Source organism: Lissotriton vulgaris, chromosome 1_2, assembly GCF_964263255.1.
Source record: "Lissotriton vulgaris chromosome 1_2, aLisVul1.2, whole genome shotgun sequence".
Classification (NCBI taxonomy): Eukaryota; Metazoa; Chordata; class Amphibia; order Caudata; family Salamandridae; genus Lissotriton; species Lissotriton vulgaris.
The window spans coordinates 229445945-229518033 of record NC_141686.1 but is presented as its reverse complement, the minus strand read 5'-3'; the positions used below and the strand labels follow the sequence as shown (position 1 = coordinate 229518033).

General features: G+C 44.3%; 3 non-coding genes across 3 annotated transcripts; 1 reads left to right on the top strand and 2 right to left on the bottom strand.

Annotated features, from left to right (window-relative positions):
- Window positions 1–39792: 39792 nt before the first annotated feature.
- Window positions 39793–39878, bottom strand: TRNAY-GUA (transfer RNA tyrosine (anticodon GUA)). The gene is given in 2 exon segments: window positions 39793–39828; window positions 39842–39878. It is a non-coding gene; the product is annotated as a tRNA-Tyr (tRNA).
- Window positions 39879–49539: 9661 nt separating this feature from the next.
- On the top strand, window positions 49540–49611 carry TRNAQ-UUG (transfer RNA glutamine (anticodon UUG)). The gene has a single exon. It is a non-coding gene; the product is annotated as a tRNA-Gln (tRNA).
- A 237-nt stretch (window positions 49612–49848) lies between these two features.
- On the bottom strand, window positions 49849–49921 carry TRNAV-CAC (transfer RNA valine (anticodon CAC)). The gene has a single exon. It is a non-coding gene; the product is annotated as a tRNA-Val (tRNA).
- Window positions 49922–72089: the final 22168 nt, after the last annotated feature.

The following is a 72089-nucleotide window of genomic DNA, read 5'->3' as shown; positions in this document are numbered from 1 at the left end:
CCGGCAGACCATGCACGAAACCTGGGCTTCATCCTGGACTCCTCCCTCTCCATGACCAGGCAAGTCAACAACGTCTCCTCGGCGTGCTTCAACATCCTACGCATGCTACGGAAGATCTTCCGGTGGATCCCCACAGAGACCAGGAAGACCGTCACCCAGGCCCTCGTCACCAGCCGACTGGACTACGGCAACGCCCTCTATGCCGGTACCACCGCCAAGCTCCAGAAGAGACTCCAGCGGATCCAAAACGCCTCAGCCAGACTCATCCTCGACATCCCACGAACCAGCCACATCTCCGGACATCTGAGAGACCTTCACTGGCTCCCCGTCAACAAGAGAATCACCTTCCGCCTCCTCACCCACGCACACAAAGCCCTACACGACCAAGGCCCGAGCTACCTCAACAGCCGAGTCAACTTCTACGCTCCCAAACGCCACCTCCGATCAGCCAACCACGCACTCGCCGCCGTCCCCCGCATCCGAAGAGCGACTACAGGAGGAAGGTCCTTCTCCTACCTGGCCGCCAAGACCTGGAACTCCCTCCCGACCGACCTGCGCCTGACCCAAGACCACCTCTCCTTCAGGAAGAAGCTGAAGACCTGGCTGTTCGAGCAGTAGCGGCACCCCCCCCCCCCCCCCCCCCCCCAGCGCCTTGAGACCCTACGGGTATGTAGCGCGCTCTATAAGTGTCACTGATTGATTGATGGTTCTGACACCTGCTTTAACAACGCAAAATCCAATTTTATTTAAGAAGATGTGCAGAAGGGTTACCGTGCTGTGATTATGTCTAATTTTGCTTAGCTGGATATATTTAATGTGTTTTCTTCCAGCTGAATCTTATTTAAACTACAAAAGTACGGGCTGAAAATCTAGAGCAATAAGTGGTATTACTGTACTCAATTCCTCTAAGGAACAAGGTTCTTGAACTAAATGTAATGTTGAATTGTGGAGGAGCGGACATCGACGCACTCTTAGTCAGTTTGGGCTTGTCAGCCTCAAAGCTCTTAGCCAATTTTTTAAAGTCAGACCTATGGGGATTCACAGGAGACTGAGAGGACTTATGGGAAGCAGGCAACCACCCTTGTTGTTGCGCAAATTGAGTTAAATGACGCTTCAGTGGATTAATGGCATGCACAAGCGCATTATTCATGGAGTGCTGCACTCCCTGGTCTAATGCCTCAACTAAATCGTGCTCCATTGAGCCAGAATCATCCTCCCCATAGTAGTCATCTTCATTGTCATAATATTCTTCCATGGTACACAGCGTGTTATTTACTGCCCGCAAGATGACAAAATAAATGTATATAAGAATGCCAAAGGCACAATGTGGAGAAGCGTGGCTCAGTAGTTAGAGGCGGCAGACCCGGAAGCTGAGATCGACTGTGGACCAGGGTTTGATTCCTGCTTCGGCGGGTCTCGGGCTCAAAATTCCACGGACTCGACAATTCTCACTCTGGTGCCTACTCAACTCACGGGGTCACACTCTGCAACTCTGGGCAATAGCTTGCTTAATCTCCACTACGGCCCCTCGCGGCGGGATGCCTGGCTTTCACCTTGTGGACACCCTGCCGTGGTTTCTCACAGGGGAATACCAGGACGGGTTCCCTAAGCAAGCGCCGGGACGCTTACGGGCAGCTGTGTGCTTTACAAGTCCAGCACATTTACATTTACAATGTAGGGGTAGTGCAAATACCCCACAGAAAGCCAATAACACAGGCCAAACCTGCACAATATAATTCAAAAGTGGAGGGAGGTCTTGATGGTAGCAAAAAAACAACACTCTAGGCAAAGCCTATGCAACTTCTACTGCCCAATGCACTCTGAAAGCAAAAGGCATCACACGAGGTTAATTTCCTCAGAAGCTGTGGGCATGGATGCTCAGGACGACCTTTCACTCAACCGGCGCCCTGTAAACACGGAACTGTGCTGGAAATGGCTGTCGCGCATGCGCAGATACAGTCGACTTGAGAAATACACAAAGGAGAGCTCGCGCACCCAGCGCGAGCCTTCCAAAACCCTCGTCTCCCGCTCCACAAGTCAGGGAAATGGGCAACAAGCGCCCGGCCACACGGGAGGTAAGCACACGCTCCCCGGTAACTGCATGCCAAAGAACAGCAGGAAAAACGGAATGGCAAACAAGCCAATAACGGAGACAAGCTGAAGCAAAATGCTACAAAGACGCGCCGATAAGCGAGGAAGTAGCGCCAAGTGTAAAATAATGAGGCACTTTGAAAATGCAAGCAATACAGAGCATAAACAGGTAAGGAAGCAAATAAGCACTTAACTGGCTGTGGAGCAGCAAAGAAAGAGGAAGTGAGACTGTCTATACTGCCTTTTATATTATGGTCTCTATGGTTGTTACCCTGGTGTTCATGGGTACTGTAGTTTTTACTGTTTATTGGCTGCTGAGCATTTCATTAAAGAAATGAGAATAGCATAATCCTTGCCTCCTTGTCCCTAATAGAATTGAAAATTCTTGTCACGAATGTTCGCAAATTTTGAAATGTTCACCATCTTATTTAAGATACTGACGTTAGTGGCTTTTATGTAGTTTTACTGAGTATTACACCTGCATGCCCCTGCAGACAAAGAATAATAAATATATTTTTCTATTTGAACTGCCCTGTGCTATTTTTCATCTTGTTACTGCTTTTGTATTGCACACGTACTTTAACTAATGAATCATGTATGCGTCGGCAAATGCCAGGTCATTGGAGGACACCATGTGAAATTAAAGAGTGTTTATAGAATATTATTGTGATGCAGAAGCACCAATGTGAGCAATTCTGCCCCTGAATTATATCATCAAATTCCCTTTCCTTTTTTTATTTCTCTCTTAAAGTAAATTGCATGTAATCAACTGTATTTGTACATGTACTTTTATGGTCTAAATGACCGAAATAAAGATTTTTGATGATGATGATGATGATTGTGGATAAGACCAGGGTTGAATATATGAAGGCCCTGAGGATCCAGAATAGTTTGTGCCTCAAAGCGTCAAAGAGGAAGAAAGATAGTTTTTAGATTCTTGGCAGGAGAGGAGGAAAAGGGACCAAAAACATCAAAATTGTCTTTGTCATCATCAGTATCATGGCCACCAAAGTAGTCATCAATGTGAAGAATTTAAGAAATAACAATCTTGGACGACTTCACTTGGAGGTTTTGGGATTTATCCTTGCACTTCGAAGGTGCCTTAAAATTCCCCCCTCCATCGGAGGCCTGTGAGGAGCCACGTCCTCGTACATGTGTGAAGAGACCTCACACTAAGGTTGCCCTCTGATGAGTCAAAAATGCAATTTGTGGGGAACTGGAATCAGACTGCGTCTTCTTTGAAGTTGTAAGTAATACAGAGGTGGCTTTCCTTTTTCTTCTATCCCACACATGGTGGCCCATCAAAGTCTTTAACATAATATTTGCCACAGAATTTTCAATCTTCTTAGACATTTTATTCATAGAAGCTGCAACAGCTCTTTCCACAGAGGAATGAATGAACACATGTAAATAATTTTTTAATTGGCCCCCATTCTCCTCAACACCCTTTGAAAATAGAGAACTATCCAACTCCATTGCATACTCTAGTGTGGGCTGGGCCTTGTTGCGCACATTGTTAAGTTAGCATTGGCTTATTAGAAGTTTAAACGCCATTTTACCTATTGCCGCTTCTGCACACAACACTGCATATAACTGTTGTTGTAAGTTAGGCTGCGTAAAATACTTCACATGAGAATGGCTTGTTTTCAGCATCCCTAGACTTGCATCAAGACTCTAGTCTGCACACTAATTTCCAAAGCCTCTAAGGTCTTCATAACAAAAAAGCTGTTGTTCGATCTGATCAGCTCACGTTTTTAGACATAACATAAATGCAGCTGCAGCCAACGGGATTCTGGCGCCTTTAATATCACACTGTAAGCATGATTTCAGACACTTGGAAGAAGCCGATTTTTCCAGAGAGACATAGAACTTTTGCAGATCCTGATGTGATCCATTCCTGCTGATTCCAGAGGTAAGGGCTCCCCCGTACAAGCCTGAGAGACCTTCTATATTTTATAAAACATAGTTCCTACCTAGGGAGGGTGAATTACTAGGCGCTATAGGACCTATTTTCATCATCATTGTAATATGATCTCTCCTTTTTTGTATTATGGAATTGTAACAATGCTGACCATATTATTTCTGATTGTATGTCTGCTTATGTTAGCGACAATACTGCATCTTAGAGCACGTCGGTAAAATAAATATTTTTACTTTGCCCATGTCTCTATTTACTCCTGTTGTGGACTGGTATGAGAGTATAACAAAAGAATGTTCTTGCCTCCCACCATTCCTGAGTATAACCTAAGTCGCATGTTCTGGGTTGTCTAATCACTGGTTCCTTTGCTATAGGACGAAGAGCTAATGTGACACTGATGCTAGCTGGTTAGGGTTTCTAGGCACTGAGGTGAGTTTTTGGTACACCACAATTCACTGAGGTCCTGGGTCTCTGTGCACAGTTCTGTGTAGGAGCAGAATCCCTGTGACAATACAATAGAATGAGGAACAGCAGAAATATCAAACAAGGGGAAAAATGTGTAATTTGGTTTTCTTTGCCAAGAATCTATCATAGATTTCTCTTTGGATCTAATGATCCCCATACCTTAGTTTAGAATGAAGGAGGTCTGGTATCTCAGTCTCAGGACTCAATTTTCCAACAGCCCGCGAGGGGAGCTTGGAAACACTGGAGCTTGATTCTCAGCGAGAGAAAGGACAGCTTCTCTTTCAGTACATCAGCTGGGGGGTCGGCTTCCTTCGGCACTTGCTGGAGCGAGCTGCGCCGGGCAAGTAGATAGTCAAACTGCTCCGAACCACCGTGTCTTGCTAGAGCAAGTGAAGGCATATTTACATCTTGAAGGTGCCTAGTTTGACGCAAAGTCGGGCATAATAACTTCTGTAAAGAACCCCAAGGGAATAGTAGTTCTTTGTAAAGTACATGAGTTCTTGGACTAATCAATATTCAAGCAAGGAGAGGTCCCTGACTGCTTAAACCGATTTTCCAAGATATCGTTGTGACGTTTTGGTATGGGTGGAAGTTGCCATGCCTGTATTTGGACTGCATGGGCTATGCCTATATTAGGGCAATGTGAATTGTACCTATATAAGGGTATGAATTGGGGAAAATTCTCTCGGATCCTAAAACGCCATACAACACCCAATCCATTTTATTATGTTTGACAATACTAAATTCTAAGCATATAAAACATATCTAAAGCATGATGTGTTAAAAAAACTACCCTAATTCAATGAAATGGTTGTACACGAAAATGGTGTTTGTGCCGAATGCATTTTAAAAGCAATGTTTTCATTCAAAGCATATAGTATGTCATTGGAAATGCTATCCGAATGAATCATGAAATTACATTTATGATATGGCTCTGAAATACAGAAGAAATAGTCAAGACCATTTCATGACAAAATATATAAATTGTTTGGTTGTGGACAAGGTCAAATATTGTCTCTTGGAAGTAGTCAAAGAATTCTTGTTCCCTATGACTAGTTCTACTGTAAGCAGAGTACTTTGTGCCCCAAAAAAATTAAATTTTTGGAAAAAAGTCAAATCATGGAAAAATAGAGTTCCAAAGTTAAAAGTTTGTTTTGAAAAGTGAAGGTTGAATACAGAGTCCCTTAGAACGCTGTGTGCTAACTTCAAAAGTCAGTCTCATTGTTTGGAGAAAACATCAAATCTTCTAAGCTGGTAAAGAATTTGTCTACCACAATAGGTGAAAGTTGGCCCAATTTGTTAAGTAGATCGATTACACATAAATGAGAAGCATTACCTTCAGCGTTAGCCGCATTATCAATGTTTGAAGGAGATAGAGATGGTACCATTGTGCCTGTCGATCCACGTATCTCACCATCAGCAGTTTGCGTCTGTGAGACCTCAATGAATGCCGTCATCAGGATTGGTAGCCGCTGAGGGCAACACACTGCATGAGCCGTTACCGAACCAAGCAATGTTTTAACATCCGTTGGCAAAACTGATGGGAGTGTCAGACAGATGACCAATACGCATTCTCCTCCACATAGCAGGCATTGTAGGAATGATAGAAACCACGTGGTATTCAGATCTCTTAAAAGAGCGAAGCCCAGAATCTGTATCAAGCGCTCACGACACTTCATTGCCAGGAGAGCGTTCTCCTAGGTAATCTGGGTGTTGCTGGTGACTGGAATTGCCATATCGGAGCAGAAGGAACAAAAATAGTATACCTGCTACGAGTCCCAAAATGAGAAGCAGGCCGCCGAACACGGAGTGCACAAAGTTTGGAAATATGCAGAGGAATGCTTCAAATAGTGCTAACAGTCCCGAAAAAACTGTCATAAATACATGTACAATACCACTGGTATCAGACATGTTTAAGATACGACCTAACATTTCTGCGAAATGTTTTGGGCAATTTGTCGATAAAAGGGCATGTGTCTCTGTAGATGACCTTGCAACTTGTAGTTCATACGTCTCTTTGGACGAGGTCAGTGCCACATTTTTTTGTAAAAGAATGGCTTTCATTCTGCTTAAAGTATCAATTTGAATAGAAGAGATTTTCAGTGAAGGCCATAACGGCGATTCCCCGTCTGTCTTAGTTTTAGGAAACAATACTTGCATACATCAAGTGACCCTGACTGACACCGTTACGAGATAGACTTTCCTGGCAACATTCCACAGCAGCTGTGATCATTCAACATAATATAGCTTCCATTTGAAACCTGCCTAAAAATTGGACCTATCACTGAAGCTGGAGAACCTTGCAGGTGGCAGGATAAGTTGGTCTAGGAACCATCGCAGGCCCTGTATAAGTTAATACCCTGACATAAAAGTGTACTGCTTACTGAACTTTTGCAGTTTGTACCACTAAGAAATACTTCTTTTCCCCCACTCCAACATCTGTGTGTATATGGTAATTCCCAGGTTGACTTCATGTATTCTTTAGCCAACCTTTCATATACGCCAGATGGTATTTGTCCCGTATTAGCCATTCTGTTGCAGGTTTTTTTTAAACGGTTAATGGTAATCTTTCCAGTTTCTCAATGCTCAACACTGTATAGTCTGATCCTCTTTGTGCCAAAGTGACTTGTTTATCTGTAAGGTTAAATACAGAAAACAATGACGTGGTGTTGATAAGACGCCATGGCACATATCCAGAATGAAGATCTTGTAATGTTCAGCCTAAAAGCATTATAGAACGTAATTGTGACTGTCCATGAGCAAGTCCTGTTCCATTATGTCTATGGCAGAGGATACTATGCAATCCACAGAATAAATTCTGGATGACAGAGTAGTTAACCCATAGTCAACTACTGAGAGAGATTTCTCTAAATTAATACGATCAATTTCTCGTACTCGTTCTGCAGTCTCTGCTTGTGTCGCTTTCCAAGCTCCATTATAAATGGCAAATATACCAGCATATATAAAACGTTTATGACGCTGTTTCACAGGTCCTTGTAAGAAGTCCCTTAAATCAACGCCATCTTTAAGTAAAGATAAGTGTTGTTTTACCTCTGTCAGTGTGGATTTTTGTAGCCAATCAAGGCACAGTTTCCCAAAACTGTATGTTGTTACTATCCCTGTATGTTGTCTCTGGACATATCTTGAATCTGGCCTGGTGTATGTGAACCCTTGTGTCTTGTTCAGGAATCTATCTTGACAGTTGTTTGTGTCTGTGGGCCAGATTAACCATTTCTTCCAATCAGGATCAATTCTATTTTTAAGTAAAATTGATTTTACGTCAGATTCCCGTTCTGTAGTGTTTTTACTATGAGGTGCAGGTGTAGGTATGGACCGTTTGTTTAAATCTTTTATCTTAGCTAGGCCAAGAAAGTATGTCTGTTGGACAGTGTCGTTCAAAAACATTATTTTTTCAGGGAAAATGCAGGCTCAAAATAAAGCTTCTAATCCCTGCACCTGCCAGTCTTTTGTGTCCCAGACAGTTTTCGTCTCAATGTTGTCTTTCCAAAAGTCAAAACCTAATGTGGACAGTTGGGCATAAAAGGCCACAGAATAAATTTGCTTAGTATTAGTCAACATGCCTGTCTTATTAACATTTTTAAAGTAAAATGTTTCTGGATTTGAGAGGTTAAAACCTGAGAAGTTTGGACATTTTTCATACAATGTTTTTGATCTACCCTTTGGTGGTGTTGGACAATGTTCCCATTGATTAAAACTATACACATTTCTAGAGTTTGCAGATTTGTGCAAATAATGATGACCATAGTGATTATAACAGTACATTTGTTCATATTCTGATTAACCTTCTAAGTATTCATGTTTTGTAAATTTTGCAGAGATCTCTACGTCTGACATCATATTATTAACAGTCTCAAAGTCCCAATCATCAGAAAATGTGCTGGGTGAAACAAAGTCAGTCAAGGAAACCTTGAATTGGTGTGGAATCTTCAACAGCTCTGCAGGACCAAATATGTCATAATCAGTTCTGTCCCAAGCTATACCACAAGGTATAGGAACGGCTGTGATGTTCACTGATGACAAGTCTCTTTGTTCACAATGAGATGATTTGTGTGGCTTGAGGAGTAAGATGATGCTCTTACTTGCTGTGTCCTTTTTACTATATATTCCATTTATCAGCATTCCCAAACTTAATACAAGAATTAGCCAAAGTAGGAGAAAAAGTACACCCAACACAATCCAAATTTCAATCCATGGTGAAACTAGATAAGTATTTTCCAGTTGATGACAACGTTCTGTTGCTTGTTCTTTGAAAGTTCTTTTTGCTGGCATTGTTTCAGGTTCACTGGGATCCTCGGAAAACGTATCAAAGTTAATAAAATAGCCAGAGGCAATTCTGTCAATGATCGGTATTGCATCAGGATTACTTGAAATTGCAGGAGCTACTGAATTCCTGGTTATATTAGTATAGTCAGATGCTACATCATTGTAGACAGGTGTTTCTTGAAAACTGTTATTTGGGTGTCAAGAGGCACAAGTACCATGGCTTTATTGCTTAGTGCTTCTTTTCACACTGCAGATTCCTCGAAGGTGGTGAGTCTCTCAGTTTGAACCTCTAGGATAGTAGCCAGATTTGGTCGTCTACTACATCTTTGGAGTCCACTTGGCCTACTACTTATGATTGGCCACATGATGGGGTTTGACCAGGTCGATGGATACAAACCTGTTCTCCTTTCTTCCAGCAAGGGGCGGCAGTGACACTGTTCTTGATCCGTGGATTGCTAGCACAGGTACTGGTTGTGTGTAAGAAAGCCCAAATTCCTTCTTGTCTGCGATCTTTTCTCTGACTAGATCCCCAATCTTTGGAATCCAGACAGGCCTTGCTGGGACGGGTGGTTCCCTTTCAGTGGTCGTTGGCTTCTGCAATGTGTTGCTTTGACTACTCCTTTTTCAATTTAAGTTCTGCAACACAACCAAACGGTCTTTGATATCAAAAGATTTTTGTTCTACCACTAAAGTGTGACGATCAAGGTCCTGGATAATCATTCTAGTACCAAAAAGGATTTCATATGGAGTGATTCCACTCAGAGAACTTCTTGGCAGAATATTTAGACTATGTTGGACACTTATTAGATGTTTGACCCACCCGTCACCCGAGCCTAATACCCTAGCTGTTATAGATTGCTTTATGTCCCGGTTTTTTCTCTCCACTACAGAATTTTCCTCAGGATGGAATGGACTAGAATACCGCAATGGAACGCCCAGATTGGCCATGGCCTCCTTGTAAGCTTTGGAGCTAAAGGCATGACCCTGGTCAGAATGTAGCGTGCCGACTGCATATGTGCCGATAAAGACTCGCAAATCTTTTATAACAGTTTGGGCGTCAGCCGAGCACTGAGGCCACATCCAAATTAATCTGCTCTAATAGTTGTGGGACCACATTTGTCCATAGGTACGTCTGCGTGTAGATACTCTAATGCTGTCTAACAACGGTGTCTGTACTGGACTGACTACTCGGTAGTCAGGTGTCTGGTGGCGTTCTTGCTGTGATCTCTGTTGCAGTCATGACAATTAATTGCAAATTCATGTATGTGGACATTCATCCCTAGCCATCAGTATGGCTCCTTTAATTCTAGTATAGATTTAGAGATCCCTTGATGTATCATACCCTCTCCCAAATGTGCTTCCTGTATCAAAGCTACTCTACGTCTCCTGTTTGGAATTACTCTATCCCCCACTCCAGGGATTTGAGCAAAAGGAACGGAGTTGGCATCAATTATGTGTGAATATTCGAGTGCATAATTTTGAGGTAATGCAGCACCTCTGCCTTTGCTTGTGGCATTTACAGCTAGCATTATTTTGCCATCTATTTTCATTTTAGAACGAGTGATTGCCACTAAGGAAGCCATTTGTACAGCTGCCTTCGCGGCTTTGTCAGCCAATGAATTCCCTGCAACGTGAGCGCCATCACGTTGATGACTCAGTGTATGTATCATGTGAGCCTTTTGTAGTTCTTTTTGTAACTAAACTACCTGTTCCCAAAGCAACTTATGCTTGATTGTGCCACCTTTTGCATCTTTGAAACCGTTTTGAATCCAGTTCTGCAAGTATTAATTGGAAGATTGAACGAGAAATAGGATTCGCACACTATGAGTGTAGGGAATTTGCAATCGGTATTTTCAATCGCCATCTTGAATGCTTGTTGTGCAGCTCGCTGACCTGTACAATCTCCGAGAGATTACATTTTTGTGACCATAGGTCTGAATTTACCATCGTACCAGCGACTTTTAATGATTGCGCACGCAGCACTATAAGCTTGTTTACCCCCCGTAGCTGGCTGAGCTGATCCGTCAGTATAAATTATTCATTCATTCTGCTATAGAGGCAGAAGTTCAGTAGGCAGAGGACATTCTCGTTTGTATTGTAGCAATGCTTGTGCTTTCAAATATGGGGCAAAAGCGTATTCAACATCTGTTGCAGCAAGAAAATTAGCCCATTGTATCCATCTCGGATGTAAAGCTTCAGCATTTGGAATGCTTGCTTTTGTCACTGCCTCTAAAGTAGGAGTAACGACCATTATGCGTTTTCCCTGTGCGAGGGCTCTCTCTTTTGCAGTTTGTACCGCTGTCAGAATTTTTTCTGTAGAAGTGAATTTCATTTCAGCTTGTGTGTACAAGTGTGATTTATAATCTATTGGTACTTTCTCCCCTTCATCGAAGGTTAAATACGTGAATCCGCATCTTCCTGGAATGATTCGGATTACAAGGTTGCGAACGTTTACGTGTGTCTGTAAATGTGTTGTTGCTAACATGTCTGTTTGCACTGAACGCAACATTTCTGTATGTTTCTGAGTCCAATTAGTTGTTTTGAAATCAGGTTTGATTAATTCGTAGAGAGGTTTTACCTTTTCTGCGTAGTTTAGAATGTATGTTCTTCCGAAATTTAGGAAGCCTAGAATTGATTGTAAGTTTTCCAGAGTTTTTGGAGGTTGGAGCAGCGCACACTTTTCTAAAAAGTTGGCTGCCAGGCTTTTTCCTTCACTTGATAACTTGTATCCTAGAGAAAGGACGTTGAGTTGGGCAATTCTTGATATTTTAATAGTAAAGGTATACCCTTCAGAGGCGAATCCAAGTATAATGGTATTCACTCTGTTCAAGTGCCTGCCCAAGTCATCGTCTGTTAGATAGAAGTCATCGACATAAGATAATGCCTCATCATCATGCGTTTGTAGTAACTCTATTCTTGAATCCCTGGGGGAAACAACGGAAGTGACGATGTGTCCCCATATTTGAGAAAGCGGTCAAGTACCTGCTTTCAGGTGCAATGTTTTGACAGAAGAAACCGTTAGAACTATTTAATGTGGTTTTATATTTTTTACGCACAATGTTATTCATTAGTGCGGCACTGTGTGCATTTTGTACTGCTAAAGTTTTGCAACAAGAGTTTAAGTGTCTGTATTCCAAAACTAGATGATATGTATTGTCTGGTTTGGAGACAGTAAAGAACGGATTGTTCATTGACGAGGTGCATGGTTCAATCACTCCTTGGTATTCAAGTTGATCTAATATCTCCCTGACCTATTTTTTAGATTCTTGCTTAACTGGGTACTGCCTCTGTGCAGTCGGTTTAGTTTTTAACTGGATTTTATGTTGAGGAGAATCCTCATCCCATCCTACATGATTTTTATATAATGCAGGAGCCTGGGCTACTGCCCATTTCCTGGCATAGATATATTTTTTATGAATTGGAATATGATTTGAGAATGCTGGCATAATGATATCCTCGCCATGTGGGCACTCCCTGACAAAATTAGGTGGCCAGTCCTTTTCAGCTAGAAGAATGTCATAAGCCTTAGAGAGCTTTTCCCAAAAGAGTGCTCTTATTTTTCTAGTTATATCCCCCTCCATTCGGAGTGTTACTTCATATAACTTATGGGGTACACTAACTCTGAAATCAGCAGGTTCAACTTGCATGTACTCATTCAAGTCCACTGTCTCCAGATGATCCTTCAAGATCTTGCGAGCTACAGTTACTTCTGCTGTGCTGTCCAGCATTGTCTGAGCCCATCCCCGTTCTTGAGTTGTGTCCTCAAGATCCTTGGCATGTCCGATTTTTAGACCTGCTACCTTCTTTTTCGTGAATTGCGTTTTCTTATTTTTGGAACATGGTGATCGTCTTTGGACTTCACGCGTTCTTCTGTGTGTTCTGACCGTCCTCTTCTTTCCGATTTCTGTGAGGATGTCTGAAAGGTACGGGAGGAACGTGTATCAGTATCTTGATAGCTTTCAGGTTTTCTCAAATTATCTCTCTTCCTGATGTTATACCTCTTTTCAGAGGGCTCCTTTTGAGGAGACCTTCCTCGGGATGGAAAACGCTTCTCTTTAGAAGTTTGTTTAGTGTTCTCCCACTTCTTTTTCGGAACAGTGAGAGTGTTTTTAAAAAAAGACCTTTTCAGGACTTTCTTTTAGTTGGGGCTTAACTGGTTTCCCACCCAAACTATCGGTACCTAGTTCTTCACAGGATTTTTCAATTATTCTGGCCAGTTCATATGGTTTCTCAGTTACATCAAATTCTCTTAATTTTTTGCGGATCGCTACAAATGCTACCTCACCTTTAATATTAGCTAACATTATAGCTGAGACCTGTTTGAAATATCTCAGTAGTTTCATACCCAGATTTAAAGCTGGCTCTGCCCCTTATTCATTTTGAATCTGTTTCAGGGCATCTGGTATTACCGCCATAGACGGAACACCATGTGTTTTTGTGTAGATTGCAGCAAAGACTGTACCCCAAGTGTCACAATCCTCCAGGTGTGGTGTGATTCCCATCAGTAAACATTAAAAAAAAATCTTTGCTGAGCAATCAATAATCAATATACCACAGTCTGTCACCAGTCCAAAATTATTTTAGGAATTGTCCACAGTATTTCGAATTTTTGAAATGTCCAACTTTGTATCCAAAGTAGTGTATTCGCCTTATTGACAACACCAAGGTATGTTGTTATAGCATCATTTCCATTTATTTCAATTCTTCAATCAAAGATAGCAGCCAACACGTGTTTCGTCTGGCATTCATATCATGCCTTTAGACTTCTTCAGGGCTGCAAGCCAATAGGACAATAGTATTTACAATTCAAAATCTGGCACACTATACATTTTAAAATAATACATAAAGGGGTACAACCACGTGTGGGGTCAAATTCAAAGAAATCCATGTGATTTGCATTAGGCAAATTGGAGAGTCACCTAATTATAAGAGTGCGTACCCTGGTGTAAAGGAAACACAAGAAAAGGCCCACAAGTACCTAACTTGTCAAAAAGTTTAGATGAAGGAATTTTTATTACCAAAGTAAAGGTTCTGCAACTCGAATTTCCACTAGTATAACCGTAAGTTACACCCTAAAACGACAGAGGACAATCCTCAGCTCCGCCATTAATAAGAGTTACTACCTTCTATAATATGTTAAAGGTGAAAGCATGCTTAGTCTAACAATCCTAAAGTCCAATAGAAAAGAGTTCCTCAATTTTGACAATCCATATTCATAAATCAATCGTAAACAACCGTCATAGGCTTCCTGTAACATGAATAAAAAGTTCGAAACTCCAGAAGGATTTGAGGAACTTTACCAGAGAAAAGGCGTATCCATATACATCGGATGAATACGCCAAACAGAAAATGGAGGAGGGGAACAAGAACAACCAACAGGGTCGTCCTCGCCAGTATACCACCAGCACATCAAGTGATGAGAGTGGCAACAACACCTTTCCCAAGAGCAGAGGAAGAGGGAGAGGGCGGGGCCAATGCTGGGGGCCAAGACAACCCTTCTTTCAGCCACATTTTCAACCATATCCTAATACCGCCTTCAATTGGCCCATGATGGGCTACCAACCCACAGGTCCATTTCAGAACCAACAATTTGATAACCAGAGCTTCCCTAACCCGGAATATCAAAACACTCAATTCCATAACTTTCGGGGGTCTTTTTTAGGGGGAGGCCGTGGGGGGAAGGGCCGGGGCAAACAGAAGACCCAGGCACGGGTGAACTGGTCAGACCAGGACGAGGAAATTACTCAGAGGGTAACGAGGAGCATGGCACAGGGCACCGTGCCACGGACGGACATAACACCAGGCACGAGCCGGGGTCAACATTAGTAGTGAATCTGTCCTCATATATCTTATCTGAATTACAGGAACAGGAACTCAACATGGGCTTGGGATTTGTCCTAACGTACCAACCAGACTTGTTCAAAGTCCGTCAGGATTTGGCAACCTTTTTCCGTAACCTCCGATTGAGGATCTTTTTTGAAGACCGGGAAGATCAAAGGGAAAGGAGGGGTAATACTCCTTTCCGCCAAAATCCACCTTCACCCTGCAACTGGCTATACTCCCTCCCCAGGTGGCCACATTCTTACAGGCAGTAATCCATGACTTGGAGACCTTGGATCTGTCACAATATGGGCATTTTTCCAACCTGTCAAATCGCGAAAAAGAGGCATTAAGAGAATTGACTAACAACAAAGAGATCATCCTGAAACCGTCAGATAAGGGTGGAGCAACAGTAATCCTGGATCAAGAAACCTACAGATTGGAATGCTTAAGACTGTTGGCGGACCAGAGAAACTATCAAACATTGAGAGATGATCCAACTGAGAACATCACGAGAGAGATCATGACCATGGTGGAAGAAGCAAGATCAGAGGATTGGATCACGGAAAAGGAAGCGGAGTTCTTGGTTAGTAAACAGCAGAGGACTCCGTACTTTTACATCCTTCCAAAGATCCACAAACCAGGGAGACCCCCTCCCGGAAGACCCATTGTCTCCGGGATCGGGTCTCTCCTGGAACCCCTATCGCAATTTTGCGATTTCTTCCTTAAGCCAATGGTCCAACAACTACCCACCTACCTGAGAGATACCCTGGACGTTCTTAATTTGTTAAAAGATGTACAATTTGATCCTAACACGGAATGTCTTATAGGGCTTGACATAGAAGCCCTATATACCAACATCCCTCAATGAGAGACTCTGAGAGTACTGGAAACCTTACTCTTCGACAGGGAGTGGTTGTACCAAACCCCACAAGCATTCATTTTACATTTAGCGGAGATTGCCATGACGAGGAACTTTTTTGAATTTGAGGGGGGCTTATACCTCCAGACCCATGGAACTTCCATGGGTAGTGTATTTGCCCCCAGCTTGGCTGGATTGTACGTGGGGGCGTTTGAGAAAACAACGATCCAAGACACAAATGGACCATGGACTACCCACCTAAAACTCTGGCAACGGTATATAGACGACGTCCTGGTGATCTGGAGTGGCGACAGATCATCAGTTGACAGTTTTTTGGAGTGGCTAAACATACAAAATCCTTTCTTACACTTCACCTCCACAGTAACAAAAGAGAGCCTGCCTTTTCTGGACCTGGTCAATGAAACATGGGGTGGGACTTTGAAGACAAAAGTATTTCATAAGCCCACTGACAAGAATGCTCTTCTGTCTTTTTAAAGTTTCCATCCCCGTTCACTACGGGAAAACTTGCCAGTGGGCCAGTTTTTCCGACTACGGCGAAACTGTTTGGATAGAACAGACTTTGAGAGGGAGTCGGATGACCTCACAGCCAAATTACAACAACGAGGGTATCCAAATAAAATTGTAAAGCGAGCAAGAAAGAGAGCTACAAATACCAATCGGGAGCTACTATTATCCAAAACCACCAGACCCCAGACGAACAAACCAGTCTTCGTGACTACCTTCAACACAGCCTCACAACACGTCAAGCGCCTTGTACTGAAGAATGGGAAAATTCTGAATTCAGGGGGGCTAAGTATAGAGACACCCTCGTCCTCATTTAGACGAAGTAACAACCTCAAGGACATGTTGATACACACGAGACCGAGGAATGTAGGGACACAAGGGCCCATGACAGCAGGGACGGGGTTACCCACTTACATAGGCCACACACGTTGTGGTTCATGTAGTGCTTGCCACCTCACCAAGAACACTCACATGATAAACCTGGGTATACGCACATTTCTTGGATACAGAAATCCCATACGAACTGCAACTCGCAGGGGGTGATATATCTGTTGAAGTGCCCCTGCGCCAAGATGTATGTAGGCATGACGAGTAGGAGAGTGAGGATAAGAATAACGGAACATTGCAGCACGATACGATGTGGCAAGTCTAACACAAAACTCACTGCACATTTCCTAGAGCAGGGCCATAGTGTTGAGGATTTAACATGGACCATCATAGAGAAAGTCCCAGTTACTAGGAGTCAAATGGATGAACAAAGAACCTTGTTACAGTTTGAACAAAGATGGGTGTATCGACTGAAAAGCCATATAACCGGGCTGAATGACGATATACCCTGGGGTTCTCTAGCAAGATAGATAACCGGGGTATGCCACTGGTTAGATGAGGGCTCAGAATACGAGGTATTGAAGTAATATGAGATGGTTGATAGTGGGGACGAATGTGTATAACAGAAAAGGCGAACCCATAGGATGCCACCACTACCAGCAGGGGTCCTACGTATAGTACCTTGAGGTAGAGGCGGGATAAGAATATCCATGATTCAAGACACTTTCTATAATCCATCCTTAGAAAAGTGGTAAGGTCATAACTAAATTATGCCCCATTTCTAACAAGACACGATTGTCACATTTGCTAATATGGTGACATCAGGTAGTAACGAAATGAACTACCAGTTCCAATGTACGATGCGGTCCTAGACATATGTTAACAGAGGAAGCAGGCGCCCGATGTAACAGCAGAAGGGGCAGAATAACATCCACCCAGGTAACGCCCTCTGAGCGTAGTATCCTAGATACCGTGGATGACGGCAGGACGCAGTTCCACGTCATTCACATGAACGCGAGAGAGAGCTAGCGGGAAAACGCCCTCATAAGATATTTAAAGCCGCAACCTTACCGTAAACACTGACCACGCGGTGTCACGGAAAGCGGGCAAGCGAGCAGGACGCCACCCAAGGAACAGTAAGGAGCATTGTGGGTGTAGGAGTGAGAGAGAAGGGGGAGAGAGGAAGGACGGGGTATTTTTGGCGTGATTAAACATCACGGGAGCTAGAACCAGGAAGTCAGCTAAAATCCCAAACACGACTCTAAAACCGTTCCTTTGTATTTTCCTCCCTACATCTTCCCCTGTATATACAGGTTGTGTTCGAAGGGGGAACCTCCCGCAGGGCACCAATTCGAGTTCACAAATTCAATGAACTCGGTAAGTAAAACAAATGGTATTGATGGATAAGTTGCATGATGGGTAATTCATTTGTAAAACGTGGAAGAGTGGTGCGAGTGATGGACCTTCGCGGGGTAATTTGAAGAGTGTAAACGAAGTTTGATGAGCCATCGATCGGGAAGCACGAGGTCGGACAGTAATGTACTCGCGTGCTGGGAAGGGTGGGGTAAAGAGATCCCACTTCAGTAAAAGGATCATGAATGAATTAGGAGGATTCCTAACTAACCTAACCATAAAACAGCATGATAGAAGAGAGACACAAATGGTTTGCACAATAGAGATGGCAAGCCTCAAGATGGGAAAAGAGAACGCATTACATTACTTTATTTTCTCTTTTATCCACAGTAAGTGTTTTTCCCGTATTTCGGGATGAGCCTCTACATGTAACAGGAGAGGGCACGGATTTGTAAAGACCGGCTCAGTTCCAAGGGGCCCAGTATACCGAATTGCGGTAGGGCTCGGACAGAAATAAAAGGCGACTGTCCTGAAGAATACCGAGGTGACCAGCTCTGGCACATTTGTTACGGTTGAAACATGTCGACATACGCCGTATCAGGAGGGAAGTCTTGTGAGATCCTTGGGCCTCGAACAAGACACTTCCCATCCTAATTCGATTTTTTTATCCTGATAGGGGTACCAGGTAATGTCCAATAAAACACTTATTTCAGTTGGCACCCTTAATCAGTTTTAACATTCCTTATTAACTGCACTTTAGTCGCACTATTATTTCTGACACTTGGTGATTGGTACACATCAAATCACTTTATATGTTACATGTTGTCTCGAATTTATGGTTTGTCTTGTCAAGTGACTTTGATTATTATTGTTTTCCCCTTCCCTAATGCTCCGCCCGGGGTGTGGCTACACCAGGGCGTATTGCAAGCAGGCCCAATGATGGTAGAATGTCACATACTTCGGTATGTGAGTGAGGGCAACTTTTTCCAATGATTAAATTTCCCCATGTCTACGTTCCGTTGTGGTTCCTTTTTTTGTGTATATCCTACTATCCCCCCTTGTGTGTTCACTTGAATTTCTGTGGGGGCCTGGGCTGGTAGAGTTAGGAGCCCACACCCCTTCTTTGTGTTTGATAATATTTACTTATTGCCTTAATCTTGTTGAGCGCCTGTCCTTTACCTGGTCATCCTATTACATTTGTCCCATCAGTAAACAGATTTGTTAGAATCCTGTGTTTATGTAAATAGTGTGTTTCCAATTGATAATTGGTCACATCCCCTTGGGCAAACTTTTGCGGTTCCTGATAAGGATTTCACAAATACTTAAAAGGGATTTTGAAACGAAAGTTTATTCTCATAAATTCTTGTGTTCATTTAAGAAATTTTCATCATTTCTTATTTCACTCCATCAACAAATAAATTTCATTTCATCAAGAGCTCAGATTGCTCCAATGCAATTCGGGCCTGCTGCCCTTCAGCTGGGAGCCTCTCTGTTATATGAAACACCATAGCAAAAATGATGTTCTACATAAACACCATATAAGCTGTACAATATTGTAATCTTATTATCTGGTCATGCCAACAACTGTAGTGAGTGATAAACAAATGTGTTTGTTTCCCAGTAAAACACTCCTTGTGAAAGTGACTCGTGAATGTACCATGCTACGTGAGAGTGCAACGCAGAGTGAAAAATAAACGAAAAGGTATTGCTTACATCAAACTGTTTCCGACGGTAGGCATGAAATCTAAAACAGAACAGGATAAACAAAGCTATGATACGCTATGGGTGAACTATGGGCATAGCAGTCACTGCGCAAGTTCGGCTCTTGGAAACGGGCATTAGTCTGCCTCACTTACTAGTATACAGGAGTAAAGTGAACCGGCAATCTTGATTCTATGGCAGGACCGGAGGCTTCTGATTATGCATTCTCATTTCTTTACTGCACAAACAGCAGCCAATGAAAATTAAACTACAAATGTAAAAAACAACATGTCCCATGAGGCTTTGAACCACGCCTCTCTTACAACAACCAATCACAATGGTAATAAGCATATAAAGTATCGAGACACCAATCTGGCCTCCTCTTTCTTTGCTGCTCCCCAGCCCAGATAAGTGCTCTATACTTTATATGTTTAATCTAAATGACTCGTGGCCTATGCCTTTTGTATATCACCTGTGGCTATTTACTGTTGTTATCCACTGTTTTGTGTATGCGCTTATGCTTGATTGATCGATCGCTATTGTGCTTACTGTTTACATTGTGCCGCGCTCGCACAGTGCTTACTGGATTTCACTTGATTTTGCCCGAGCTGTCCTTAGATTAGGACCGGAGCTCCGCTCCGCGTCCCGACCCCCCCCTGGTGGCGCGTGTTGCGCCCGTATGCCCCCCGCTCTCTTCCCTTCATCGCTGCATCCAGCCCCCGCTTCCTAGCGGGCCACGTTAGTGAGGGGTTTCGCCCCCCCCTCGGGGAGAGAGACGCACGCCGGAGCCGGAGAGGCCCTGCGTGCGTCTCGGAGAGCTCGCGCACGCCGGTTTGTGCGCGCGCAGTTCTCGAAGGTGCCTGATTGGCGCTCTGCCCCCGGCTGAAGTGGGGATCAACGCAGCATTGGCCAGGAGCCGAGGGAGATTTCTGGAATCGAGTGGCAGCGTTTTTTCACTGATTCGAGCAACGGAGCCTTCCTGCTATTAACCCTTGCCTCCCTGTGATTCAGGAGGCATTCCTACAATTTTTGAAGGCCCTTTCAGTCTCTGAGAAGGGGCTATTCCCTCCGTTAGTCCTAGATTGGGACTTTATTTTATATTCTTCTTGGTATTTCCGGCTCCTGCGCATGGCACTCCCCTTTTTCGACGCCCCTGCCTGGGCTGGCTCATAGCTTCCCTCTGGGGATTGGAGTTTGGAATTGCTAATTCCTTGTTACTATGGCAGACACGGAGTACTGCGAGGAGGAGGATGCTGCGTATGAATACCAGGGTCAGCAGGATTTCTATGAAGGAGAATCCATGGGGGATATCATTGATAAAAAATTAGATGCCAAATTGGACAAAGCCCTTTCATCGGCCCTCCTCCCCTTGGCTAAGAAATTGGAATTACTGGTCCCTGGTAAGCCTCTGTCCCTTCCCAACAAAGACTCTCCTCATCCCCCCCCCCTAAGAAGGTGGCCCTTGACTCAGCCTGGCCCCATGCCCAATCGTATGAAAAGATTTATAAATCAAAAGAATCCCTCTCCGCTGACAAACCTGCGACCTCACCCCCCACTCCCCCCCAAATGACACCACCACTGATACAGGCACCGATACTGATTCATCGAATACCGCCCCTCGCAAACGCACTAAGAAGCGTAAGCATACCTCTCCGGTCACCCCTTCTCCCTTTTCCTTTGACCCGACTGATATTGTCCACCCCAGGTCCTCAGACTGGGTTCCCCCTCCTGCTGTGGTGGCCTATCTGGAGGCTCACCTCCGTAAAGGGTTTGATAAAGAGGTTCGCTCCCGCCTTAAGTCCGAGTGTCCCCGTCCCGATTTACCCCACAAAGTGGCAGTTACACCGGACATAGACCCCTCCATGACCACCTTTCCTAAGAAATATAAGAAGGACCCCAAGAAAGGGATTGATCGCACGCTCAGAGCGTGCCAAGATAAGGTCCTGGACCTTTCGGGCCCTTTGGCCAAAATCCTGGAGTTAGCCCTTCAGGCACAAGAGACTGGTGATGCCATCCACCCGGAAGTTTTGGCGGGCTGGGCTCAACGAGCCATTTGTATGCTGGGAAACGCAAACTGCGCTCTTGCCTCAGAAAGACGGAAGTCGGTCCTTCTGCGGATCGATCCTCAATTGGTTGAGTTGGCTTCTTCTCCTTTGGCCGAAGGACAGTTGTTTGGTGACAATTTTGTTAAGGACATTGCAAAGTTTGTCAATACTTTTGCGTCCCTAGACAAGTCTCAGGCCTCACAAAGCGTGAGTTACATCAGGTCTCTGGTAGGGCCGGGCGTGGCAGAGGACGCTCGACCGGCCGCTACTCAAATTCCAGCGTCAAAGAGGCTACGCCCCTAGACGGGGCAGAGGGTACACACAGGAACCGGACCAGGCCGGATTTTACCCGTCCAGATCTCGCGGCTTCAGGGGCCGCTATAACAGAGGGGTCAACCGAGGCTACAAAAACTTCAATAATCAGTCTTCCGGTAAGTCCCTCACTTCCTTTGATACCGTTAGGGGGAAGGTTGCGGCATTTTGTCATGAATTGGACGAGCCTCACTACAGATGTTTGGGTCCTTCGGACCGTCCAGGGCTACGAGATAGAGATGGTGGCCTGGCCCCTGCAACCCTTTCCCCCTCGTCCTCTCCTTTTTTCCCATCTCGAACAGAGTTTTATAGACTCAGAACTGGACGAGCTTTTGACAAAACAGGCCATTGCTGTAGGACTCTTCATTCCAGGGGGCTTCTGCAGCAACGTCTTTCTTGTGCAAAAGAAAGGAGGCGGCCAGCGCCTTGTGTTAAATCTGAGGGAATTCAACCCCTTTGTTACGTATCGCCACTTCAAGATGGAAGGCATCCATCTTTTACGAGACCTTCTGTTGGAGAACGACTGGATGGTCCGATCGGACTTGAAAGATGCCTATCTGACAGTGCCCATCTGCCCATCTCATCAAAAGTTTTTGCAATTCCCTTGGAAAGGGCGTTGGTTTCGTTACAAGGTGCTTCCCTTCGGGCTGTCCTCTGCCCCTTGGGTGTTCACCAAACTGCTCAAGCCGGTGATCTCTCGCCTTCGAGAGATGGGAGTGCGTCTTATTGTCTATCTAGACGACATGCTACTCCTGGCTCAGGACCGGTCCCTCCTTCTCACTCACCTGGAGTGGACGACGTCCTTGTTGCAAGATCTGGGATTCGTGATCAATACCAATAAATCGGTGCTGATACCGAATCAACGGATGGAATTCCTGGGCTTCCTGATAGACTCGGTCTCAGCCCAACTTCTCCTTCCCCTTCAAAAGATCAGGTCCATCAAGAGGGAGATAACATCCACCTTGGCCAAGGAGAAGATTTCAATCAATCAATCAATCAAAGACATTTAGAGAGCGCACTACTTACCCGTAGGGTCTCAAGGCGCTTGGGGGGGGGGGTGCCGTTACTGCTCGAATAGCCACGTCTTCAGCTTCTTCCTGAAGGAGAGGTGGTCTTGGGTCAGGTGCAGGTCGGTCGGGAGGGAGTTCCAGGTCTTGGCGGCCAGGTAGGAGAAGGACCTTCCTCCTGTTGTCGCTCTTCGGATGCGGGGGACGGCGGCGAGGGCGTGGCTGGCTGATCGGAGGTGGCGTTTTGGAGCGTAGAAGTTGATTCGGTTGTTGAGGTAGCTCGGGCCTTGATCGTGTAGGGCTTTGTGTGCGTGGGTGAGGAGACGGAAGGTGATTTTTTTGTTGACGGGGAGCCAGTGCAGGTCTCTCAGATGTCCGGAGATGTGGCTGTTGCATGGGATGTCGAGGATGAGTCTGGCTGAGGCGTTCTGGATCCGCTGGAGTCTCTTCTGGAGCTTGGCGGTGGTACCGGCGTAGAGGGCGTTGCCGTAGTCCAGTCGGCTGGTGACGAGGGCCTGGGTGACTGTCTTCCTGGTCTCGGTGGGGATCCACCAGAAGATCTTCCGTAGCATGCGCAGGATGTTGAAGCACGACGAGGAGACGGCGTTGACTTGTCTGGTCATGGAGAGGGAGGAGTCCAGGATGAAGCCCAGGTTGCGTGCGTGGTCTGTCAGTTTGGGTGCGGTGCCCAGGGCGGGGGGCCACCAGGAGTCGTCCCAGGCAGAGGGCGAGGAGCCCAGGATGAGGACCTCCGTCTTGTCTGAGTTCAGTTTCAGGCGGCTGGTCGTCATCCACTCGGCTACATCTTTCATCCCTTCGTGCAGACTGGCTCTGGCGGCGGCGGGGTCGTTGGTCAGGGACAGGATCAGCTGGGTGTCATCGGCGTAGGAGATTATTTCCTTGCAGGTGCTGGCGCGGATTGTAGGCCTTTTGGCCTTGTCGATTCAAGCCATCTTCCCCGGCCCCCTGCACTACAGGGCTCTTCAGAGACTGAAAATCTTTTACCTTCAGAGGAATTTTCATTACGATCACTTGATTCCTCTTTCCCCCGAGTCCCGGGAGGAACTTCAGTGGTGGCTGGACCACATGTCAGCCTGGAACGGCCGAGCTATCTTCTGCGCAGCCCCAGATGTGGTGGTCGAATCAGACGCCAGTCAATGGGGCTGGGGCGCTCGCTGTGGAGAATTTACCACAGGAGGACGGTGGTCAGGAGACGAACTCTCACTTCACATCAACTGTCTAGAGTTGCTGGCAGGGTCCTTTGCCATCAGGTCTATCTCACCGCTGAAGAGCAATTGTTGTATACTCCTTCGGATGGACAATGTCTCCGCGGTGAGATACATCAACCGATTAGGAGGGACGAGATCCCGGATGTTAGTCCACATTGCGAAGGACTTCTGGCACTTCTGCCTAGATCGCAAGATCTCCGTGGTGGCGGAATACCTTCCGGGGAAATTCAATCAGGTGGCGGATTGGAACTCCCGATTTCTCCGAGACTCCAGCGATTGGAGGCTCCACCCATCGTTGTTCTCTCGGATCATGACTATGCGAGCCCATGCCAGATAGACCTGTTAGCCTCTCACCTCAATGCCCATCTTCCCCTGTTTTACAGTTGGAGACCGGACCCAATGGCTATGGGGACAGACACGTTCCTTCACCATTGGGGACGGCAGAGGAATTATGCGTTTCCACCATTTGCGCTGATCCCGAGAGTAGCGCCGTTGCTATGCCGACAAGAGGCGACAACAGTGTTGGTGACCCCGTTCTTGTCAACTCAGTCGTGGTTTCCCACACTGTTGGAGTTGTCAGTAGATTTCCCCTTCCGGCTCCCAGTCTTTCCAACGCTTCTGCAGGACCCAGTGGGGGCGTGCCATCCATTGGTCCTGCACAACCAATTGACCTTGATGGTGTGGACGCTCTCCGGAGACATGAACGCCTTGCAGGTCTTTCACGAGAGGCTTCCAGTTTTATGCAGCAAGCGTGGGCTCCTTCCATCCGGAAACGATACTCTGCATCTTGGAAGAAGTGGGTGGGTTGGTGCCTTTCAAAACAGGTGGATCCCGTGGGATCAAATGTGACTGAGGTACTTAATTTTTTATCTGAATGTGCAACCTCGGGCCTGGCTTACAGGTCAGTTAACAATTTCAGGTCTGCTATTTCTGCTGGTCACGACCACATCGACGGTAAACCTGTGGGGATGCACCCCTTGGTGTGTAAGTTGCTTAAAGGTGTGCGTGTTGCCAACCCTCCTTGGCCCAGGTATTCCACCATGTGGGATGTTACTAAGGTGCTTAATTTGTTGGAATCCTGGCCCAATAATGATGATTTGTCTTTAAAGCAGCTCTCTGCCAAGCTTACCATGCTGTTGTGCCTCATTTCATGTCGTAGGGTCTCGGATGTCAGAGCTTTAGATTTGGCTGGTAGGATGTTTTCTCCTCAGGGTGTATCCTTTGTCATTACAAGGCGTACCAAGACCATGTCTCGCTCAGTTGAATATCCAGCTTTTCCAAACAACAGCAAGCTATGTGTTCTTCAATGTCTTAAATGTTATGAGGAGCGTACCATTGTGCACAGAGTTGATCCTTTGGGGCAATTGTTGATTTCTGTTTAAAAGCCATTCAAGCCAGTCGCTGCTGCTACCTTAGCCAGATGGGTCAGATGGATTATGTCGGAAGCCGGCATTGACACTTCTGCTTATGGTGCGCACTCTGCTAGAGGTGCAATGGCTTCTAAAGCCTATTTACTGGGTTCCCGCTTGGAGGATATCCTGAAGGCAGCTGACTGGTCTTCAGATTCAATGTTTAAAGTGTTTTATTATAAACCGATTCCTCATGTTTCTGATGCTGTGATTGACGAGCTTTAATTATTGAGCTTTGAACCAGCATAATCAGAAGCCTCCGGACCTGCCATAGAATACAAAACTTTCTAGCTATCGCAACAAGAATTTTAGATTCTATTAAGGACACGGAGGCGAGGATTATCCCACCCGTTGGGACAGTTATGCAACTGTTGTTACTTACATGACGATGTTTAACCTTTTTATACCCACCCTCTGAGTACTGTTGGTTGTGGGCGTTTTTCTCAAACTTCTTTTTCTGTTTTAGGAAACGACTCCAACAAGAGTTGATTGCCGCCTGTGGTTTCGGCTGCTGTACCTTCCTGCTGGAGGATGAGTTCTTACTATTCTGGATTTCTCCATTGAGAATTACTTATGGAACTGTTTCTCTCCGTTGAGAGCTAAGACTTTTGGTTCAATGTAACGAGACTGTTCGAGACTGTTCGCGCAAAGAAAGAGGAGGCCAGATTAGTGTCTCTATACTTTATATGCTTATTACCATTGTGATTGGTTGTTGTAAGAGAGGCGTGGTTCAAAGCCTCAGGGGAAATGTTGTTTTTTACATTCGTAGTTTCATTTTCATTGGCTGCTGTTTGTGCAGTAAAGAAATGAGAAAGCATAATCCTCGCCTCCGTGTCCTTAATAGAATCTAAAATTCTTGTCGCGATAGCTAGAAAATTTTGTATTCTTGATTCACTCGTCCGACGTACATTGGCACTTCCTTATGGGGATGGTTGTTGATTGTATGGGAATGCGTCACGTGCCGAGGGCTTCTCGGACGTGAGCGATGAAGATGAAAAACAGACTGTGGAAGCGACCTGGGAACAGAAAGTGAAGACAGGAGTTGGTTGCTAGGGAATCGGTCTCAACCTGAAGTGTCAATCCAAGAGCAATACCTGTTGAGTAACCGAAGAACTCAAAACTAGATTAACTAGCGGTCTCAAAAAATAAAGTACAATAAAAATAAAAAATATGAGTAAATAAAAAAATGAAAACCGGATAAAAAACAGAGGTTATAAAGACCGAATGGGAAGTGTGGGGAACAAATAGGTGAAATAATAAATTCACTAAAATATGTGGAAATTACATGATGTGTTATATATGGTGTGTGGTGTAGATGCTCATACCAACAATCAACAGCAGGATACAGAACAATGTGCCACATGGCAGAGCATGTTAATACAAAGTATATTAAAAGGTAACATGCAAATTCAATACGGTCATTTAACCCGTATGGTTTCGCTGAGTTCAGCTTGCTGATCCAAAGGTATCTCCAACTAGTAGGTACCACTATGGGAAATTGCACTGCGCCTGTATATGTTATAGTTCACCTCTAGTGTATCATTGCTTTGCTTATCCCGTTCTGTTTTAGATTTCATGCCTACCGTCGGAAAGAGTTTGATGTACGCTATACCTTTTCGTTTATTTTTCACTCTGCCTCGCACTCTCACGTGGCATGGGACATTCACGAGTCACTTTCACACAGAGTGTTTTACTGGGAAACAAGCACATGTGTTTATCACTCACTACAGTTGTTGGCACGACCAGATAATAAGATTACAATATTGTACAGCTTATATGGTGTTTATGTAGACTATAATGTTTGCTATGGTGTTTCATATTACAGAAAGTCTCCCAAACAAAGGGCAGCAGGACCGAAATTGGAGCAATCTCAGCTCTTGATGAAATGAAATTTATTTGTTGATGGAATGAAATAAGAAATGATGCAAATTGCTTAAATGAACATAAGAATTTATGAGAATAAACGTTCATTTCAAAATCACTTTTAAGTATTCGTGAAATCCTTATCAGGAACCGCAAAAGTGTGCCCAAGGGGATGTGACCAATTATCAATTGGAAACACACTACATACATGAGTTACGAGATGTCACAGGACGGAAGGCGTTACCAGTGGAGCACCTAAACTTCAGTTAAGACATTCACCAGACCCTTCAAGGGCTGTGCACCAACATACAAGAATCCTATGTTTCTCATAAGGGGTAGTATCGAGCAATACTGCCTCTTTTTGAGTAATTTTTTGAGCTATCCATAATGGATTTTGTTCCCTTTCTGCGGGCAATTTACTAATGACTGATTGTATAGTCTGTGGTGTGATTTCATTTGGTTCCCCTGGTAAGGGCTTTGTCGTGGAATCCTTATAGGAGGTTAGAAGCAATGTTTTCATTCAAAGCATATAGTATGACATTGGAAATGCTATCCAAATGAATCATGAAATTACATTTATGAAATGGCTCTTAAATACAGAAGAAAAAGTCGAGACCATTTCATGACAAAATGTATAAATTGTTTAGTTGTGGACAAGGTCAAATATTGTCTCTTGAAAGTATTCAAAGAATTCTTGTTCTCTAGGAATGGTTCTACTTTAAGCAGAGTACTTTGTGCCCCAAAAAAAAATCAGTTTTGGAAAAAAAGTCAAATCATCGAAAAATAGAGTTCCAAAGTTAGAAGTTTCTTTTGAAAAATTAAGGTTGAATACAGAGTCCCATAGAACGCTGTGTGCTAACTTCAAAAGTCAGTCTCTTTTTTTTTTTTTTTTATTTTTTTTTTATTGAACCAGCATTCAGCAGAGGGTAATACAAATTACAAGCTTAATATGATACATCGATTGTTTACAGTTAAAATTCAGAAGAAAAAAAAAAAAAAAAAAAACAACACATTTCAGAAATGACATATGAGGCCTAACCAATTCCACTGGGACAAACCTCCTCTTTCCACAATGATATAGGGTTCCACAATTCTTTACCACGTAATTTTGCTTTAATTCCTCTAGTTTCATATATTGCAGATTCAAAAGAATAAACTGCGAGAAGTCGAGCTAGCCACATTTGAAAGGTAGGAGGAAGAGTATCCTTCCAGCGTGCGGACAAGATTAGTCTCAATACAGCTGTACCTATAAATAACAATCTTTGTTCAGATTTATTTAGCTTTAGCGAGCTATCATATCCCAACACAAATAAGGTATCGGACTCTGGAAGTTTGCGATGGAAGACTTTCTCCCAAAATGTAGCAATCATGTTTTTTAATAAACGTAGCTCGGAGCAGCTACTGAAAAGGTGAATTAAAGTCGCTGGGCCTTGTGAACAGCGTGGGCAATGATCATTTTCCCCTTTCCCCCATGCAAAAAGTTTAGCAGGGGTAAAATATAAATCATAAATAGTTTTATATAATTGAGCCTTTAAATTACTAGCCATAAATAATTTGCTGCTCATTTCCAATGATTTATCTATATCAACGTCCGGATTATTTAATTTTACCATCCATTTAGTTTCTGTTTTCTCGAGATCATCGTTGACATTAGTTAATAAAATATTATATAATGTTCCAATCTTAATTTTTGCAAGATGACTTGCTTCTATTAGATCATTCTTCTGAAGAGTAATAGCTTCTTTTTTAGCTTTTAATTTTGCCTGTAATTGTGCAAATTTAAGAAAATCACCTTCTGGGAGACCAAATCTTATTTTAACATCTTGAAATGTAGTTTGTGGCCCATTCATCCACACTTCGTTAATTGTTTTTATGCCTAGACTATACAATTTCTTAGCTGTATGTTCAAAGTCAAGGTCAGATGTAATGGTAGAATGGAAAATGGGCGTATATCGGTTGAATTTGCCAATCTGTGTATGTTTAAGTATCTTATTCCAGATCAGCCAGGCACTTTTAATAATTTCACTCTTAGTTCGATTATAATAGGCTTTTTCAGTTTTTCTTAACAACAAGCCTTTCGCTTCTTGCCCTAGCATTAATTCATAAATTGTTGGTATATTGATGTTAGAAGTGTCAGAGGCTAAGGGTGTTCCTAGAATCATGGGTTTTAGATGTTTTAAAAAGGCTGCCCAGTAGTATAGAATTAAATTTGGAGCAGTAAGCCCACCTCTGTTAAGCGGAGTGGATAGATAGAGTAGAGATCGTCTGATCTTCCCATTTTGCCAGACAAATTTGGAAGTAAGCTTATTAATTAAATTAATTATATTAGGATCTATAACTAAAGGAATAGAGCGAAAGAGATACAGACATTTCGGTAATATATTCATTTTTAAATAGTTCACTCTGCCTATGATGGAAAGATGCAAACCGTTTACCCTATCCAAGTCTATCTTAATTTTTTCTATTAATGGATCAAAATTATTTTTGACTAATATCTTTATGTCAGCAGATAATATCACTCCCAAATATGTCGCATTATTTGCTCTTCTCGAATCTGAGCAGATAGTATTGTCTGTGCACAGCACAATGGTCTTTCCCCTATTTAAAGAATAACCCGAATATTTACCGTATTGTAATGCGAGTAATTCAATTTCGCTTATAGCTTCAATCGGGTGGGATGTTAGTACCGCGATGTCATCAGCATATGCTAAAACTTTAGTCTCATGGTGATTATATACTATTGGCTTAATATTGTTACTTTCTAATAGTTTTAAAATAAGAGGATTAATATAAAGGGCAAAAAGTAAAGGAGAGCAGGGACATCCTTGCCTTGTGCCTCTTGTTATATTAATAAAATCTGATTCCAATCCTGAAGTTAAGACTTTTGCTTTAGGTTGGTGGTACATAGATTTTATAGATTTGAGAAATTTGGGGCCGAAATTAAGACGTGTCAACACAAACCCACAGAAAATTCCATGAGACACGGTCGAAGGCTTTCTCAGCGTCAAGCAGGATCATAGACATCTGATCCCCCGTGACCGACATGGCATCGAACAGAGCGATGGTGCGGCGAATGTGATCCGTTGTCCCCTTACCTGGAACGAAACCATGCTGCCACGGAGAGACCAGATGCCCAATGACCCTGCTGAGTCTGAGAGCCATCACTTTGGCATATAATTTGGAGTCCGAATTTATCAATGAAATGGGACGGTACGATGTTAGCTGTTCGGGCGATTTTCCCTTCTTGGGAAATACTATAATACTAGCCTCATCCCAAGAAGGTGGGGGAATGCCACTGTACTGTACACCCAGAAATAAATCTAGTAGTAAAGGGCTGAGTAGGGGGCTAAGAATCTTATAAATCTCAATTGGCAATTTATCCGGGCCCGCAGCTTTACCCGAGGATAAAAGTAATAAAGCCTCTCTAACTTCATCAATAGTAATCTCAACTTCAAGTATTTCTCTCATCTCATCATCCAGTAGTTTAGTAGTTGTCGTGTTGTTGAGGAAGCCCTCTAAAAACATATCTATATCTTGTTCGGAATTAGTCCCCTCTTCAGAATATAATTTTTGATAGTACTGTTGAAACTGGGCAATAATATCTGTAGACTGAACATAAGTATGTCCTCCTTCTACAATAGAAATAATATTATTATGCACGTTTTTTTGACGTGTGCGCAGGGCCAATTGTTTACCAATTTTTTCACCTGTTTCGTAAACCTTCTTCCTATAGGCTCTGAAAGTTTGGGCGGCCTTTTGACTCAATGCAGAGTTAAGTTCTGTTTTCAGGATCGCCACCTGGAGCCATTGATTATGAGATTCTTTATTCTCTTCTATTAGGCGCGTATGTTCTCTTTCAGCTTTGGTTAAATCATTTAGCTTTGTTTCATATAGTTTTCTAGCTTTAAGGCATGCTGCATGTTGGAAGCTAGAGATCTCACCTCTTAAAGCAGATTTATATGAATCCCAAACTATATTTCTGGAGGTACTAAACCGATTAATGTTGAAAAATTCCTCGGTCCAATTTTTAATATGCAAGATGAATTCAGAGTTGGTTAATAACTTCCGGTCAAATGACCAGGACCTAGATTGAGTAGTAAAAGGATTACATGTAATTACACAGATTAAGGCATTATGATCTGAAATTGTTCTTGGCATTTTTTTTATAATTGATAGTGGGATAAGATCAGTGGTAACAAAAATATAATCAATACGGACCAATTTTTGATGAGGATGAGAGAAATAGGTAGACCCTTGATCTTTTAAATTGTTATGTATCCACAAGTCTGTTAGCCCCAGATTGTTGATAAGTCTATTGAGGGTTTTATAAACTTTAGGTTTGCGTCCTTGGTATTTTGTTTTGGGGGGGATATTAGACAGTGGTGGTATTGATGAAATGTTAAAATCTCCACAGAGAATTAATGGGCCCTGCCACGTAGGCAGCTCAATTTCAAGTTCTTCAAAAATTGTGGGATCATCTAAATTTGAGCCATAAACTGTACAGATGTTTATACCGCAAGCCAGTTTAGCAATAGCCCATCTGCCATGGGGGTCTGATAGATTTCGTACGCTTAGCCCCAAATTTTTTTTCCCAAGGATTGCCACCCCCCTAATATTTGAAGTCTGTGTGGAGACCGCCAATAAATTATACCCATTAATATTTAACCATGACTTTTTATCCCAAGGCAGATGCGTTTCTTGCAGACAAAGTATGTCTACTGGAGCCAGTTTAAGCAATTCGGTCATTCGTCTTAACTTATCTCCAGTTAATAAACCTCCGACATTCCAAGTCTGAACTTTCAGCCTACCCATTATTAAAAGAAAAAAATTGTCTCAGTGCCTCAAGCAAATAAATTTCCATCTCAACTAATATGCTATTTAAACTCTTTTTACAAATATTCTCTGCGAAAATAACTGGCTCATTTTTTTTTTTATATGCTTTCACCCCCCAGAGTGACCCACCCTTGCTTTTACCCACCCTTACCCGCCCACCCCCCCTCCCTCTTGAGCCCCCCCCCCAATTCAGTGGGCAACCAGACTCAACCAGAGTCTGAGTGATGTGATAGCAGCATCGTGTATGAGCAACCGCTTCAAAACAAACTTATATAGGAAGGAAAACGTTTAGTCTATATCAATACAATACAATACAATATGTAGAACTTGAGATATAGCTTAGAATACTCCCATATTATTAATGATACACATAATGCGTGTCGCTTAAGGGTGGATGGGAGCATAAAACTATTAATGCAGTAATTCATTAAACAAAAGAGATTTTCCCACTTCATTCACAGTCCAATAAACAAATTATGACATCTGATCTAAGTACTCTTTTGCTTTGATCTCTGACACAAAAAACTTGGTAAGACCACCATATACAATTTTTAGCTTTGCAGGATTATTAAGGTATGCTTGTGCGCCTTTGTCCTGAAATGGTTTAATCAGAGATCTTAGTCGCCAGCGTCTTTCCACCGTTACATGACAGAAGTCCGGTCTTGTGAAATATGCAAAATCATTATAAAGTCAGTCTCATTGTTTGGAGAAAACATCAAATCTTCTAAGCTGGTAAAGAATTCGTCTACCACAGTAGTTGAAAGTTGGACTAATTGTTGAGTAGATTGATTGCACAAAAATGAGAAGCATCGCCGTCAGCGTTAGCCGCATTATCAATGTTTGAAGGAGATGGTACCTGTGTGCCTCTTGATCCACGTATCTCACCATCAGCAGTTTGCGTCTGTGAGACCTCAATGAATGCCGTCATCAAGATTGGTAGCCGCTGGGGACAACACAATGCATGAGCCATTACCGAACCAAGCAATTTATCAACATCTGTTAGCAGGACTTTATGGGAGTGTCAGACAGATGTCCAACATACATTCTCTTCCACATAGCAGGCATCGTAGAACAGGTTAGATGCAATCTTGCCAGATTGGTAGGAATGATAGAAACCACATGGTATTCAGATCTCTTAAACAAGCCAAGCCCATTGCATTATGATCCATCACTTTCAAAGGACCCCAGTCACCGCTGTTGCACTCCTAGAAAATCTAATCCCATGCTATCCCTAAACGTGGCCTTGCTCTGAGACCTACAGAAGCCTCGCCCCTATCCTCATTCCAAACTTGCCCCTATCACCACGCCCACACAGTTGGGTGAGTACCTTAACTTCTTAATTAAAGCACTATTCACAAGTTTACACTTGTTACAACTGTTTACAAGGTTTACAAGTATTAATCCCATCACCTTTTGTGAGTCTCATATAATTTTGACACAAGCCCACTGGATGTTTTTTCACATGATTTGCCTAGCTTTCAATTTCAACTTTTTATTTTTTTTTAATCATCAAACTCAAAAGAGTTTAGTGTAAAAATAAGAAGTGGTCCCAGAACGTAACATGCTGATTAAGTCAGATCACATATTTTCTTATTCTGTTGATTCTGATCACATTTTTCCTTATTGTGTGCAAAAACTGTTCTTTTATTGTAAACTAAAATGTGTATTATTTGAACCCTATGAAGACTCTGTTATTAGATCGGGCCTGTCTTGAAACACCATGCTTCTGACTCAAAGGCACATATTTTCAAGAAAATGGCACGGCACGGTGCTGCAAGCAATTTTGTTGCACTGAGCGTTGTCATTTAAGTACGGTTATGCACCTTATTAACAACAATATGGGTCATTCCTGTGCGCACTCTTGCGATGCGCAAAAAAAAGCAGACTAGGACAGGCACTCTTGCACCATATGCAATGGTGCTTGCGCTGCAGGGATGATTGTTGTTGTGCAAGAATAAATCAATCAATTAATCAATCATTTGTAAAGTGCACTACATACCCGCGAGGGTCTCAAGGCGCTGGGGAGGGGGGCAGCTACTGATCGAACAGCCAGGTCTTGAGTATCCTCCTGAAGGTCAGCAGATCTTGGGTCTGTCATAGCCTCAGTGGGAGGGTGTTCCATGTCTTGGCAGCGAGGTGGGAGAAGAATCTCCCGCCGGTGGTTGTTCTTCAGATGCGCGGGACGGTGGCAAATAACAGGTCGGAGGAGCATAGCTGGCGGTTGGGGATGTATAAGGAGAGCCGTCTGTTGAGGTAGGCGCAGCCGGTCTTGTGGAGTGATTTGTGTGTGTGGATGAGGAGCATGAAGGATATTCTCTTGTTGATGGGGAGCCAGTGCAGGTTTCTCAAGTGGGGGGTAATAAGACCGTTTCGTGGTACGTCTAGGATCAATCGTGCCGAGGCGATTTGGATGCGTTGTAGTCGTTTGATGAGCTTGGTCAGGGCTCCAGCATAGAGGGTGCTTCCGTAGTCGAGAATGCTGCTGAGGAGGGCCTGGGTGACTGTCTTTCTTGTATCTGTCGGATCCATCTGTAGATCTTGCGAAGCATGTGGAGGGTGTTGAAGCAGGAGGAGGAGACGGAGTTGACATACTTGGTCATTGAGAGGGTTGAGTTGAGGATGATTCCCAGGCTGCGTGCGTGGTTGGTGGGTGTCGGGGCTGCCCCCAGTGTCGTCGGCCACCAGGAGTTGTCCCAGGCTGAAGGGTTCCGAGGATGAGGACCTCCGTCTTGTCCGAGTTCAGCTTCAGACGGTTGATCTTCATCCAGTCGGCGACGGCCTTCATTCCTTTGAAGAATGGAGAAGCGTGGCTCAGTGGTTAGAGGCGGCACACCCAGAAGCTGAGATCGGCCGTGGACCAGGGTTCGATTCCCCGCCTCGGCGGGTCTCGGGCTCAAAAATTCCACGGAGTCGACAATTCTCGCTCTGGTCCCTACTTGACTCACAGGGTCACACTCTGCGACTCTGGGCAATAGCTTGCTTAATCTCCACTACGGCCCCTCGCGGTGGGATGCCTGGCTTTCACCTTGTGGATACCCGGCTGGGGTATCTCACAGGGGAATACCAGGATGGGTTCCCTAAGCAAGCGCCTTGAGGCCCCTGGGTTAAAGTGCGCTATAAAAATCGAATCACATTTACTTTGTGGAAGTTGGCTTTGGCGATGGTGGTGGGGGAGAGGATCAGTTGAGTGTCGTCAGCGTAGGAGATTATGTTGAGGTTGTGTTGTCGGGTGACGTGTGCGAGTGGGGCCATGTAAATGTTGAACAGTGTCGGGCTGAGGGAGGATCCTTTGGGTATGCCGCAGATGATCTCGGAGGCTTTGGAATGGGGAAGGCGTACGCTCTCGGTTCTGCCGGAGAGGAAGGAGGTGGTCCATTCCAGAGCCTTGTCTCGGATCCCTATGGTGGCAGACGGCGTCGAAGGCAGTGGAGAGGTCTAAGAGGATGAGTGCTCAGTGGTGTGCATTGGAGGTGGTTGAGGTCTTTCTTGGTGGGTGGTTCATCGGCTCTGAGGCTGGTGTAGCTGCAGTTAAGGCAAGTGAACGGACCGTGTCTGCATTTTGAGGCGGCCTTGAAGCAGGTGTGGGTCCGTCCGGAGTTGAGAGCGTGCAGAGTGCTGGCGTCGTGGCGGGGGCCAGAGGTTCTCGCGCTGGGTGCGGTCCATGCGCAGACGGGCTTGCTTTGGCGCACCTTCAGCACACCAGCGACGCGCCAGCTGCACTCATCCGCTGCACAGCATATATGGGGAGGTGGGAGGGAGGAGCAGCTGGGAGGCGGGGGCAGCGAGTGGGCAGCCAGAGCAGATGGGGCGGTGAGGGACGATGAAGGGAACAGAAGGCAAAAAGGCACAAAAAACAAGGGAAACCGAGTGTCACAGAAGACAAGAGGTCACAGAAATACAGGGGAAAAATGAGTGGCACAGATGGCAAAAAGGGCACAGAAATACAAGGAAAAAAACGAGTGTCATAGAAGGCAAGAGGGCACAGAAATACAGGGAAACAATGAGTGGCACAGAAGGCAAAAAGGGCACAAGAATGCAGGGGCAGCTGAGAAACAGAAGTCAAAAATGGGCAAAGAGGCACTGGGGCAGCGAGGTGAACAGAAAGGAAAACCAGGCTGAGAGGCACAGGGGCAGCGAGGGATACAGAAGGAAAAACCTGGCAGAGACACGGGGGCAGTGAGGGGTAAAGAAGTAAAAACCAGGCAGAGACACGGAGTCAGCGAGGGGTACAGAAGGAACAACCGGGCTGAGAGACACGGGATAGTGAGGGGAACAGAGGGAGGAAAACGGGCACGGACCACGAATAGGCAGTGCGGGAAGACAGAACAACAGCAGTCACAGACACAGCAATGAAATTCAGGCAATACAATAAAACTATAAAGTGAAAGATGAACAAACCTATGGCCTATCACTGGCCACCAGGGATGAGGCGCAGGTGGTAGCCTGCAGGTAATGGAGGGCCTTGAACTTCCTCAGCAGCAGCGGCTGGGGCAGGGACACACAGGCGGTGCTGTGCGGAGGGGGAGCGACCTACCTGGTGGAGTCAAGGGTCGCTCTCCTCACCGTGCAGCGGCCAGCCTGTATGGGGAGGTGGGACGGAGGAGCACCTGGGAGGTGGGAGGCGGGAGCAGCAAATAGGCAGTGGGCAGTCAGGGGGGCGGGCCACAAGAGACGCAGCTCATTGGCGGTGACTAACAATGAAGGGAACAGAAGGCAGAAAGGGCACAAGATCGAGGGAAAACGAATATCACAGAAGGCAAAAGGGCACAGAAATACAGGAAAAAATGAGTGGCACAGTGGCAAGAGGGCACAGAAATACTGGAAAAACAAGTGGCACAGAGGCAAGGGGGCACCGAAATACAGGGGCATAGAAGGCAAGAGGGCACAGAAATACAGGGAAAAACGAGTGGCACAGAGGCAAGAGGGCACAAGAATACAGGGGCAGCTGAGAAACAGAAGGCAAGAATGGGCAGAGAGGCACGGGGCAGCGAGGGGAACAGAAGGGAAAACCGGACTGAGAGACACGGGGCAGCGAGGGGAACAGGAGGGAAAACCGGGCAGAGACACGGGGCAGCGAGGAGAACAGAGGGAGGAAAATGGGCACGGACCACGAACAGGCAGCGGGGGAAGACAGAACAACAGCAGTCACAGACACAGCAATGAAATTCAGGCAATACAATAAAACTATAAAGTGAAAGATGAACAAACCTATGGCCTATCACTGGCCACCAGGGATGAGGCGCAGGTGGTAGCCTGCAGGTAATGGAGGGCCTTGAACTTCCTCAGCAGCAGCGGCTGGGGCAGGGACACACAGGCGGTGCTGTGCGGAGGGGGAGCGACCTACCTGGTGGAGTCAAGGGTCGCTCTCCTCACCGTGCAGCGGCCAGCCTGTATGGGGAGGTGGGACGGAGGAGCACCTGGGAGGTGGGAGGCGGGAGCAGCAAATAGGCAGTGGGCAGTCAGGGGGGCGGGGCCACAAGAGACGCAGCTCATTGGCGGTGACTAACAATGAAGGGAACAGAAGGCAGAAAGGGCACAAGATCGAGGGAAAACGAATATCACAGAAGGCAAAAGGGCACAGAAATACAGGAAAAAATGAGTGGCACAGTGGCAAGAGGGCACAGAAATACTGGAAAAACAAGTGGCACAGAGGCAAGGGGGCACCGAAATACAGGGGCATAGAAGGCAAGAGGGCACAGAAATACAGGGAAAAACGAGTGGCACAGAGGCAAGAGGGCACAAGAATACAGGGGCAGCTGAGAAACAGAAGGCAAGAATGGGCAGAGAGGCACGGGGCAGCGAGGGGAACAGAAGGGAAAACCGGACTGAGAGACACGGGGCAGCGAGGGGAACAGGAGGGAAAACCGGGCAGAGACACGGGGCAGCGAGGAGAACAGAGGGAGGAAAATGGGCACGGACCACGAACAGGCAGCGGGGGAAGACAGAACAATAGCAGTCACAGATACAACAATGAAATACAAGCAATACAATAAAGTGGAAGATGAACAAAGGCGCAGGTGGTAGCCTGCGGCTGGTGGAGGGCCTTGAACTTCCTCTGCAGCAGCAGCTGGGGCAGGGACACACAGGCGGTGCTGTGCGGAGGGGGAGCGACCCACCTGGTGGAGATCAAGGGTCGTCCCTTCCTGCACTAAAACAATCATTGATGGCGTTTTCCTCCTTCTATGTGTGCTACAGCACACATTGAAGAGCAAAAACGAGGAGTAATACAAGTATTTCTCGTCATTGCGACGCTCCTGCTTCCTCAGATTTACAGATCCATGTAAATCTGTACCAGTATAAAAAAGCCACAGGTGTTGAGTGGGAACGCTCACAGAAACATCCATTGCGTGCCCCTTTAAGGCACAAAACTGCATCGAGGAGGACCCTATTGACTGGCGGCGTTAAGCCACGCTAAGAGGCTCAGCACCGTCTTGTAAATATGGAGCATGGCATTGTTCCACCAGATCGTTAGAAAAAGTGGCGCTCTACTGGCACAATGCCCTTGTAAATATTCCACAAATTCTTTGTTTGTTTCAGTGTAAAATATGTTTATAGTGAAACAGATCAAAGACGTTATATAAAAGACGCTGGGCAGATTTACAAGACCCTTGCGCCTCTTTTACGCCACTGTTGCGTTTTGTGACGCAGCAGCGGTGCAAGGCCAGCGCCATGCTGCGGTATATTTACAACGTGACGCATCTGGGAGATGTGTCACGTTGTAAAGCCCTGTGCCACATGTAGGCGTTCAGACTCAGGGGCTTGAAGCAGGCGTAGGAATTGACGCATCATGTTAGTGATAGGGCACCCCCGAGCTTTGCTGGAGCTGAGTCGCCCTTGCAACACAACTCCAGCAATGCGCCGCCTTTCCGACAGGGATGCGACATGCATCTGCCCATCCTTGCGCCACGGTGCACCGCATGCGGCATATCAGTGCTGGCGCACGGGTGGGCAGATGCATCGCAACTCTTCTGGCGCATCCCTGCTGATTAGCAGAGATGCGCCATAAGTAGAAAATCTGCCCTGTCGTGTTTGCACCCAATGCTCCCCTGACTTGCGTTCTTTTTAATTGTAAAACGTGCTGTTATATTCACTCTCATTAAAAACACATTTCCACACGCCAGTATAAATTAAGTTGGGGGAGTTAAATTCCCTCGTATAGTTCTACGACTATTTCTTAGCTGTTCCGAAATGTTGCAATTTCAGTAATAAAAATGGAATTTAATATTAATAAATATTTCGCTGTTAATAACATTATCTTTCCTTCAGAAATGTAAACCTCGCTTTTAAAAACAAAAGAAAAATATGACCTCCCCGTCGGGGAATTGAACCCTGGTCTCCCGCGTGACAGGCGGGGATACTGACCACTATACTAACGAGGATCTGATGAAAAAATACTATCAAGACTTGTATATAATATTTTCTATGGCGCGTGCTCAGTGTGCTGTACTTCTAGATACGAACTCGATGCCCTTCCCTTGTCTGTGCAAGGACGAGGTCGGTCTATTCATAAAAGTGATTCGGACGCCTCTGCGCAGACTCCTTTTCTCTGCTTGACGATGATTGCATCAGCAGCTGAAACTCAAATCCATACGCCCCCTTGCTAAATTGACTCCCGGATGTAATCTGCTGTAAATGTTAGAGATAAAAAGAGTGGTAACGCTCTAGCGCCACTGATTCAAAACATGACATATTTTAATTGCATAATGTGAAATTAAAAAAATGAAGTGCAAATAAAATTAACAAAAATGTCCTTCGAGCCGGATTTGAACCAGCGACCTAAGGATAACAGCTTTCCCTCTACAGTCCTCCGCTCTACCAACTGAGCTATCGAAGGATTCAGTGAAACGATTACGTCACAGTTTCTATGTTGAAAAGGAAAAATTGAAGTTGTCTGTTTACGGCGGCTTGGGAATTCTTCCAACATGACAGCAGAGTGCACCAGTTATTACTGGTGCAGCAGCCCACGTTTAAGAATTGTGAGGGCTGTGCTACATGCGCATCAACGAAATCCCCCCAATTAAGGCTGGGACTTTGTGAGTTTTGTACCACACAACACAGGGCCTATTTTCCTTCAAACATTAGGGCCCAAGATAAGCTTGTTGCGCTGCTGATAAAATGGGCCGGTTAAATTCAAAACGTTGCCTAACAATAGGTTATCTGAGCAGTGATGGCGTTTTGCTATTTAGTGATAAGGCTAGCAGGCTACAATCTTATGAGAAACCAACACTGCGTGAAAAAAACATAAACGCGAAATGTCAGTTTGTTTTATTTTATCTCGTAGCCCAAAAACAAACGACGTGAGTGACCCTCCAGTCAGGTTTTGTTTCTTGGTTTATGGGATTTGCAGTTCCGATTAAAACGGACTAAATGCGACTACAATTCCCAGAAGGCAAAGCATAGACCTAGGCCTGGGGAACCTGCGAGTCTTGTTGCAGCTTTTATGTTGTTTCCTGTGGTGGTTTGTCCTCTAACAGCCACTGCTAGAAAGCTTCCATTTCTCTCAAGTGATGCCAAAAGTTTGTTGGGGGTTTGAGCCAGATATATAATTTTTATTTTGTTGTTGCAGTTTTACATAGCGTGAAGTCATTCCGAAGGTTTTAGAGCACTTTACATGAGCACCAGTTACAGCATACACAGTCACATTCATTCTTTTTTTTCCTACCCCATCTGAAGTAAAAAACGTAGTTTCCTACTCAAATCACTCCCAGAATCGTCATCTACTTGCTTGAATAGTCATCCAATACATATTTTCCTATATGCATATTAGGATTTTAAACCTGTTTATCCCACTTTAAATAAGGTCTACGATTCCCAGTCCAAGTTTTGGCTTTACATTGTGAGACTTCTAGTTCTGTATAGTCCAGTATAACATAAAGTGTCAGAATGCAAAGCAAAACCAGGACTAGGCAAATTTCTCAGGATGAATGTTGGAAACAATCTCCCTGCCTGCTTTGATCTGGCCCTTAGTTTGCTTACCTGCCCTCATATCCTTTTATTTAAAATATAGGGTAGTCGTCAAACAAGGACAATGTTTGTTCCATTTGGTATCAACGCAGTTAAGCAACAATGTGTTTTTAGATCTCGCTGAGTCAGTGTGCATGCGCGGCTCGGAGAGACTTTGGTAGATGAGTTTTCAAAGTGCTGCTGGCTGGCCTAGCGCTTACGTTCACGCGAGGGTGCACATGCGCAGGCCGCCATCTGTTGTTCATTAGCACCACTTGGACGCAAGTCTTTTGCTTTGATCGCGATCACTTTTGCTTTCACAGCATCGTGGTTGTTACAATGTACCGCCATACCAACAAGAGGAATGGGTTTTGCAAGTAGGTACCGCTGACAAAAATATACATTTTACATGAATCGAGTTATCACATGGAAAGCAAACTTCTACCCTCCATGTTATCTTACTTGTTGCCTAAGCCACATAGATCTATACACTCCTGCTTTTTCTTTAAATGCACAGCATCACTGTGGTGCTTTCCTTTTGTGTACCCTTGTGTTAATGACATGTAGGAAGCTTTCATTGATTTTTGATAACCGAAACTCAAAATCAACTACGTTCTATTTACATCAGTACACTACATAGGCTGTGACTCCTAATTAAAGTGTTTTATTGATTGGTACACAAATAGAGATAGAACACAATCGGTCTCCATCTATTTGGTAGATTTTTAAAAGAGGAAAGATTCACAGTGTGATGGCTGTGGATTGTCTCTTCATGACGCTTTTTATGGCATGCAGCAGCACTTACTGATAGCATTCGGAGTTAAAGGAGGAACCTCTCTTCTCATTACAACTGAAATAGCTGCTGTTGTGCACGGTAGCTCGACAAAGCCAGTGATTTTCAATGTGGGCACAGTTGTGTTTTATCGGACAATTTGTCTGCTGCATCTCCAAACCCCTAGTTGTCTTTTCAAGCACCCTACTGTCAGTGTCTTGAGCATGTTCAAGATCCTAAGAAAAATATTTTTTTGCAATAACGCTCACCATCATCAGACTGTGCACACAGTAAGTACTTTCAAGAACACCACGGGTACACTTGTGGTTCTGGTTAATCACGTCCAGTCGAACATTTTATTGATAATACAAACTATGGATGCTAGATGAAGAATAGAGCCTGCCTATAGAAGACAACTTCATAACTTCATCCCCCTCCTCTCCCGGAGGTGCACAGACTCCAATTTGTGGTGGAATATGGCCAAGTTGTTGAACGACAAGCCGAGCTTCCCTTCTAGATTAGGACCCTGCCGGACTTTCGCTGATCACTTTCAAATGCAGGTCTGTGCATCTTTTTCTCCAGTGTCTGCTGTGGCTTCTTGTGAGATAGGAAAACTAACGAAAATTAGGATTTTGGGAAGGTACCTAGGGTCATTTCCTTAACTTCCTTCAAAGTATGGGCAACACAACATCTAAGAAATACGTGGTGACTTTATAGAGAGGAAATGCCAAATTATGAACCTGCATTTCTTTGCCAATTAAGGGCAGAGATCTCCACGCACACACACCACCAGACGTCAGTGCACGCTTCTACCAAGCATACACACCACCAGCCCAAAATGCACACTTTCACCAGGCACACACACCATCTGTCGTCAGTGCACGCTTTCACCGGACCCAAACACCACCAGCAGTCAGTGCATACTTTCACCAGGCATAAGCACCACCCGCAGTCAGTGCACACTTTCCCCAGGCACACACACCATCAGTCGTCAGCGTATGCTTTCACCGGACACAAACACCACCAGCGGTCAGTGTACACTTTCACCGGACACAAACTCCACCAGCCACCAGGGCACGCTTCGATCAGGCACACAGCACCAGCCGTCAGTGCACGCTTTCGCCAGGCACACACACACCACCAGCCGTCAGAGCATGCTTTCACCAGGCACACGTACCATCAGCCATCAGTGCACGCTTTCACCAGGCACACACACCTCCAGCCATCAGTGCACGCTTTCAACAGGCACACACACACCACCAGCAGGCAGTGCATGCTTTCACCAGGCATACACACCACCGGCCTTCAGTGCACACTTTCACCAGGCACAGACACCATCAGTCATCAGTGCACGCTTTCACTGGGCACAAACACCACCAGCCGTCAGTGCATGCTTTCACCGGGCATAAACTGCCAGTCATCAGTGCACGCTTCCACGAGGCACACACCACCAGACGTAAGTACACGCTTTCACCAGGCACACACACACCACCAGCCATCAGTGCACGCTTTCACCAGGCACACACACCATCAGCCTTCAGTGCACGCTTCCACTAGGCACACACACTACCAGACATCAGTACACAATTTCTACAGGCACACACACCACCAGCCGGCAGTGCATAATTCCACCAGGCACGCACACCACCAGCCATCAGTGCACAATTTCTACAGGCACACACACCACCAGCCATCAGTGCACGCATCAATTGTTAACGCATCCACAATTTACTATTGTAACAATCACAGTATGGTGCACTTTTTTTTTTAATATATTCATCTAAAGCGCAGCATGCCACCATTGTTACAAAAATAAATACACATTTTTTGGGGACTACAATTTATAGACTTTTGTTGCAATTGGTGTTGCAATATTTAGCAATGCCAATAGCTCAAACTTAATTAATGCGAGACCTATTGCATTGCAAATGCTTGCTATTTTACAAGCCATAGCGGCTCATAGAGAAGAGGCTGCACAAGACAGTAAAAAATCGAGAGCTGCACTTCGGAAAATGCAAGGAGTGGTCCGAAAATTATCTAAATCCTGTAATCTAATTGGTGAAAGAGTTACCGAGATGGAAGCCAGGGTTATGTCTAATGAAAAAGAAACTATGTTGAACACTGAACGTGTCAAGCTTCAAGATACTCAATTAGTTGATATAAAATGGAAACTTGAGGAATTCGAAAACCGGCAACGCCGGAATAATCTTCGCATTCTTGGTGTCCCAGAGAAACTTGAAGGGGGGGATACCAGAGCATATGTGGTTAAATTACTAGAAGATTCTATCCCTGCACTGAAAGACTGGAATTTGAATGTAGAGGTTCAACGAGCTCATCGGATGCCTTTTAATATTCCGACAAAACCCAGCATATACCCCAGAGCTATATTGGTTTATTTTGGTAACTTCTTAGTGAGACAGATTGTAGCTGAAAAGGCTAGGCCTGATCACAAGGTTCAATATAATGATTTTGCATATTTCACAAGACCGGACTTCTGTCATGTAACGGTGGAAAGACGCTGGCGACTAAGATCTCTGATTAAACCATTTCAGGACAAAGGCGCACAAGCATACCTTAATAATCCTGCAAAGCTAAAAATTGTATATGGTGGTCTTACCAAGTTTTTTGTGTCAGAGATCAAAGCAAAAGAGTACTTAGATCAGATGTCATAATTTGTTTATTGGACTGTGAATGAAGTGGGAAAATCTCTTTTGTTTAATGAATTACTGCATTAATAGTTTTATGCTCCCATCCACCTTTAAGCGACATGCATTATGTGTATCATTAATAATATGGGAGTATTCTAAGCTATATCTCAAGTTCTACATATTGTATTGATATAGACTAAACGTTTTCCTTCCTATATAAAGTTTGTTTTGAAGCGGTTGCTCATACACGATGCTGCTATCACATCACTCAGACTCTGGTTGAGTCTGGTTGCCCACTGAATTGGGGGGAGGGCTCAAGAGGGAGGGGGGGTGGGCGGGTAAGGGTGGGTAAAAGCAAGGGTGGGTCACTTTGGGGGGTGAAAGCATATAAAAAAAAAAATGAGCCAGTTATTTTCGCAGAGAATATTTGTAAAAAGAGTTTAAATAGCATATTAGTTGAGATGGAAATTTATTTGCTTGAGGCACTGAGACAATTTTTTTCTTTTAATAATGGGTAGGCTGAAAGTTCAGACTTGGAATGTCGGAGGTTTATTAACTGGAGATAAGTTAAGACGAATGACCGAATTGCTTAAACTGGCTCCAGTAGACATACTTTGTCTGCAAGAAACGCATCTGCCTTGGGATAAAAAGTCATGGTTAAATATTAATGGGTATAATTTATTGGCGGTCTCCACACAGACTTCAAATATTAGGGGGGTGGCAATCCTTGGGAAAAAAAATTTGGGGCTAAGCGTACGAAATCTATCAGACCCCCATGGCAGATGGGCTATTGCTAAACTGGCTTGCGGTATACACATCTGTACAGTTTATGGCTCAAATTTAGATGATCCCACAATTTTTGAAGAACTTGAAATCGAGCTGCCTATGTGGCAGGGCCCATTAATTCTCTGTGGAGATTTTAACATTTCATCAATACCACCACTGTCTAATATCCCCCCCAAAACAAAATACCAAGGACGCAAACCTAAAGTTTATAAAACTCTCAATAGACTTATCAACAATCTGGGGCTAACAGACTTGTGGATACATAACAATTTAAAAGATCAAGGGTCTACCTATTTCTCTCATCCTCATCAAAAATTGGTCCGTATTGATTATATTTTTGTTACCACTGATCTTATCCCACTATCAATTATAAAAAAAATGCCAAGAACAATTTCAGATCATAATGCCTTAATCTGTGTAATTACATGTAATCCTTTTACTACTCAATCTAGGTCCTGGTCATTTGACCGGAAGTTATTAACCAACTCTGAATTCATCTTGCATATTAAAGATTGGACCGAGGAATTTTTCAACATTAATCGGTTTAGTACCTCCAGAAATATAGTTTGGGATTCATATAAATCTGCTTTAAGAGGTGAGATCTCTAGTTTCCAACATGCAGCATGCCTTAAAGCTAGAAAACTATATGAAACGAAGCTAAATGATTTAACCAAAGCTGAAAGAGAACATACGCGCCTAATAGAAGAGAATAAAGAATCTCATAATCAATGGCTCCAGGTGGCGATCCTGAAAACAGAACTTAACTCTGTATTGAGTCAAAAGGCCGCCCAAACTTTCAGAGCTTATAGGAAGAAGGTTTACGAAACAGGTGAAAAAATTGGTAAACAATTGGCCCTGCGCACACGTCAAAAAAACGTGCATAATAATATTATTTCTATTGTAGAAGGAGGACATACTTATGTTCAGTCTACAGATATTATTGCCCAGTTTCAACAGTACTATCAAAAATTATATTCTGAAGAGGGGACTAATTCCGAACAAGATATAGATATGTTTTTAGAGGGCTTCCTCAACAACACGACAACTACTAAACTACTGGATGATGAGATGAGAGAAATACTTGAAGTTGAGATTACTATTGATGAAGTTAGAGAAGCTTTATTACTTTTATCCTCGGGTAAAGCTGCGGGCCCGGATAAATTGCCAATTGAGATTTATAAGATTCTTAGCCCCCTACTCAGCCCTTTACTACTAGATTTATTCCTGGGTGTACAGTACAGTGGCATTCCCCCACCTTCTTGGGATGAGGCTAGTATTATAGTATTTCCCAAGAAGGCAAAATCGCCCGAACAGCTAACATCGTACCGTCCCATTTCATTGATAAATTCGGACTCCAAATTATATGCCAAAGTGATGGCTCTCAGACTCAGCAGGGTCATTGGGCATCTGGTCTCTCCGTGGCAGCATGGTTTCGTTCCAGGTAAGGGGACAACGGATCATATTCGCCGCACCATCGCTCTGTTCGATGCCATGTCGGTCACGGGGGATCAGATGTCTATGATCCTGCTTGACGCTGAGAAAGCCTTCGACCGTGTCTCATGGAATTTTCTGTGGGTTGCCATGACACGTCTTAATTTCGGCCCCAAATTTCTCAAATCTATAAAATCTATGTACCACCAACCTAAAGCAAAAGTCTTAACTTCAGGATTGGAATCAGATTTTATTAATATAACAAGAGGCACAAGGCAAGGATGTCCCTGTTCTCCTTTACTTTTTGCCCTTTATATTAATCCTCTTATTTTAAAACTATTAGAAAGTAACAATATTAAGCCAATAGTATATAATCACCATGAGACCAAAGTTTTAGCATATGCTGATGACATCGCGGTACTAACATCCCACCCGATTGAAGCTATACGCGAAATTGAATTACTCGCATTACAATACGGTAAATATTCGGGTTATTCTTTAAATAGGGGAAAGACCATTGTGCTGTGCACAGACAATACTATCTGCTCAGATTCGAGAAGAGCAAATAATGCGACATATTTGGGAGTGATATTATCTGCTGACATAAAGATATTAGTCAAAAATAATTTTGATCCATTAATAGAAAAAATTAAGATAGACTTGGATAGGGTAAACGGTTTGCATCTTTCCATCATAGGCAGAGTGAACTATTTAAAAATGAATATATTACCGAAATGTCTGTATCTCTTTCGCTCTATTCCTTTATTTATAGATCCTAATATAATTAATTTAATTAATAAGCTTACTTCCAAATTTGTCTGGCAAAATGGGAAGATCAGACGATCTCTACTCTATCTATCCACTCCGCTCAACAGAGGTGGGCTTACTGCTCCAAATTTAATTTTATACTACTGGGCAGCCTTTTTAAAACATCTAAAACCCATGATTCTAGGAACACCCTTAGCCTCTGATACTTCTAACATCAATATACCAACAATTTATGAATTAATGCTAGGGCAAGAAGCGAAAGGCCTGTTGTTAAGAAAAACTGAAAAAGCCTATTATAATCGAACTAAGAGTGAAATTATTAAAAGTGCCTGGCTGATCTGGAATAAGATACTTAAACATACACAGATTGGCAAATTCAACCGATATACGCCCATTTTCCATTCTACTATTACATCTGACCTTGACTTTGAACATACAGCTAAGAAATGGTATAGTCTAGGCATAAAAACAATTAACGAAGTGTGGATGAATGGGCCACAAACTACATTTCAAGATGTTAAAATAAGATTTGGTCTCCCAGAAGGTGATTTTCTTAAATTTGCACAATTACAGGCAAAATTAAAAGCTAAAAAAGAAGCTATTACTCTTCAGAAGAATGATCTAATAGAAGCAAGTCATCTTGCAAAAACTAAGATTGGAACATTATATAATATCTTATTAACTAATGTCAACGATGATCTCGAGAAAACAGAAACTAAATGGATGGTAAAATTAAATAATCCGGACGTTGATATAGATAAATTATTGGAAATGAGCAGCAAATTATTTATGGCTAGTAATTTAAAGGCTCAATTATACAAAACTATTTATGATTTATATTTTACCCCTGCTAAACTTTTTGCATGGGGGAAAGGGGAAAATGATCATTGCCCACGCTGTTCACAAGGCCCAGCGACTTTAATTCACCTTTTCAGTAGCTGCTCGGAGCTACGTTTATTAAAAAACATGATTGCTACATTTTGGGAGAAAGTCTTTCATCGCAAACTTCCAGAGTCCGATACCTTATTTGTGTTGGGATATGATAGCTCGCTAAAGCTAAATAAATCTGAACAAAGACTGTTATTTATAGGTACAGCTGTATTGAGACTAATCTTGTCCGCACGCTGGAAGGATACTCTTCCTCCTACCTTTCAAATGTGGCTAGCTCGACTTCTCGCAGTTTATTCTTTTGAATCTGCAATATATGAAACTAGAGGAATTAAAGCAAAATTACGTGGTAAAGAATTGTGGAACCCTATATCACTATGGAAAGAGGAGGTTTGTCCTAGTGGAATTGGTTAATGGAAATTTTTTCTGGCCTCAAATGTCATCTCTGAAATGTGTTGTTTTTTTTTTTTTTTTTTTTTTTTTTCTTTCCTTTTTCTTCTGAATTTTAACTGTAAACAATCGATGTATCATATTAAGCTTGTAATTTGTATTACCCTCTGCTGAATGCTGGTTCAATAAAAAAAAAATAAAAAAATAAAAAAATAAAAAAAAAAAAGCAAATGCTTGCTCCTCTTCAGCAACGGATTTAAAATTGGAAAAGGTCCCATTTGCTCTCTGATTCCGTTCCCTGTTTTCCAACATTCCCTCCTCCCAAGCCTGCCTTTCATTCAGCGCATTCTTTCTCCTTTGACCACTCTGTGAATAGTTGATCTTTGACCCTTAAAATAATGCAGCAAGCAGAAGGTACAGCAGGAACATCGGCCAGCGATGGTAAATACAGCTGACATCGCCCTTCACATTTGTTCATGAAAGCACGGTTAACAATGCGGCATTTCACACTCTCCACAAGCGGGAACGTGCACTATACAGCTGCCATTTCACTATCGTAAAGGTGAAACGATTTGCCCCAATCACACAAATTACACCCAGAACAAACATGGCCTCTCTTCTGCTGTTCTGTTGAGTAGTCGTGGTGACTTGGGCGTGTCTCCTCACACACTCCTCGGCTCCCAGCGAACGCTACACAAGAGTGTGTGCTCTGTCCTTTGTTACACGTTCAAGGCCTGGAACAACTCAGGGAGTCTACGCCCTACACACTGCCAGTGAAAACATAACTTTGAAAGTAACATGGTACTATGCTGACATATCACAGCATGATATACTGTTTATAATACATACCAGATGTGGAGCAGTCCAAGGGTTCCATGGTGTAATGGTTAGCACTCTGGACTTTGAATCCAGCGATCCGAGTTCGAATCTCGGTGGAACCTGCACTGTTTTATATATCTCATCGCAGTTTTCAGTCATTAATTTGTTTGTCAGTATTGCGGGTAAAATAAAAGAATAAAAAGCGAATAAAGAATATATTTTACAAAGTTAATTTACGGTCTGGTGGTTCATCTTTTTAATTTATAATCTATTAGCACATGGATGACATTTATTACATTACATGACTCCCTCATCAATATATAAAATAATACAGAACGAGTAAGAAAGACATTTAAAAGTGTTTCCGCCCGGTTTCGAACCGGGGACCTTTCGCGTGTGAGGCGAACGTGATAACCACTACACTACGGAAACTCTCATGTAAAGCGTGATTGTGTGACCTTCCCCAAGAATAGTAGAACTTAGCTGAGACTCACTACTAGCTTGTTCATTTAACTTGGACTATATTTGCAGTGCATTAAAAGCACTTTCAGATGCTTCTCTCTCTGCCTAGGGTCTGATTTCAATGCAGCCTTGGATCGAGTAACCCTGCTTAAGTTCTCACAAACATTTATGTTGATTTTTTTTTAATTTCCCGCTTTCTCCGATGCGCCGCTCTTCTGTCCTTTTGATTACACCGAGGTGTTCTGCTGAACTTTCTATCGTGGAGCATCACGGGATGTCTGTGGGCTGTTCATATATGATGTCTCTCTAAAAAATACATCGTGGCCCCTATCTTCTCCTTGCATTAGGCAGACCTTTGGGTCATACTGTTTTTGACACCAGAAAGACCATAGACAGTTATTAGACAATGGAATTACAAACTGGCAATGAAATGATAAACTATTGGCTTTGTTCTCTGTACTGATAAACTCGTCACGCACTTTATGACTTCTTAACACCTCCTGGCTGGTCTATCTAACTCTTTATTGTGCAGAGACCACGAGCGTCATTTAGGGGTCGCCAGGGGTTGCAGCTGCCACCCCATAGATTACCTCCTGTGACCTCTAGCACCGTGCTTGCCATCCATGGCCTGAAAAGAAAGTAACATATTTGCAAAACAATTATTAAGTGTTGCAAGTTGAGCAGACCCCAGTGAAAAGCGTCTCTGTGACCCTGAAAACGTAAGGAAAGAAAACATACAGGAAAGAGAAGGGGGAGATTGAGAAAGGGGTCGAAGGGAAAGACCATGAGAGGAAAATAACTAAAGGTAAGAGCAGCAAGAGGGCACTTCAGGGAGAGAGGTGATATATTGAGAGACATGACCGCTGTGTGTGTGTGAGGGACACAGGGGATTAAAGAGAATCAGAGACAGGTGACCAGTGTGATAGGGATATATACAGGTGTGAAAGGGAATGAGACAGGTGAGAGAGATGGGTGATAGGCACATACACAAGTGACAACGAGACAGCTGAGAGTCAGCGAGAGGGGACGCCTGGTGAGTGGGGATGACAGTATGAGAGTTTTGATAAGGATAGAGACAGATAAGAAATAGAGAGCTAAGAGAGACAGGAACAGAGGCAAAGAACAGAGGGAAAGGACAGAGGGAAAGGACAGATGTTAGAAACTTGCCAAAGAGACAGCTGGGGATAAACAACTGAGAGGCAGAGGGAAAGAGGTGAATCTTCTCAGAATTATAAAGCTGTGAGATTGACAGTTAACAGAAGTAATAAAGACTGTGAGAAACTGGATTGTTGATGGGGGTGAAACCCTACTGAAGCAACTACTACAATGTTTCTCAGTGTGAACCGAATATGTGATGTTACACCGCATGCGTTACAACAGATGAAATTACAACGCAATAGTTACCACGACCGTGTTGTTACAACACAAACCATTGTATACCATCATTTCTACAACTTGCTGTAGGGGGTGCCCTGGACTTAGGAATAGTATAATTGACTATTCCAACTCCAGCGTGTGCAACAGTAAGGAAGGTGTTGGAATATTAAATTATACTAGTCCTTAGTTTAGCACGCCCCCTACAGCAAGTCTTAGAAACGGCTTGCGATGTATTGGCTTGCGTTGTAAACCCAGGGTCATTGTAACAAATGCTTTGTAATCGCATGCATTGTAGAGCATGCGATGTAAACGATGTTTCACATGTGAACCACAAACAGTAGTAAATTAACTTGAGCTTAACCCTCTGGTAGCTTGGCACAAAAGCAGTCAGGCTTAACCCCTGCGATGCTGGTGACGGAACCATTCCGTCATCAGTCACGGTTGAGCTGTGCTGATGACGGAATGGTTCCGTCACGACCACACCCATTATCATTGGGGCCCAGCACAGGAGGAAAATATCAGCCGCAGCAATGAGGTTAAATGAGATGAAGTCGCTAAACCAATGAAACACATGTTGGCTACATGACCATTGAAAATGATCTGCAAATAAAAGATCTCTGGAGCAAAGTTTTGGATGACTATATTTTTGATGTGGACATTGGATTTTCTTAAACGTTAATCTTGATGACTTCTAAACTGGGAATAATCTATTATACATAATTTTTGTGTAGTGTGTGCCTAAGATTTGCTAGGCTTAAATTATAGGCAATGTGTGAGAGGCTGGCATGGCCTATGCTGTCCACTAATTAAAGTATGCACCACCACCAGTCCAGGCAACCATTATGATGATTTAGAGGCATCAAGGAAAACCTTTAGAAAACTATTCAAGTGGTAGCTGTGAAGAGCAGCCTTGAGGCTTAGTCTTGAAGGAGTGTTAAGCAGCTTGTTTTACCAGAATGCAATCGTATAGTATTGATTAAATGAAAGGAGAACCACACAGTACTTATACAAATATTTATTAATATAAAACTCTCTAATATGACCCAGTTTCTTGTACATGAAGATTCTCACAAAGCACACAATGCTGTAGCACAGAAACAAAAGAAAATAGCACAAATACACAGTGGACCCGGGGGGGGGGAGAACCACATTATATACTAAAATAGTGGTATAAGAACCACGACTCGAGCCAAGACAGTGTCTGTAGGTCGTAGAATCACTAGGACCCCTAGGAGCAACCCAAGGTGAGTAGAAAGGGACCCCACAGAGGATGGGTGCAGTGTGGGAACACGAACGCGGGATACGTACAATTCTATGGGGAAATCACAGTTGAAGTTTTAGAGTTTAAGGACCCTTCTCAGTGGACTGCAAAGAAACCCTTTGGAAGTTAGGAGGATGGAGAGACACCCCCTCATGGATACTGAAGTACCCGAGTTACCTAGCCGGGTGCATAAGTCTGAAGTGGCGCGGAAACCGCCGTCAAACTCACTGGAGGACTTTGAAGAAGAGCCGCTGCTGGAAGGAAGAAAAGTGTCTGTAGGAATCCAAAGGTGGATTCTTCTTGAAGGGTACCTTAAAACTGAGGGGACAGAGTCTGGGTCACTTCAGAGTGACCAGGGGCTCAGTAGATGAATGCCCACCGATGTCAGGTGCTTCAGGTTGGTTGAGGGAGTCATTAACTTTGCAGCTGCGGAGACCAGGAGATGTCAAGGATGACCAGGAGCCAGATGTGATCTGCCCCATGAAAAATGTCGAGTGCTGAGGAATCAGTGTCTAGCAGGAGCACCAACAAGCCTTGGCAATTGCAACCCAAGCAGAAGATCAAGAAAGGTTACAATTTCGACCAGTAAGGTTCAGGAGACTCACCAAACACAAGGGAGTCAGGGCAAGCTTGGAACAACCAGGAGAGCCCAAGAAAATCAAAGTTGAACCTCAATTGGACCCACAGGCTAGAGGCACAGGAGTCGCGAGAGGACCTTGAGCAATTTCACCAACCAACAACCCACGGAGCACTCAGTGCAAGGAGGTTGAAGTTCTTGGTAGAAAATGGTGACAGAAGTTGGGGCTACTGGGAGCCCAATACACTTGTTCGGAAAATGTCAGCAAGCATATGCACTTGCAAATGAACTCTGTGCACAGGGGTATGGGTATTGCAGCCCCCACCAGGGATTCTGACCTCAATCATGGTGAGAGGACAGCAAAGACCTCAAGGGGTATAGAAACCCACCTCCTGTGTTGCTGGAGCATCCGGAGTCCATAGAAGCTCAGCATTAGTGGATCAGTCAGTAATGATGAGGTGCCTGCGGATGCAGGGGATTGACTCCTTCACCCCAAGGGAGATAACTTTAGTTGTCTTAGATGCTCCACAGGTCCTGCATGGATCCTGTATGATGCATGGGCACAGACGATGCTTCAGACTGAGAGGGAGACGAAGTCGAGCTCAAATGAAGTCCAAGTCCTGAGTGTCCAGACAGGCGAAGTTTAGTGGTTTCTGGTTCAGAATATTGTCCATGTCTAATCTAAAGTCCTACAGGCAGGTAGGCCCTTGAGTGCCCATGGAAGAGGTTTGGAAAGATTCAGGGGGCCCTCCCAGGGGAGGGTCTGGACAGAGGGGAGGTTATTCCCATGACCTTTGTCCAGTTTCTCTCCATAGCAGGAACAAATGGCTCCCAGGACTGGTTTAAACTGGATTATGCACAGGGACACCAAATATGTCCCTCATGCAGACTTTCAGTTGCTGGCAAGCGCACCCGCCCAGGCCTAATACACTGAATCCGCTCTGGGAGGTGGTCACACCTCCCTGTGACAGGATGCCTATTGTGCTGCCTTCCCCTGCTCGAGCTTGGCTCAACGGCAGGGGAGCAGAAATGTGTTTCCCGCCGGCAGCAATCATTTTATGCTGTGTGGGTCTAGAAGGCTGGTACCGGGAACACCAGGACCCCACGAAGCTCGCTTCTTAGGTGTGGAATCATACCTCACACACCACTTACTGGTGTGGGAGGTATGATTGAAACATAATTGATACCAAACACAATAGGGTTTGATTCAGCCACTTTAGAGTTAGTCAGTACGCAGTCACATAATACCACTCTATATGTCGTATATGGCTGCTTCACTAACAACCCAGGAGAATGGACTCCGTAGGCTAGAGGGGTGCACAGCTCGCACTAGGACACTCTCTCACTTAGAACCAAGCACCCTGCCTTCAGGATTGTTAAGGCCTGCTACAGGGGTGACTGTTTGTGGTTACTGAAAGGGATCTTGTCAGGTTTGTCACTTCTTCACCGGGACTTGGGTCTCAGCAGGTTTATGAGTGGATCTGACAATGTGGAGGACTTTTCCGGAACACCGTAACAGAATAGCATTGTGGGGCCTAGGTGAGGAGACATGGTGGAACATTCAATTTTTTTGAGGCAGCAAACAGAGCTGGTTTAAGATTATTTTGGCAGGGTACGTTGGGCACAGAGCAGTGGCAGGAGCATGGTGGAAAGAAGACTATATCATCGAAGTTTCAGAGTTTTTTCAGCTGGTGGCTTCTTTGTCCTTTTGGTGTGAGAAGTTCAAGAACAAGAACGTTTTTTTTAAGGTTGACAATATGGCTGTGGTCAACATTGTGAATGGGAAGTTGCTTCAGGTTTTTGGACTTGGCTGTTTGAACTGAAATATTATGTTCAGAATAAGGAACATCCTGAGATTTGACAATGAAATTGCAGATGCATTGCCTCGTTCACAGTATAGGAGGTTCTGTGGGCTTACACCGAGAGCACATTAGGAGAAGACAGTGATGCCTCAGGACTTTGGCGGGTAGGCTATTGAGGATACTGGAGTTGGTGTCGGGTTCCCCGGTGCGGTAGAGTTTTGTCATTAAGGATAGGAAAAAAAGATTATGGCGGTGTGGAGATTTGGAGAAGGAGAGAAGATGTAGTAATATCTATGAGGACGATGATTGAGAAAGGTTTGTCTCCGATCATGCTTGCGGGTAAGCTGACATGAATATCTTTTTAGGGGTAGTTGTTGTGGGGCTATGCACCATCTGTGGATGAGCTGGTGGACTAGTTGTTTGAAGGTTGGGCCAGGGAAAGAGGGTGAGGTGGAAGGCTATGGCGGCCATTGTTATGGTTGTTTCTGTAAAGGGTGCTGGCAGTGCCTACTATGCTCTAATTAGATGCCTCTGAGTGACCCTTAGATATAGTGAACCTATCTTACACAGGCTGCAATGGCAGACCTGTAGTTCCCTTTTGCTAGGCCTCTCATGGGGGGCATAATACATGCTTCAGCCCATGGGAGGCCTCTGGGGTACCTATGCCCTGGTCACATGGGTACCATATAATAGGGACTGACAAGTGGATACCAGTATCCAATCTGGAGTGTACCTAAGTACATAGCATAACAGTTTAAGGAGAAAGCAGATAGACTGGGCTCCAGATTAGCAGTATCCAAGACAGACTAGTCAAACACAGTATTGCATTCAGAAAAAGTAGGGATAATCATAAGAAGCAGAGCCTACGTTCCTACACAATGTGTAAAATATTTATGCAGCATACAAACAATAATACAGTGAAAACACAGCTCGTGAAATAACCCACACCTATTTAGAAAAACAGAGCACATTTTGATTCATTATTTGACACCAAAATTCCAAAAATTAAATCAGTAGAAGCGGAGATATGCAATAAAAAAATTTAAGGTAAGTATAGTTCCTAAAAGCACAAAGAACCACCGACAGTTATTTGGTCATGCAAGACTGTGTGAAAGACAGAAGTTCAGGACAACAGCAATGAAGAGTGGCCTGGAAACAGGTTTCAGGCTAGTTCCACTGAAAATGTTACCTTCTAAAGTCCAGCACAAAGAATTCTGGTGCATATTACCAACAACTAGCGATAATTACAGCTATGTTGGTTTAGCGGGGATATTTTTATCGCTGAGCTGCGGCGATTTTTATCGCTTAGGAGCCTTGCTATTATCAAGGTTTATCTCCTAAGCGATAAAAATCGGCCGAAATGCATGAATATCGCTGAAAAGTCAGCGATATTCATGCATTACCGAGCTAATGCTCTTAGCCATGTTATCCACCTACCATTGGATAACATGGCTAAGAACTGCTCAGGGGCAGGTGTTAGCTTTTGGAGATATTCGCTCTTAGCGCGAATATCTCCAAAAGTTGGTAATAGGAGATAGCGATGTTAGCGACTGTTTCCAGTCACTAACATCTTGGCACGCCCACTTTGCATGTCATTAGTGATAAATATCACTGACATGCAAAGCGGGGCCCAAGATGGTCGCTATCTCCTACTAGCTGTCGCTAACTGGTGTTAGCGACAGCTCGGTAATAGGGAGATAATTTTATCTCCGCTTCCTTGGCTTTTAAAGCCAAGCAAGCGGAGATAAACCCCCTTGATAATATGCCCCTCTGTTTGTGGTGGAGTTGGCTAAGAGGAGCAGGGACAGCGTCATGAATGGCTATTGATAAGGCACAAAGAGGTGGCTGGGCGTTGAGGATGGTCGTGGCTGTAGCAAGATGATCCTGTTGGGCATCATCATGGGTTGTTGCTGGAGATTCATGCTGGCAGTCACTGCGGGCTGATGATGCTGTAGCTCGAAGCACAGATCTTGCGTTGTTGGTTTTTGCTTGCAGTCACTGTAGCACAAAGAGCTAGATTAATTGGAGCTTCAAGTTGGTGGTCAACATGGATGGCAAGATCTTTGGCCCAAACTGGCTCGTTCATGTGAGGAAATATAAATTTTATGGTCAAGAAATGTTCCCTAACGTGTACCCCACCGTCTCCATGTACTAGCTTAAAGTGCATGTAACTTCCCTCCTGTGCCAGCTATGAAGACGCAAATACATCTGCGTCCAACGTTAACATGTCCTCTTTCGAATCCACCCTGAACGGGTTGAATATTCCGTTCCTAAGTATGCCTTGCCAACGTCTTTTTGTAATGTACTCTACACGTTTTCCAGCCCAGGCGAAGTAGGCCCTGAATTCTGCCATCGAGCCTTTTCCTGCCTTCAGACTCTGAATGCCTCAGCCTGGGCCGGCCTCTGTACCCGTGACCTCTGCCTTACTCCCTGTGCGGCTCACGGCGCTTAGCTCAGCCTGTTGCCTGCCAAGACTGTATTCAACCTTCGAATTATCTGCTCCGCTCCTCGAAAATGCATTCCTGCCTACTAGTTCAAGTAAACATCCTTCCAGCTGCAGAGCAAAGGGCCCGGCCTTACTGTCTCCGTGCAAGTAATTCATAGCTTCTGTTACCATGGTAGGCCCATGCCCCCTCGCATCTCATGCAGATACTTAGACGCTTATACACGCACTCACAGTCAGTATAGAATAGCCTCTGCTCCAGAGACCTTTTCCTCTAGATAATATGGTTCCCAAACATCAGATATCAGATATGATAGAGGTACGAGTTGATCTGACATGTCAGACTTCTGTCTCTTTCCTCTAGTGTAAATGTCAAGTCCCCTGCACCCTCCAGTTCCACGTCAATCACACTTCATGCAGCTGCGCGCGCATCCAGACCTCAGATTTCTGCTGACATTGCAAGATTCTGCTATGTATCCACCCACTTGTGACACTTACATGTGACGTTTCTAGCACACGCCTCTATGTTCACGCCTAGTTCACGCCTTCTGATTACGTATTGCTAACACGTGTGTGCTCTTATCTTGTTTCTCTCAGCTGTTACGCCTACTGTATTGGTTTCCAGTATATGATTTAAGTATATAAGCTATGTATTGTCAATAAAGTATTGCTCTATCCCTTCCTGCACCCCAGTGGTGTCAGGAATCCGATATCCGGTTCAAGAACCATTCCTTTTTAAGGAATAAAACCCCTAAGAACTCTAACACCACGGACTCTGCGTCTTTCTTTCCGATTGAGTTATTTTTGTTTAAGTACTTACCTGCATAGAAATTAGGACGGTAAATCAAATATTTACCACATTATTCTGGCGCCCGAATAGGGACCCCTTCCCCCACCCCACGCGCCGGTAGGTGCGTTGCAACCTTTGCCCCCTGCCATAAGTCAAGACGGACAATTACGCGTACCCGCAGGATTTCCTGTATCTCCCTCTGGCCCACGGAGGTGACGGAGACTGCGATCAGCACCCAGACGAGGCGGTGAGGAGTGCGGAGGATCCCGACCAGAGCCTAGCCGAAAGAAGCAAGGTCCGAGGTGTCAAGAGGCCCACCAGTTCCGAAGTATTCACGTATCGAGTCGAGTCGAGTCCAGTCCGGTCCAGTCCAGTCGAGTTTTCCGAGGCCTTCTGTTCCGTGCTTCCCGGTGAGTACCATTGCTGGGGACGCATCTAGACGGGTGCATTATTATGTATCTGGTAAAGACGGGTTTGGGTACATAAACACGGTCTGCACTGTTTTAGACAGTGTATCTGTGCTGTTTAGCAGTACATCAAGCATTCAAGTTCTTGCACTGTTTTCAACAGTGTATCTGTACTGTTTAGCAGTACATCTAGTATCAAGGGTAGTCATATGTGTTCAAAATGTTTCATGTGATTAATGTCGTGGTATGAGTGACTGTTTGATGTACATTACTGTGTTTTTGTGTAAATAGCTGTGTTCAGAGTAAGTAACAAGTATCGAGTATCCAGTACTAAGTAAACAAGATGCCGTTTTTCAATAAATTAAGACAGATAGGAACTAGGAAAGGGATACTAGAGAAAGAAATTCCTATCCCCCCTAGGGACACTCCTGGAAATTTTATGTACCATAAGCATGGCTTAGACGCCATACTGTATCTAGATTTATGGGCCGATTACACCAAGCACCTAGAAGAAAGACACAGGTGGCCCGTTACAGGAACATGGGATGCCGAGTGCATCATGAGAGTAGAAGAAGCGCTATGGAAAAAGAAAGCCAGACAATCCCAGAAAGATGCCATATAATTGTGGCGTAAAGAATCACATAAACGTGCCGAAAAAGCACTCCGAAAAGAAGACAAACATAGAGAAGAGTCGGATGAAGTCCGGGAAAACGAATTAGTTAATGAAGGGATCCGAGTAAAAGCAGAACAAGTAGACCGAATGCGAAACACTCTTGTAAATGGCATGTATTTAGTGGCCGAGGGTTTGCCTAAAGCCACTCCAGAAATACCGAAAGATCTGCCGCCACCATTGGTTCCAACTAAAGTAAATCACAGGACCACTAAAGACATATTCCTTGCTTCCTATCTAGACGATGTAGCTCCCGCTTACACCAATCCACCTGCCCGCGTACCGCCTGCTGACGGTGACGGAGGTGGCAACCCACTCCAAGACAATGTCCCGCCATTACCGCAACAAAGTTCACCCGTTCGACAGCCTGCTCCTCCACCACCACCACTTCCCACATCTAAGATTAATGTACTAAATCCGTTTGCGCCTGATCCTAATAAGAGACAAGTTCAGGTACACATACAGACTCCACAGAGAAATAATGCTCAAGCCTCTGCCTCAGGAGGTGCGACAGGAGGTCTTCAGACCCCGCCATCAACACGCAGATTAAGCATTAGGGACTTAATGAAACAACGCACACCCCAATCACCAGGTTTTGACATGCTTAAAGAGCCCCTTCCAATTTGCAGATACGATCCAGTACCCGGTAAAGAAGATAGAATGTTGATAGCATCACTACGCTTACGACAAGCTACAGATTACCTAGTGTTATTCCCAGGGATGGCTGACCACCTAGATAGAATATATCATTTTGTCCAGACTGGGGAAGATCCTGAAAGTATTAAAGAGGCCCTGGCTCACCAGAAAGTTGACACTCAAGGTTGTATATTACATTTCTTCATAAATTGCTTAATAAGAGACCGAGACAGGCCTGGAGCAGACAAGGAAGAGATGGAAGCACTAAACAGGTGGGGTCAAAATATAGCCGAAGGAAACCATGATAAACTGAATTGTATACCGAGCATGTACAAGAAAATCAGAAAAGCAGTAATAGAAATACACAAAAAAGAAAAAGAAAAAGAAAGCGACAGGAATGACTCCTCTGAGGAGGACGGGCCTGAAGAACCAGAAACGACTATAGAAAGGATAGCGTATGTGGGTAAGGGAAATTACCTTAAGAAAGGTATTCGCCCAGAAAGCAAGAGAGTTTTTCTCTCCGGCATATCAAAACCGAATTCTCCTGAATATCTGTTTCAAGATACCGATAAAATTCTTCAAGAACGAATGGGGTACCACGTACTCAATTCTATGGATGAACAAGAACTAGCCCGGTCAGCAGTATTATGGGCTGACAATCCTAACACGTACAATGATGATACAGTAGCACAGACATTTCTGAACCTTTCCCCAGACGAGCAGAAATTAGCTGGTGTATACATGATTCAGCATCTCCTCACGTTATACAGAAATCAACATTCGGATCCAGGTCCCTTACCTGATACATTAGAAGCACTACTTATGAATAGATGGAGAGGCCTAAGTACCAAGTTAATTCAAATAATTCTAGAACAACGACACAGATATAACGCTTTCTTAGGCCCACAATATGTTTCAGCTCCGCCCCCAGAAAGAAAAATGTTTCATTTTGAGCATTTTGACAGGCAGAATCCTTTACGAGAAGTACACCCAGTTATGGGTGCCGATAATACCCTGAAACGTGTGTTTGTGTACACACCTCTGACAAAGTTAGAATTGTTAGAAATGAAGAAACTAGTACCCTGTCACGATAAAGACCCTGCAGGTTTTCACCGAGAACTTAAGGATATGTTACTCATGGGAGATTACACGTATACGGATATTATGAAATTGTTAAAGGTACTGCTGCCCACCGGCATCTACGAGAAACTCAAGGAAAAAGAATGGGAGGTGGGAGATAAAAAGATTATATGGACTGAAATAGAAGACGAGGAAAAAATTCGTACTCCAGGGCTAGGCCTTGGGGAGAAAGCTAAAGCATTACCAGGTTTAATAGTACAGGTTCTGCCAAGATTATTGACAACCAAAAAGGAAGACTGGGACGCAATCTCAGCCTGTAAACAGAAACACGATGAAGATACTAGTGACTTCTATTCAAGATTTGAGAAATGTTTCATTATTAATAGTGGCCTGAAACCAGGTAGCGAGTCATACCCACATCTTTTTGTAACCAAATTAGTCGAAAATTCCCTGACATCAGTTAAGAACCGTGTATATAAAGTTGAAAGTACATGGCAAGCAAATACGCCATCCCAGATGTTACAAATGTTACAGTATCACCAGAACCGAATTAGAGAAGAACAGGATCACGAACAGAGACGTATGAAAGACACGAAAATGAAAATGTTAGTGGCCCAGTCGGTCCCAGCCGACGGCCAGAGAAAGGGTACGACCCAGACAGGTAATTCAGCAGCTCCCGTTAAAGGGACATGCAACTATTGCAAGCAGCCAGGTCACTACGTACATGAATGTCCAGTCCTGAAACACAATATATCAACAGGTAAAACTAAAGAAAGACCGCGTCAGCCTAGACAAGACCAGGTCCAGCCACAGACTTCACAGAATACACAGCCTATGCATGCTTCATCACATACAGCACAGACCGTAGCGGTGTCACCGCCACAGCCCATTGCCGCGACTCAGCAAGTTTCACAGCAAATGTACCAGTATGCTCAATCCGATTACCCTGATTATCAGCGATACACATGAAACAGCCTAGAGAGGGAGGTTGGCTTGCCTCTTATTGAGATTCCTGTAGATCAAGAGGGTCCTTATGTACACAGTCAAGTATTGGGAAAAGACAGAACGTTTTTAATTGACACAGGGGCAAGCCACACAACAATCAGCCATGATGAAGTCCCAGGGGCACCCCTCTCAGGCTCACAGAATGTTTCCCTTGGTTTTTCAGGACAGCCTATTGTAAATGCCGGGCCCGATTCACAGAACTAACTTAAGACAAAATCCTAAACTTACTACTTTTGGTATTCACAGAAGTTAGGATTTTGTCTTAAGTTTGTCTTAAAACAAACTTAAGACAGACTTAATATAGACTTAAGACAAAATCCGAACTTAAGTCTGTCTTAAGTCTGTCTTAAGTTTGTCTTAAGACAAACTTAAGACAAAATCCTAACTTCTGTGAATACCAAAAGTAGTAAGTTTAGGATTTTGTCTTAAGTTAGTTCTGTGAATCGGGCCCGAAGTATCGAAACCTGTCCCTCTAGCAGTAGGTCCATTATCACGTGTTACAGACTTGTTACTCACGAAATCATGTCCAGAAAACTTGTTAGGAATCAAGACACTGAAGGCTCTAGGAGCTGTGATATGTTGTTCTCCGGAAGGAGTTAGACTTTTTCTGCGTGACTTTAAGGGTCACTATGTATTACGAGAGTTTGATGTCAGATTGAAAAATGTACCGGAACACCTGTGGGCACAAGGCCCAACCGATGTAGGCTGCATGCACATTACACCATACCGTGTTACACTCAAACCAGGAGTTGTTTTACCCCGAATCAGACAATACAAGTTACCACCCGATGCTGTAGTGGCTTTACTGGAAATCATTGAAGAGCTCATTGCCCAAGGAGTGGTCGTAGAAACCGACTCCAATATCTGTAATTCCCCTATCATTCCGATTCTTAAACGTACTGATCCCAATGCACCGCCAGTATATCGGCTGGTGATTGATTTACGAGAACTGAATAAATGCATTGTTCCACAGTATCCTGTGGTTCCCGACATCTCATCCTTATTGACTGCTATTGATTCAGAAGCAACATTCTTTACTGTAATTGACCTCAAGAACGCCTTCTTCAGTGTGCCCATTGATCCAGAGAGCCAATATCTCTTCGGATTCAGTTTAAATGGACGAAGTTTCAAATTTTCATGCGCACCTCAAGGATTCACAGAAAGCCCCAGCATCTATAGCCAAGCACTGAAAAGACAACTTGATTGTATCCAAATGCCAGTTAACACTGCCTTACTACAGTACGTCGATGATCTGCTGATCACCGCACGAAGTGAACCCGAATGTGAACAAGCATCACTGACCGTTTTACATTTAGGCCGACAAGGGACACAAGGTGTCTCCTTCGAAGCTACAATTCTGTGTTCAGCAAGTTGTGTACTTGGGTCACTTGCTGTCCAAAGTGGGGAGACAGCTCACTCCTGACCGCATCCAGTTAATTGTAAACATGCCACAACCCCAGACACAAAAGGAAGTGCGGGCCTTTATAGGCCTCACCTCGTACTGCAGACAATGGATTCCCCAGTATGCATTTCTAGCTAAACCACTCATTCAGTTGACAACACAGGAGGCAGCGACTTCGACTGCCCTTCCTTGGACTCAGGAACATACACAGGCTTTTGAGGAATTAAAGAAAGCTTTATGTCAAGCACCAGTTTTAGCGACACCATGTTACAGCAAACCTTTTACACTTTTTGTTACAGAACGTGATGGTACAGCGTTGTCTGTCCTCACTCAAGATCAAGCAGGTTCACATAAGCCTTGTGCTTATTTTTCAAGTACATTGGATTCAGTAGCCCAGGCACTCCCTGCGTGCTTAAAGTCAGTTGCAGCGACAGCCCTAGCAATCAGACAGAGCGACTCAATTGTATTAGGACATCCATTGACAGTACAATTTCCACATTCTGTAGAGGTTCTTCTAAACCGAACCCAGACTCAACACTTGACTATAGCACGACTGACAGGTTATGAATTGACGCTATTCCAGCCACACATAGAAATCAGACGCTGTAGCATCCTAAACCCTGCAACACTGTTACCCTCGATTATGACAGATCCAGCCTCGCATGATTGTATAGAGATCATTAATGCAGTAACAAAGGCCCGACGAGACTTAACAGATGTTCCACTGACAAATCCAGACCTGACACTTTACGTGGACGGTTCATGTATGAGAACAAGTACAGGAGAATTAGTGGCCGCGTATGCATTGACCACTGAAACTGAAGTCAAAGAAACACACCGTATTGATACACTGTCTGCTCAAGCAGCAGAGCTTATCGCTCTAACCCGAGCTTGTATACTAGCCAAGAACAGAAATGTTAACATATACACAGATTCACGTTATGCTTTCGGAGTCGTACACGACTTCGGAGTGTTATGGCAAGAACGAGGTTTCTTGACCTCTCATGGTGCCAAGATTCAACACGGTCCCCTCATTCAAGCACTGTTAGAAGCAATACATCTGCCTTCAGGCATATCCATCATGAAGTGTAAAGCACATACTAAAGTTACAGACTCTGTTTCCCAGGGTAACGACCTGGCAGACCAAACAGCAAAACATACAGCATTGACTCACACCCAGACAACTGATGTAACAAAGATCATAGTGCCGACACATTGTATGACAGTTAAAGATCCCACACTAGATGTAATCGATATTCAGACACATGCCACTCCAGATGAAATCAAGAAATGGACTGAACTAGGAAGGATCCAGACAGATCAGGGATGGGTGACGAAGGGAAAATCTACATGGTTTCTCCCCGACTCTATGGTTCAAGTCATAATAAATACCGCACATAGTCCAGCACATCTAGGAGAAAAAGCTATGTTAGACAGTTTACAGAATCTTTGGTACAACAAACATTTACGAGCAGCAGCAAAACAGAAAGTGCGTACTTGCATGATCTGTTGTCAGTTCAATCCAGGTAAAAGCGTCCCTGTAGAGCAAGGTGGATTTCATCCTCCTGATCACCCTTTTGAAGTCCTCCAGATGGATTATATCCAGATGGACAGATGTCAAGGATTCAAGTATGTCCTCGTAGTTGTTTGTGCACTTTCCCGTTGGACCGAAGCATATCCAGTCCCAGACTACACTGTCCCGACCACTGCCAGGCAGCTGGTTCGAGAATTCTTCCCACGGTACGGCTTGCCTCGTATCGTGTACTCAGATAACGGACAGCCATTCTCGTCCGAGCTCATGAAACAGGTTTCACTCCTGCTAGGATACCAGTGGAAATTCCATTGCGTCCGACATCCTGAGGCAGCTGGCCTTGTAGAAAGACATAATCAGACACTGAAAACACGTCTTGCCAAAATATGTAAAGAGAAAGGGGTCGACTGGATAGTCGCCCTGCCAGTTGCATTATTCTACATGAGAATAGTCCCACATTCGAGATCAGGACTATCCCCGTATGAAGTGGTCTTTGGCAGACCAACAAATATGTGGGGGACGCCCATGCCTAAGAAAATAACCGATGTTGATTGTAATATGCTGACAGATTACCTTGCCTCCTTGATGTCTGCACTCCAATCATGTCGTTCACAGGTTGCCGCAGCCTTTCCCGACAACACTGATGTAAAGCCACACGATGTCCGTCCAGGTGACACTGTACTGATCCGCAACTTCGATAGGAGGAGTCCGCTGGAGCCCCGTTGGCAGGAGCCGAAGCTCGTCCTTCTGACCACGAGGACTGCAATCAAGGTTGAGGGACGAAAAGGGTGGATTCATTCGAGTCATATTAAGAAATGTAATGAACTGTTGCCAGAAGCTGACTCTTCCACCCCCTCAAAGGACTGCCCCGATTCTAGTGACTTTAAAGTTCCCAAGAGAGAGAAAACTCCGCAAGAGGAGTATAAATCCAAATTACGATCTAGCAAGTCAGACAGTTTAATTGTTTAAGTCCTCCCCTAGGTGAATCGGTTAAATTAGTTTCTGACATGTATCCCCTAGATCGAGATAGAGAGAGAGAGAGACAACTCAAGAAACGTGCATATTGTAAATCACTTCGTAGTCACTGTATAGTGACATTATTGGTTATGTTTTTTCTAAGCCTTCTGATTATTGCTGCCAGTATATTATTGCATGTATATTACCCTATCTTCAAGCATACACAATCTGCTTACAATGTCTCTGCCGAACATTCTTTTAGTGAATTACCCCTACACGAGTTATCTTACAGACTTGCGCTGCGCAACAATACATTCATTAGTATGTTACACCACTCCCATCAGACTAATAATGCTACAAACTGTTGGATATGTGGCCGACTCCCTCCCTACCAGAAATACAAGGGAGTTCTGCCTCTCTTTCCGTACCCGTTCACTCACAATGGCTCATGTGGTGCATGGTTCAGATTAATTAATTCTTTAGATTCTGATATTGCTGTTTTCGAAGGGAATTGGGTTTGGGGAAACCTGAACTTAGTTCTGCTTAACGCCTGCTACCCTGACAAGAAGGGACTTCCCACTAGGACAGGAACTGATCTAGAAAATGAAGTATATGGATTAGGTAATTATACAATTAACCTCATGATTCTTACTGTTGAATCCGAAGCTGCACCAGTTCTCCCTGCTATGTCAGTATTACCAGTCACTGGTGATTTATGTGTCAGAAAAAAGGGTTCAGTACACTTAGGTCATAGTAAATGTACTACTGTGGTCGAATTCAGTGATCAGGGAAGGTCTACATTTAGAGCTACTCGTCATTCTTACTTTGTTTGTGGCCATACCGCATACATACGCTTACCTCCAGATTGGGATGGTACCTGTTACATTGCATTCCTTCTGCCCCCTGTTTTCCTAGCCCCTCCTGATTATCACAGAAATACAAATCTAGTAAACAGTAGACTCCGAAGAGATCTCCCGATTGTCGACTATACTGAAACGGCATGGGAGCAATATACAGACTTCAATAAAGGTTTCTTCCCCTACTTAGGTGCTGTTTTTAATAGTAAACTGATACGCAAATTAACTAGAACCCTCGAAGCAGTAGTGAATGAAACTACCTCCGCTCTAGGCAACTTAACAGAGGAGCAGTCCGCCATGCGGGTTGTTGTTCTTCAAAATCGTCTTGTTATTGACGTCATCTTGGCAGATAGGGGCGGAGCTTGTAAGGTCATTGGGTCAAGTTGCTGTGTTTTCATTCCAGAAAACGCGCCAACGGTATATAAAGCTATCACACGTCTTCATAAAATTGCAAGTTTGATACATCAGAATCCAGGCACCTGGACTTGGTCCGGTTGGTTCTGGACAACGTTGACCGCTTGGGGATGGAAGATCCTATCCTTCCTAGGCATTGCCCTTGTCATAGTATTCAGTTGCTGCCTGTGCCTACAATGTGGGCTAGCGATTTGTGGTCTGTGCGCCACATCATGTATTCCGCATTCCAGTTTTCATTCAAAACGCGAAAAGAAGAAAGAAGAGCAAATGATGTTACGTGAACAGACTGATCGGTTCATGAGGATCGATATATCATGAAGGGTCCGTAGGGAACAAGGAGGGAATGAGGAAATATAAATTTTATGGTCAAGAAATGTTCCCTAACGTGTACCCCACTGTCTCCATGTACTAGCTTAAAGTGCATGTAACTTCCCTCCTGTGCCAGCTATGAAGACGCAAATACATTTGCGTCCAACGTTAACATGTCCTCTTTCGAATCCACCCTGAACGGGTTGAATATTCCGTTCCTAAGTATGCCTTGCCAACGTCTTTTTGTAATGTACTCTACACGTTTTCCAGCCCAGGCGAAGTAGGCCCTGAATTCTGCCATCGAGCCTTTTCCTGCCTTCAGACTCTGAATGCCTCTGCCTGGGCCGGCCTCTGTACCCGTGACCTCTGCCTTACTCCCTGCGCGGCTCACGGCGCTTAGCTCAGCCTGTTGCCTGCCAAGACTGTATTCAACCTTCGAATTATCTGCTCCGCTCCTCGAAAATGCATTCCTGCCTACTAGTTCAAGTAAACATCCTTCCAGCTGCAGAGCAAAGGGCCCGGCCTTACTGTCTCCGTGCAAGTAATTCATAGCTTCTGTTACCATGGTAGGCCCATGCCCCCTCGCATCTCATGCAGACACTTAGACGCTTATACACGCACTCACAGTCAGTATAGAATAGCCTCTGCTCCAGAGACCTTTTCCTCTAGATAATATGGTTCCCAAACATCAGATATCAGATATGATAGAGGTACGAGTTGATCTGACATGTCAGACTTCTGTCTCTTTCCTCTAGTGTAAATGTCAAGTCCCCTGCACCCTCCAGTTCTACGTCAATCACACGTCATGCAGCTGCGCGCGCATCCAGACCTCAGATTTCTGCTGACATTGCAAGATTCTGCTATGTATCCACCCACTTGTGACACTTACATGTGACGTTTCTAGCACACGCCTCTATGTTCACGCCTAGTTCACGCCTTCTGATTACGTATTGCTAACACGTGTGTGCTCTTATCTTGTTTCTCTCAGCTGTTACGCCTACTGTATTGGTTTCCAGTATATGATTTAAGTATATAAGCTATGTATTGTCAATAAAGTATTGCTCTATCCCTTCCTGCACCCCAGTGGTGTCAGGAATCCGATATCCGGTTCAAGAACCATTCCTTTTTAAGTAATAAAACCCCTAAGAACTCTAACACCACGGACTCTGCGTCTTTCTTTCCGATTGAGTTATTTTTGTTTAAGTACTTACCTGCATAGAAATTAGGACGGTAAATCAAATATTTACCACACATGAAAAGCCAAAACATTTGAGTCACTGCAGTGCACTCTAATGCCAGACAAAGGTCCAGGACCCGGGGAGGCACTTCTTGGGAATCAGTGGCTTACTCTTGCAGGAGCTAGCAGGGCTTAGGAATTCCGTTTAGAGTCCAGGCAGTAGTTCAGCTGGGCAGACAAAGGAAGACCTCTGGAGCTTGTTTCCCTGTAGTCAAGAATAGGAGGTTACTTAACCTGGGATGCAAGGAGTAGGTCTAGTCTTCTCAATCAGCAAGCAGGGCGGACCTCACACAGCAGGGCAGCAGGGTGTACTTCTTCTGCTTATTGCACAGGTCCAGCAGCGTACTGTAGAGTGGGTCTGAAGACCCACTTTTTATACCTCGTGCCCACTTTGAAGTGGGCAAAGCTTTTGCAGGTTCTGCTACAGAGATGTCTGGAATTTCCTGCTTCCCCTCTCTGATCCCAGTGTGTCTGTGGTTGCAATAGCATACTTTGAAGTCCTTTGTGTGTGAGCTAGGCCAGTGCCTTTGAAGTGCAAGTGTGGTAGGTTACAGTTCCATCCCCACCACTCATTAAGCCAGGATGGCCCATCCTGCCAACACCCAGGCCCTCTAATGTGATGCTGTCTGGGAACAATACACAAAAGCCAACCGCCAAGGATACCTAGTCATTTGATCCTGGAATAGGTTGCAGGCACAAAATGGTTGGGATCAACTTTCTAAAAGTGGCATTTTCAGAATTGTGACTTAAAATCCGACTTTACCATAAAAGAGGATTTTAAATTTCCCATCATACATAAAGACAGGAAGCGACATTACTGGTTTTTCTGCCAAAACTGTCTTTAACTTAAGAAGTCAAGCAAGAGGACTTCATTTCCCGTCAGCACAGGAAACGACATCACAGCACCCTGCAATCCTGCCCCCTCCCAGGACCTACTTAATGGCACCTGTAACACAGACACATGCAGAGGGCATGCCAAAGGCAAGCCCTTCTCTTCCCATCCACACCTGGACCTGGTCATGAACCCTGGCCTGGTCACCACCCAGCGATACCCCGCAGCACTCTTTAGTTTGCTAGACCCTGGACACCAACTGCTTCAGTGCTACACCTCACACCACAGTAGGAGCTTTCACTTGCATCCAGCGACAGTTCTCCAGCCGCCACAACCCCACACCCCATGCAAATAGTAACAACGCAATTAACACCCTCGCCCAACACAGACGCCACACAAGCACCAACAATACCTTTACCCCAACCCTACACCACATGCCACTTGCATGCATGCTTTTCAACACATGATCACTCAGACAACACACAACCTACATATGGGACCTGCTATGTAGCTATGCACCCAATATGCTCTTTATCATAGATACCTGGCCCATCTCCTCATCAGCTCCTGACATTACCACAGCAATCCCAGTGGACTACAGGATCTCTTGACAGGACCGCCATCACAAGCCAGGAGGTGGACTCACTATCTTATACAAGGAATCCATCAAATGCACACCATCCACAGAGAACGCCACCTGTTCATGGAAAACCCCTCCACTTCAAGGTGCAAATCTCAGAAATATTAACTCTGACGGAACCCTCACCTACCGACCACCCGGACCACGAGACACCTTTACCAACTCCATCATCAACTTTGTAGCTCCACTCACCATCAACTCCAGAGCCTACATTCTCCTCAGTGACCTCAACTTTCCGCTGGAAGACCAAAATGATCCCTGCTCCATCCCACTCCTCAAAAGCTTGAGCAACATCGGAATCATTCAGCTCATCCCAGAAGCAACACATACCGCAGGACACCCATCTTCAACACAAGCGACAGCATCAAATACAACTCCACCACACTGCTCATATGGACTGATCACTCCATCATCTATTTCCACATCAACACACCTGAAATCAACATCCTTACTAGCTTCAGCATTCCAAGCCACAACAGGGCAAAATCAAAGCAAACTTACTTAGTACCCTCTATATCGATCAACCTAGCCCTAAAGACAACCTCGACAAGGACATGAACTTGCACAGATTTTCTCGCACTCATCAAACAAAACAAGCATAGTAGATCATAAAAATAAATCACCTGGTATACAGAAAACCTTTGAGACATAAAACAACACTGTAAACAGCAAGAAAGGAAATGGAGAGCCAGCCATGACTTCATAGCCAGAACTACCTGCACGGGTACACTCAGACACAATCACAGGCAAATAGGAGACAACCAGAAAAAAACACTAGTGGACCACATTAAGGAAGTTCCAACAGCTGCAAGAATATCTACTCGATTGTTAAGGAATTCACATCACCTTCAGCTACAGTCATCAACATCACAGCCTCCCTGCAACTTTGCGACAACCTAGCCAACTTCTTCCAAAGCAAAATCGCAAACATCTACAGCAACTTCATATACCAACCAAACCACAGAGATCTCATTGCTAACACCACAACCAAACAAGACGCCCACTTGAGAAAATAGACAACCCTCACCAGAAATAGCAGATTGGCAATCATGCAGACCATCCACTCAGGGGCCCCAACAAACACATGCCCCCACCACATCTACCACCTGGAAACATCAACTATGAGCATCACCCTTATCATCAACACCTCCATCACGTCTGACAATTTCCCAGATGAAAGGAAACTTGTAGAAATCAACACCTTCTTCAAGAAGCCCATAGCTGACCCAAATCAACTGAGCAACTTCCAACTCATCTTTCTGCTTCCCTATTCAGGCAAAGTGATTGAGAAGGGCAACAAAAAGCAACTCACATCCCACCTCAAATGTCACCATCTTCTAGAGACCACTCAATCAAGATTTGTAAAAAACCACAGCACTAAAACAGCACTCATCGCAGCCACTGATGATATTTCAATCATCCTGCACTAAGGAGAAATAAAGGCCATCATCCTGCTCAACCTCTCTGCGGCCTTCAATACTGTCAACCATAACACCCTCATCAGAAGGCTTCATGAAACTGGCATTAAGGGTTATGCTCTCAAATGGATCTGTTAGTTCCTCACAGGATGAACACAAAGGGTTAGGCTACCACCTGTGGTAAATTTAAATTACCTATACTTAATTTATGCGGTAAAGTTCAATAAGAATAACTCAGAAAAATAAGAGGCAGAATCCGTGGCATCTGAGGTTTTAAAAGGGGTTTTATTCCTTAAAAAGGAATTGGTTCGAACCAGGGATTATATTCCATCACCACGAAGGTTCAGGAAGGGAATCACAATACTTTATTGACAGATTATCATATATATAGTCAATGCATTACAGTAGCAATAGATGCAGAAGGCGTAACAGCTGAGAGAAGAGATAAGAACACACATACGTAATGAAAAAGGCGTTACAAAGGCGTGCATAA